The following is a 72,089-nucleotide window of genomic DNA, read 5'->3' as shown; positions in this document are numbered from 1 at the left end:
ATTTATGTCATAGAGTGACATAAATAGAGTGCTGTGATTTATGTCATAGAGTGTTCTGCCTATGTTTTCCTCTAAGAGTTTGATAGTTTCTGGCCTTACATTTAGGTCTTTAATCCATTTTGAGCTTATTTTTGTGTATGGTGTTAGGGAGTGATCTAATCTCATACTTTTACATGTAGCTGTCCAGTTTTCCCAGCACCACTTATTGAATAGGCTGTCCTTTCTCCACTGTACATTTCTGCCTCCTTTGTCAAAGATAAGGTGACCATATGTGCATGGGTTTATCTCTGGGCTTTCTATCCTGTTCCATTGATCTATCTTTCTGTTTTTGTGCCAGTACCATACCGTCTTGATAACTGTAGCTTTGTAGTATAGTCTGAAGTCAGGGAGCCTGATTCCTCCAGTTCCTTCTTTTGTTCTCAAGATTGCTTTGGCTATTCGGGGTCTTTTGTGTTTCCATACAAATTGCAAAATTTTTTGTTCTAGTTCTGTGAAAAATGCCAGTGGTAGTTTGATAGGGATTGCATTGAATCTATAGATTGCTTTGGGTAGTAGAGTCATTTTCACAATGTTGATTCTTCCAATCCAAGAACATGGTATATCTCTCCATCTATTTGTATCATCTTTAATTTCTTTCATCAGTGTCTTATAATTTTCTGCATACAGATCTTTTGTCTCCTTAGGTAGGTTTATTCCTAGATATTTTATTCTTTTTGTTGCAATGGTAAATGGGAGTGTTTTCTTGATTTCACTTTCAGATTTTTCATCATTAGTATATAGGAATGCCAGAGATTTCTGTGCATTAATTTTGTATCCTGCCACTTTACCAAATTCATTGATTAGCTCTAGTAGTTTTCTGGTAGCATCTTTAGGGTTCTCTATGTATAGGATCATGTCATCTGCAAACAGTGACAGCTTTACTTCTTCTTTTCTGATTTGGATTCCTTTTATTTCCTTTTCTTCTCTGATTGCTGTGGCTAAAACTTCCAAAACTATGTTGAATAAGAGTGGTGAGAGTGGGCAACCTTGTCTTGTTCCTGATCTTAGTGGAAATGCTTTCAGTTTTTCACCATTGAGGATGATGTTTGCTGTGGGCTTGTCATATATGGCCTTTATTATGTTGAGGAAAGTTCCCTCTATGCCTACTTTCTGCAGGGTTTTTATCATAAATGGGTGTTGAATTTTGTCAAAAGCTTTCTCTGCATCTATTGAGATGATCATATGGTTTTTCTCCTTCAGTTTGTTAATATGGTTTATCACATTGATAGATTTGCGTATATTGAAGAATCCTTGCATTCCTGGAATAAACCCCACTTGATCATGGTGTATGATCCTTTTAATGTGCTGCTGGATTCTGTTTGCTAGTATTTTGTTGAGGATTTTTGCATCTATGTTCATCAGTGATATTGGTCTGTAGTTTTCTTTCTTTGTGACATCCTTGTCTGGTTTTGGTATCAAGGTGATGGTGGCCTCGTAGAAGGAGTTTGGGAGTGTTCCTCCCTCTGCTATATTTTGGAAGAGTTTGAGAAGGATAGGTGTTAGCTCTTCTCTAAATGTTTGATAGAATTCGCCTGTGAAGCCATCTGGTCCTGGGCTTTTGTTTGTTGGAAGATTTTTAATCACAGTTTCAATTTCAGTGCTTGTGATTGGTCTGTTCATATTTTCTATTTCTTCCTGATTCAGTCTTGGCAGGTTGTGCATTTCTAAGAATTTGTCCATTTCTTCCAGATTGTCCATTTTATTGGCATAGAGTTGCTTGTAGTAATCTCTCATGATCTCTTTTATTTCTGCAGTGTCAGTTGTTACCTCTCCTTTTTCATTTCTAATTCTATTGATTTGAGTCTTCTCCCTTTTTTTCTTGATGAGTCTGGCTAGTGGTTTATCTATTTTGTTTATCTTCTCAAAGAACCAGCTTTTAGTTTTATTGATCTTTGCTATTGTTTCCTTCATTTCTTTTTCATTTATTTCTGATCTGATTTTTATGATTTCTTTCTTTCTGCTAGCTTTGGGGTTTTTTTGTTCTTCTTTCTCTAATTGCTTGAGGTGCAAGGTTAGGTTGTTTATTCGAGATGTTTCCTGCTTCTTAAGGTGGGCTTGTATTGTTATAAACTTCCCCCTTAGAACTGCTTTTGCTGCATCCCACAGGTTTTGGGTCGTTGTGTCTCCATTGTCATTTGTTTCTAGGTATTTTTTGATTTCCTCTTTGATTTCTTCAGTGATCACTTCATTATTAAGTAGTGTATTGTTTAGCCTCCATGTGTTTGTATTTTTTACAGATCTTTTCCTGTAATTGATATCTAGTCTCATGGCGTTGTGGTCAGAAAAGATACTTGATACAATTTCAATTTTCTTAAATTTACCAAGGCTTGATTTGTGACCCAAGATATGATCTATCCTGGAGAATGTTCCATGAGCACTTGAGAAAAATGTGTATTCTGTTGTTTTTGGATGGAATGTCCTATAAATATCAATTAAGTCCATCTTGTTTAATGTATCATTTAAAGCTTGTGTTTCCTTATTTATTTTCATTTTGGATGATCTGTCCATTGGTGAAAGTGGGGTGTTAAAGTCCCCTACTATGAATGTGTTACTGTCGATTTCCCCTTTTATGGTTGTCAGTATTTGCCTTATGTATTCCCAAAGGGCATTTTAAATAATTCACTTTAGACACATGGAAAGTAATTCCAAACAGAAGTTCTGAGATACAGGAAAGAAGCAAGAACAAAGAAAATATTGTGTAAGTATAAAGCTGATAATCATGTTAGAAAATAATAATTGTATAAACATTTATTATTTATAAATAATAATGTATATAAAATAACAATGTAAGACAATAGATTTATACCTGATAATATTTAGATAGAAAACAGGAAGGGGTAAATTGAGTTAAACTGTTCTGAAGATTTTCTATTGTGCAGGGGTGAGATAAAGGTAAAGTTTGGTATTCAAACTTATTGTTAAGGATGAATGATGTGATATAGAGTAACCATTGAAATAATTTTTAAAAGGTGTAATCTCTAAACTAGTATAGCAGAAAAAAAGAATGATAAAAATAATGTTTCTGAAAGAAAATAAGGAAAAAATGTAGAAAATGTGGAACAAATATAGGATGCAAAATAACATGGTAGATGTAAAACAAAATGTGTAATTATAATAAGTAAAAGTGAATACATACTTCTGTTAGAAAGATGGAGCTTTTTATACTATTTTAAAAACCCAGTGTTACAGAAATATATCTTGAAAGTAAGTATGAAGATATTAAAAACAAAAGAAAGGAAAAATATGCATCAGGAAAAGTCACCAAGTTAAAACTGGCATAACTCTGTTAAAACAAACTAACACTTAAGCTGAAAAGCACTATGTAGATAAAGAAGGTCACTTCATGATGATAAATGTTTTTAATTCACCAGGAATATACAACAGTCTTTTAAAAAGATTTCATAAACCTAGCCATGAAATTTAAAGGTACAGAGCCCCAAAACATACAAAGCCAAAAGCAAAAACGCATGTCGACAAGGGGAATGGGCATATCTCCTGTCATAGTGGGATTTCGTTTTAACACATCTATCTCAGTAATTGATTGACAAAGCCGGCCAGATGTCAGTGAGCCTGTCGAAGATTTGAACAGCAATTTGGTTAAGTGAGTTGATTTAATGGACAAATATGCAGCACTGTGCCCAACAAGAGAAGAATATATCAACTCTCAAGGACAGGCAGAAGAATGTCAAAAACTGATTTTATAGTGGGGTATGAAGCAAGTTTCAGCATATCTCATGAATTTGAGAGTACATAGTGTTCCCTAATCACAACGGAGTTAAGATAAACGTCAGTAACTAAACATAGTTGGGAAACTCTCATATGTTTGAGAATCAAGAAATACACTTCTAGATTAGGGATGGATCAGATAAGAAATCAAAATAGGAATTTTAGAATATTTTTAGAAAATGATAGTGAAATAACAGCCTTGAATGAACATATTAGAAATAGAGAATAATTGGAAATCAATCAGCTATGCATTCATTTTCAGAAGTTAAAAAAAGTACAGAAAAAATTAACTCGAGTAAATAAAAAAATAAACAAATAAGGAATATAAGAGCAGATGCTAATGAAATAGAAAGCAAACGTATAATAGGGTCAGCAATATTAATTCTTTGAAAAGATTTATAAAACTGGCCTGTGCTTGTAAAGAAGGCACAAATAAACAAACAATGTCATTCACTTGGCTTCAGCTCGCTATCTCTGTGTTCAGTTGTAAAGTAAAAAAAATAAAATAAGAAGAAAAAGAAAGAAATTAGTAAAACAACAAAAAAAAAGACATACTAAAAATATTATTTCTGAGATTGCACCAGACCAATAATGTCCAGTTAGGGATTATGTAGTTTATAATTAGCTGGGACCAATCTTTTCTTATAATACATCTATAAATTTATAATGTTTGTTCAAGTTAAATATATCTGACTTTCACACACATCTAAGAAGCATATCATGTATGAACACATGTGTCTAACTTTGCATTTTGATCTTCTCCACAATTTGTGAGGTGGCTATTCTTAGTCTCCTTCTAGAGATGAGGAAGTTGAGGCTCAGAGACATGAGGCAGCAGGTGATTAACAGAACGGCAGGTGGGCAGGCAGGTAGGCAGGCAGGTGGGCAGGCAGGTAGGCAGGCAGGTGGGCAGGCAGGTAGGCAGGCAGGTGGGCAGGCAGGTAGGCAGGCAGGTGGGCAGTCTCGGGCGTATGTGACTTGTCATCCTTCAACACCCCACAAACATTTAGGCCCTTCTCTCAGCAGATTGCCACAAATCTCTGTGAACACGATCCACTAAACCCTGAAATGAGCTCCACCTCCTTCCTAGTTATTTTTATTTTTTTAAAGGCTCTCAAAGATCCAGTTGAATGATTATCTACTGGTAGAACTTCAAAAACTATAAATTAAACTAGAAAGGTGGGTGGCTTCTCCTCAATCCCACCTTTCTATCCATGAACCCCAGTTACCAGGGGAAAAAAAATCTTCTCTGAAAGCACAAATTTCCAGCCTCTTCTGAATAGTGGGAAACCGTTTTCAACTGATCATCTTAAAGGGCTCCCGGAACCGCATGATAGCCCGGAATTAAATAAATTACACATGCGGTTATGAGAAAGTTAAGTACTTCTGTATCCACATCATTAGTCATCGAAATTCTTGTCGGGAGTAAGAGCCCAGCCCAACAGGTCAGCCACTTCATGTTTCCTTAGCATTTCCACTGTTTCTTAAACCCCAGCTTCTTGATTTATGACTGTACCGTGGCCCCAGCCTGGGCCTAATAATGCAGCATGTACCACCCCCGATCAGAGTGACATACATATTACCTTGCACCAATTTAAGTCATCCCACATGTGGGCTCTTGCCCTTTCTTTTGCTATCTGGAAGTTCATGGAAGCAGGAGGTGATCAGTGCTGCAAGCCAAGGACCATCACTTCAACGTGAAGACTTTCAGCAAATGATTCTTACTTCTCCACTAATTTCAGCCACTCGATATTCTTGAAGTTTTTTTTGGCTGCTTCTAGTTTTCCTTGAATTGGTCAACTTACTTCTACTGGGAATGCTTCCCCTTGTTCTTACCCTGCACGGGCAAGGGATTGTTTTTCACTTTCTTCATAAGGTCACTACCCATGTGACCAGCCCAGGATCAAGTGCTGCTTCTACAGGAAACCTTTCCCACCCTCACCTCCATTCAAGCCTTTAACATAGTACTGCATATTACTATAAGTAGTGTCTGTGTCTACGTCAGATCCACGCATGTCTCTATGCCTGGGACATATTAGGCATCCAGAGAAATTCTGCTAACTGTTTTTGAGTGTCTGTTATATTCCAGTTACTGTGCTGGGAGCTCAGGATACACTGATTAATAAGACCGTCAGGCTACTCCCAGTCTAGCAGGTGTAGTGAAATATATGCATACAAATGGCTATAATATAAAAGGGTTGAGTCTATGATGAAGTCTATGAGCTCAAAGGACAACTAATGGTGGAGGGTGGGAAGGCTGTGGCAGAGCATGTGGTTTGGGAAGCGTGGCCTGGGAAGGGTGGGTTCCCTAGGAAGGAAGAGAGAGAAGAGTGCTATAGGCACTGCAGTGGGAGAGGCACAGGCTGAGGCTTGGGGACGTGGTCCTGGTGGGGCAGGAGAGTGGCGAATAAAGAATACCCTGGATGGATGGATGAGACAACACCAGGAAAGGTATGAAGGGCAAGTTAATGTGACTCTTTTAGACAGTGGGATGTCCTTGGAGTTTTTTTAACAGATGAATGGCAAGATTAACCTGTATTCCAGATAGATTGCAATCACAAGGACGAGGGTAATGTTAAAGTGGGGACAGTGGTGGGAAACAAACCAGGTGGGAAGCTGGTTTTCTAGTCCAACCAAGAGCTCATCAAGTGATAGCTACTTTGGAAAAATTGACAGCTCTGGGAGAGTTATTGGATGTGGGAAGAGAGCAAGAGAGTAGAGGAAAGGAAGACCTTAAGTAGGATTAAAATAATTAATCTGATTCTTTGTCATTTGAATGTAGGCATCCCCTTGGCACACTCTCTCACCCAAAACAGGGACAAAGGAACCCCAATAACCCCTGGTAGACTTAAGCCAGGTCACGAGGGTCTTCTATACCCATCAGAGCAGGCCAAATAGGGACGTGGCCATTGTGGACAAATGAAAGCTCTGTCTTGCCCTGGTGCAGGACAATGTTTTCCTTTCACTTACTCATTCTTTCTTTCTTTCATTCATCAAACTTTTTCAAAGCAGCTTCATGTGACCTCAAGAAATTTGGTGGAGGAAATAGGCAGGTAGACAGGTGTTTGTGCTGAATTTTGCCCCCCTAAATTCATATATTGAAGCCCTAGCCCCATGCAATACTGTGGAATGTAACTGTATTTGGAGATAGGGCCTTTAAAGAGGTGATTAAAGTGAGATAAGGCTATATGGGTGTTCCCTAATCCAATATGATTGGAGTCCTTATAAGAAGAGGAGGTCAGAACACAGACGACATCCACAGAGGAAAGACCTCGTGAACACAAAGTAAGAAGGCGGCTGTCTACAAGCCAAGGAGAGAGGCCTCAGCAGAAACCAAGCCTGCTGACACCTTGATCTTGGACTTCTAGCCTGCAGAACCATGAGAAGGTAAATTCCTATTGTGTGAGCCACACCATCTGTGATATTTTCTGATGGCAGCCCTGGATGACTAACACAGCAGGTAACTGCAATTTGTAGTGTTAAGAGTGTGATCAAGTCTAAACCTGGTACCATGGGGCACGAGGTGATCATGATCAACTCAGCCTGGGAGAATTAGAAGAGGAAAAACCTCCTCAAATGAGGTTTTGAAGGATGAGCAGAAGTTTTACAAACAAACATGGAAGGATGGCATTTCAGACAGAGAACTCCCTCTTTCTGTCACCTCAGTCCTTCTCTCCATATTAGTCCTCTGATCCATTCCTGAAATCTTGTTTGCCTCAGCTGACTCTCAGCCAGTCCTTGTGAACAGAAAGAGCACAAGGCCCACTCTTTCTTGAGGCTGCTGGCTCTGCTCTGCCTACCCCTGCCCGGCTTCCTCCTCAACAAACTGCCTTCGCATTTTGCAGGATGGCTGCTGGCAACCTCCAGCACACACGGCCCAGCCAACCTGGGCCCCCCCAAGCCACCCCTCACTCACAGCACACTGATTGAATCTTATGGATTGGGCCTACTTGGAGCATATACCCATCTGGGCACCCCCATAGTCAGAGAAGTGGTACTTCTCAACTGGCCAGGCCAGCTTCGGTAACAGTACCACCCCTCCTGTCAGTGCCACCTGAATCTCATGGAATGTCTTTCACACAGGAAGGAGGAGCTGTGTTGTTAGATGTAGAAGAAACACCAGGGAGGCAAAAGCAGCAGCTGCTCCTTGCAGTCGTGGTGTTATTCCTCTTTAGAGAAGGCAGACTCAGAGAGGTTAAGTGGCTTTTGGGCATCATTATCATTCATTCAGTCAGTCATAATATCCTGAACCCTTACTGTATGTTAAGCACTGTGCTAGGTCCTTGGAATCAATTCATGAACAATACAAGCAAAGACCCCCCCACTAATGAAGCTTGAATTCCACTGAGAGAGGACATGAATAAAGAGTAACATTAAGAAATCAATTATATACTAAGAAGGTGATAAGGAAAAAAAAAACTGTAGCATATGTAGAATCCCTTTCAGGTACCTAGTGTTGCACAGGGGTGGAGGGAAATACAGAGTCATGATAATCATGGAAATAGCTAAGACTTGTTCAGTGAATATTAGGTCAGGCATTCTGCTAAAGGTGTGAAGGTATTAATCTCTGAGGTTGGTATTGCTGTCTTCACTTTAAAAATGAGGAAGTGGGCACAGAGAGGTTGTGTGGCTTGTCCAAGGTCACACACACCTGATCGGTCTACTTCGAGCTCTGTGACATTCCACTGCTGGGCTTCAGTGGGCTTCAAGTTGATCTGGGGGTGGGGAAGGGGACATGAGAAGACAGAATACAGTTCTAGACAATACAATATGCATCAGACACTGAAAATAGTGGAGGAAGTTTTCCAGAGTAAAGGAGAGTGCTTTGTGGGGTTTCCAGAGTAAAGGAGAGTGCTTTGTGGATGGGGTCGGTGTGTAAAGCCTTCCTGGAGAAAGTCAGAAGTGAGCTTGGCTGGAGTGTTCACCTGTTTGAAGAAGTCACCCTTGAGATTTGTAACTGCAAGACTGCTCCCTGGGTCGGATCTGTGGTGCAAAGGGCTTGAGGGAGATTTGTGGGAGACAAGACTCGTTGTCAGCCTCAATATTGGATAATGCACAAGTTGCCTAACCTTGGCAATAAGTGGGATAGCACCTGCAACATTTAAGGAGTCCTTATCAAGTGTTGCACAGTGTTCACAGCACTTTACTTGTATTGTATAATGTCATCCTCACAGGCACCACCTGATAAGGTCATTTATTATATTTGTTATCTGTCGCTGTATAACAAATTACCCCAGATCTCCATGTCTTAAAATAACATGCGTTTATTTATTCTGTGGATTAAGAATCAAGGCCCAGCTTAGCTGGGTCCTCCAGCTCAGGGTCTCTCACAAGGCTGCCATCCATTCTCAGCCAGGGTCACATTATCTCATTCAGTTGAGCAGGGTCCACTTCAGGCTCGCTCAGTGGGTGTTAGTAGGAGTCAGTTCCTCGGTGGACATTGGCCGGAAGGCATCCTTAGTTCCTCGTCCTTTAGGTCCCTTGATATGTATCTGGCTCCTAAAGAGAGCGAGCAAGAAAGAGTGAGAGAGAGTCAGCAAGATGGAAGTCACAGACCTTTAAAACCTAATCTCACATGCAGAAGGCCAACAGTCACATGAAAAAATGTTCAACATCGCTAGTTAGTATAGAAACACAAGTCAAAACTACAATGAGGGGGCTTCCCTGGTGGCACAGTGGTTGAGAGTCCGCCAGCCGATGCAGGGGACCCCAGTCTGGGAAGATCCCACATGCCGCGGAGCGACTGGGCCCGTGAGCCATGGCCGCTGAGTCTGCACGTCCGGAGCCTGTGCTCCGCAACGGGAGAGGCCACAACAGTGAGAGGCCCGCGTACCGCAAAAAAAAAAAACAAAAAAAAAACCCACAATGAGGTATCACCTCATACTGGTCAGAAAGGCCATCATCAAAAAGTCTATAAATAATAAATGCTGGAGAGGGTGTGGAGAAAAGGGAACCCTCCTACACTTTTGGCGGGAATGTAAATTGGTGCAGCCGCCATGGAGAACAGTATGATGTTTCCTTAAAAAACTAAAAATAGAGCCACCATATGATCCCAGCAATCCCACTCCTGGTCATATGTCTGGAGAGAACCATAATTCAAAAAGATACATGCACCCCAATGTTCACTGCAGCGCTATTTACAATAGCCAAGACATGGAAGCAACCTAAATGTCCATCGACAGATGAATGGATAAAGAAGACGTGGTACATATATATAGTGGAATATTACTCAGCCATAAGAAAGAATGAAATAATGCCATTTGCAGCAAAATTGATGGACCTATAGATTATCATACTAAGTGAAGTAAACCAGAGGAATACAAATATCACATAATATAGCTTATATGTGGAATCGACAAAAAAAAAGATTATATAAGCTGTTTGTTTCTGCAGTGATGGCTTAATTTCTATTGGATATTGGGAACAATAGTTATACTATGCTATTTATTTCTCAGCTCTGGATAATGCAAATTATTTGATTTATGTTACATTTCAGTGTTTCCTTTGTTATCAATCCTCCTAATGCAACCTAGCCTTCCTTATTTTTCAAGATATGAATCAGTCATGAATTTACAGCTCAGTTTAATTCAGTGAAAGTCTAATCTTTAAAACAAAACAAAATAAAACCCTAATCTCAGAAGTGGCATCCTATCAGTTTTATCGTATTCTAGTTATTAGAAGTGAGTCACTTGGTCCAGCCTACATTATTCAGAGAGAATTACACAAGGACGTGGAACCCAAGAGACAAAGATCACCGGGGGACATCTGAGAGGCCTGCCTACGACAAATATAACCCTCATTCCACACAAGGCGAAACTGAAACACAGAGTGTTTAGAGAACTCCCTCTAGGGTCTCAGCTAAGATGACGGAAGGAGGATGTGAACCTGGGTTATCTGAATCCAGGATGCTCGTTGTGTTAGTCAGGATGCTGTCCAGATGGCATGAGCTGTGCTCTGTGAAAGACAGACTTCCCTCGTCTTGCAGTTATTATTATTGGCAGGGGAGGGGGGTGAGCTAAACACATCTTATTGTAACAGAGAATAATCTGTACATCTTGCCTGCTGCAACCTAGACTTGGATCAGCAATACTCGTGGCCCTGCTGGAGCAGAGGATGGTGGCCTTTGGAGGATGGGTGCGTAGAAAGAAAACACTAAATGCCCAGTTGATGCTGTCTCAGGACCTGGGACTACTTCTTGCCGCTATGGGAGAACACTCTCCCTTTAGCTTCATAGAGCTCTTTTGTCTCATCCAGCCTTAGCTTGAGGCTTTCTGTGACCTCTCCACCCTGCAGTAGCACTTTCCACACCCATCACTCTTCATCTCATTTTCCTGTTTTATTTTTATAGTATTTCTTCTGACCTAAAATTATTTTATTATTTTAATAAATAAATAAATATTGATTAATTTTGTTGATAATCTGTTCCCCCTTCCAGAACATATGATCCATGAAAATGGAGGCCCAGTCTGTCTTATTCACCCTCATGTCCCTAGCACTACATGTAGAAGGCACTCAATAAATACTTTCAGATAGATTTGCCACATATATAACAAACCAAGGATTAATCGGTATCCAGGTTGTATAAATAGATTCATGCTACACAACATAGTGATTTGATATTTCTATACATTTCAAAATGATCACCATAATAGGTCCAGTTATGATCTGTCGCCATACAAAGATATTACATAATTATTGGCAATATTCCCACACTGTACATTTCATACCCATGACTCATTTATTTTGCAACTGTAAGTTTATACCTCTTTCTCTCTCACATATTTCTCTTCTCCACCCACACCCCTCCCCTCTGGCAACACCTATTTGTTCTTTGTATCTATGATTCTGCTTCTGTTTCGTTATATTTGTTCACTTGTTTTGTTTTTTAGATTCCACATAGTAAAATCATACAGTGTTTGTCTTTCTCTGTCTGACTTATTTCCTTTAGCGTAATACCCTCTAGGTCCTTTCATGATGTTGCAAATGATGAGATTTCATTATTTTTATGGCTAAGCAATATTCCATTGTGTGTGTACTTCTTCTTTATCCATTCATCATTTGATGGACACTTAGGTTATTTCCATATCTTGGCTATTGTAAATAATGCTGCAATGAACATAAGAGTGTCCATCTTTTCTAATTAGTGTTTTAATTTTCTTTAGATAAATACCCAGGAGTGGGACTGTTAGATTGCACGGTAGTTCTGTTTTTGATTTTTTGAGGAACTCCCATACTGCTTTACATAGAGGCTGCACCAATTTACGTTCGCACCAACAGTGCATGACGGTTGTCTTTTCTCCATGTCCTTGTCAACTTTTGTTTTTTGTTGTCCCTTTGAAAACAGCCATTATGACAGGTGTGAGTTGATATCTCTAACATAGTGTTGTAGGTCAATTGTACTTCAAAAACAAATGAGCAGACAAAAAAACTCAAAGAAAAAGAGATCAGATTTGCGGTTACCAGAGGCAGAGGGTGGGGGGAAGGGCAATTGGATGAAAGCAGTCAAAAGGTACAAAGTTCCAGTTAAAAGATAAATAAGTACTAGGGGTGTCATGTACAGCATGACAAATATAATGAACACTGCTGGATGTTATATATGAAAGTTGATAAGAGAGTAAATAAAAGTTGTCATCACAAGGAAAAAAACATTTTTATATTTCTTTAATTGAATATCTATGTGAGTTGATGGACATTTACTATAGTTATCATGGCAATCCTTTCATGATGTATGTAAGTCAAATCATTATGCTGTACACCTTAAACGTTACAGTGCTATATGTCAATTATATGTCAGTAAAACCAGAAGAAAAAAGTAGATTCATAAGGAAGAGCCAAAAACTCATTCAAAAAATTGACCAGGGATGTGAACAGGCGTTTCCAGAAGTAGAACCCTGAAGTGAAATGAACTTGAGAACCCCACTAATAAGAAGATATAAACCCATTTCCATGTGATGAGCAGAAATTAAATGGCTTCACAATTATCAAAGATAGTGGTAAACAGAAACACTCATACACTGCTGGGGGAAACGTAAAGGTGGATCAACTACTGTGGAAAGAAGATTGGCAATAAGTAATGAAATTACAAATGAGCATCCTCTCTGGCTCTGCAATTCCACTTCCAGATGTATATTCTAGAGGAATTCTGAAAGATGTGCACAAGAAAACACATCCAAGAATATTCATTGCAGCATTATTTTGAACAGTGAAAATTGGAAAACACCCAAATATCCAACTATAAATAAATACAATGTACTGTGTATGTAAATTCTATTCATCTGCTAAAAGGCAGGGCCCAGATCTATATATACAAATCTCAAAAACATATGTTATCTTCCACTTTTGGTTATGCACAGTAGCTCTAGCAAACCATTGTTCTAGCCGAGAACAATAAGACAAGTAGATAAAATAAAAGTCAGTAGAAAGCTACTGTAACAGCCAAGATTTATGGGGCTAGGTTGTGTGCACAGTTTTCGACACTGCTTTGATCTGGTGCATTTGCCAATTGAGGGAGTCTGCAAAGCCTGGCAAAGAATAGTTGCTAAGAGGCTGGGGAGATAAACACTGGAGTTCAGAACTGCCAAAGCAGCCAGGACTCAAGGGCCCACAGTTGTAGAGAAACTAGAGACACAGGGAAATGACACAATATTCAATAGGAGCTTGACCATAAAGAAACTGACATTATAGTATTGTCATGGGAACAGAATAAAATAAATGTGCCTAACATGATGACTTCTTGGCAATGATCTCCCCTGAAAGAAGCAATGGGGTGTGTCAAATGTGCTAAGAATATAAGCCTGGTAGATCTTTAGATGATATGTTGCTGAGTAAATCATATATAAAATTGTCCAGAAGTGAGAGTGGTGAGTTTTAATCCTGCTTCTAGTATTTTTCCTCCACTCCCTTCTCTGAACTTCCACAGTATTTTGTATATTTTATAGTACAGTAGAAAGGTAGATGAATTCAAGCATAGTACACAAAATGACAAAAATTCAAAATTACTCAAATCTCCAAAATTTATAAAAATTGAGAATTGCCTAACGATCAATAATGCTAAATTTTCACTATTGTTCCATGGCAATGCTCTATTCCTCAGCACACAAAAATCCTTAAACTGTCCATTCTGTTGTTCACCGAAGCAAGCAGCGTGGAACACTCTTTCTGCTATTTCTTTAATTACTCAGTGCTCTTATAATATAAGCATTTTTTCTATATCTTATGTCAATGCTATCCAGGGGTACAGTAAGTGGCAAGGATAGTGCTTTTGCTGAGAAACATTCCTGAGAATAAAAACATAACAAAATAGATTTAGATGTGATAAAATACTATGAAACTTGTCAAATATCTGCCAGGATAACTCAAGCAGTTGATTTAGAGTTGATTTAGGAAAACTTTAGAGATAATCTCAAGGAAAAAACAATTAACAAACTGCTCTTAGTTTCCTGAAAATCTTTATTTATATATTATGCGTTTATTGTTTTAAAAGTAAATTTAAAAGCAAAAACAAATTAGTTATTTTATGGTATGGATAAACTTGTAAGTCTCAAAAACGTATCCTTTCTTCTTTTTGCCTATAAGAAAATTAGTTTGGACTACTCACATCTGTAATTGTGGGAAGTCTCCAGTAACAGATCACTTGTATAGAAAGGGGTCACCCTGTACTGACCACCATGTTGGTTCTTGTATCTCAGACCCACGGCTCTATGTTGATGGCCTATCTTCCACCTGGGAAGACACCCAGACAGCAGCCAACTAGGCTGCCCCATCTGTGCCCCTCCTTGTACCAGGCCCAGGACCCAAGCTGCTCTCAGGCTGGGGAGGTTTCCCAGAACTCCTATCCCTGGTCAGTCGCTGGAGGACTGTGGAGCCAGCATGTCTCCCATACCTCCCCGATTCCTCAACCCAGGCCTGGGGGACCAGCCTAAGATTGCAGGGCTCCTGATGAGGTAAATAAAACTGACTGGCTAAACCTTGAGAAGTTCAAGCCTAGGATCTCCTCGATAAGGCAGTGAAACCTCAGTGCAAACGACGGCCGTGTTCCAAGTCTTGATAATTTCAGTATGTTTCTCAAACTTTGCAGGTAAGTCCAGCCTCTAGCCAGGCTCTCACGATGACCTTGAGGAAAGTCAGAATTACCCTTGGATGTGCCTTTACTTGGAGAGTCAGCCCACAGCACATGTGAAACGGTTTAGGCCGGGGCGGGCAGCAGGACGTAAATGCAACTAGGAGTTGGGAGCTGTTTTTCCCTTCAGAGCCTGTTTAACGGTTCCCCTCTTTTGGCCTTGATTTCCTCATATGCAAAATACAGGATCCACAAGATTATTTCAGAAACCCCATCTTTCTTTATGGGCATATGAAAATAAAAAGGAGCTATCCACCGTCCCCCAAAAATTGAACATAAATTTTGCAGCACACAAAACCCACAATAAACATTCCTTCTCCTAACGCTGAGCCCTGCTACCTCGGGCTTGGAAATACGCAGAGATCTTCCCTGTACTTTCCTTTTTATGATTTGAACTTGACGGAGTCCAGAGAAAAGGAAGAAAATGTCCCCCTCTTTTGAGGACCATCTCTCTGTCTCCATGTGCTCAGCTGTAAAATGAGAATAACAATCATTACCATAAGGAAATACTTATTTCCAAGGGATATGGGGAAAGTTCATGAGATAATGGGTCCTGCAGCTTCCAGGAGGGGAGGAAGGGGGGCAGGCAGCCCCACCCCACCTTGAGGTGTAGTAACTCTTTCAGGATCAGAGGGAATTGCTCCAGGGATCAAGTTGGGAGCATTGGAGGTATGGAATGGCAGCTCAGCTTTTGTTAAACCTCCAGGGTTTTGGTCCCCTGTCCTTCCCCCCCATCTGATGGAAGATGCCAGAATCAGAGCTCCCAGGGCCTCCTGCCTGGACAGTCCTCTCATTAGCAATATTCTGGAAGACATGCTACGTGGGCATTTTCCCCCAGTAAAACTGCTTGTGAATTTGTATTAAAAGAGCCAAATTTCTTAAACTAGAATTGCATCTCATTGCCCTCCAGTCATTTCAGGGCACCCAGGCCAGTGTTGGGAGAAGCTTGTTTTATTTTTAGACGTGGATACTGCCTTCCTTTTCACCACGGAGAACTGGAATCCTTTTGGCCTGTGGCCACACAGATGTCCTCAGGGCCTCACCATCTCTGTACTTTATCAGCTCACACCTGAATCATTGCATTAGCCCTTCTCCAGGACTCTCTGATCCTCAATGCTCATTCCTCCCTGTGTGCCCTACCAGCCCCAAACACCAGCACCCTGCAGCACCTCCCAATGCAGAGAATCAGCTCACCTTTACTTCTGTTTGCCTCGGGGCGTGTACTGCGCTAGGGCTTTCAAATACAACATTTTGCTTTCTCACCGTAATGAACTTTTGAGGGAGGCAGATACTCCTATGATTGCTCCTATCTTAAAAATTAGAAAACGGAGGTGGTTTGCCCCAACTCAGAGCACTATAGATGCCAAGACAAGAACTGAAATGAATCTAAACCCAGTGCTCTGTGTCTGCTTTATGGCTTTCCTTCTCAGTGTTTTTCAGCCTCTACTCAGCATCAGAATTACCTGTGGAAGATTAAAAAGATGATAATAATTGCCCCAACCCATTCCTTGAGATTCTGATTCACTAGGTCTAGGGACTGGGGATATGTATTTTCAAAACGGTGATACCATGGTTCATCCCAAGTTGAAAAACCAATCAGGTAAAAAGACCTAACTGTCCTTTCTAGCTCCACCTCCCATCTCGTCCCAACATCAACCTTGGGTCAGGCTAGGCTGGTCAGTTCACTGTGTTCTGGATTTCCCTCAATCTATCTGGCCTCTGCTCCTTGGTTACTGTGGGACCCTCTGCCTAGAATGCCCCTCCAGGTCCTCTCTGCCAACTTAAGAATTCTCCTTCCAGGGCTCCAATCAATCCTGCTCCTTCCGTTAAACCTACCGTGAATATACCAGGTCACGGGGATCAGCCCTGCGTGGAGTCTTTAGTGCACTTGCACCCTGAATGGCCTTGTGTTGCTACAGATCTGTTTTATAGGTTACTCTGTGGCTGCAGAGGGACTGCAAGAGGCACAGAGAGAATGTGTGTGATGAGACACAAGATCAGAGCATTCAAGGTCAAGGGTTTGGGGTCTCAGCTCTGGGTCTACCAACCGTAGGCTACGTGAGCAGAGCACAGTTTCCTTATTGTTTGTTCTGTCTTTGAGCTTCAGCTACCGTCGTCATAAAAAGGAGATCCGTTACTCAACTCTCAAGATTATGCCTCAAAAAGCACCTGGCACCATCGCTGGCTCCTAAAAGGCTCTCAGTATTTGATAGGCCTCAATCTGAGAAGGCCAATGAAATTGGCCTCCTGTCCAATTTCATTCTCATTATACCACACGAATGCCAAGAACTGAATTTTCAGAGGAAATAGCAACTTGAAATGTGACTTCTCACATCAAAAGTCAGGAGAATCCCAGCTCTCCAAACACCTGTAAATTTCTGTTGAACAGGATGAACAAATGAAATACAATCCTGAAATTCTGTGGGAGTTACCCGGAGAGGAAGAAGAGAGGCTGAGGGCATCAGGTGAGGGGAGACAGAGGAGACTTCTGTGATTTGGAGATTGGAGGATATACCTAATAACTTGTTCCCCACCCACTGCACCCCACCCCCACCAGTATTCAGAGACAATTAAAGCAAGAGAGGTAGAACCAGAATGAAGGAGAGTAGACTTTTCGGCCTAAAGCTTAGGAGAGCCTGGGGAAGGCAGGCCTGGGTCTGCAGAGCGATGTGCTCACCCTCCTACTGCAGGGGGCATTGCTGCTTCGGGCCAGTCCTGCCTCCATGGAGGAACACACACTGACAGCAGGGCCTCCTGATGGCCTCTAAGCCCCGGCCCAAGGGAGTAAGTAGAATCCTACAAAGTGGGGAGGGGTGGGACGGAGCCCAGTGCGCTGAGGTCCTGGTCCCCCACCCCTCTGCTCTAAGAAGAATGGGTGAAAGTTGGAGAGAAGAGCTGGAAGTGTTCTCTATCCTTTCTTTTCCCAGAGAGGATGGTGAAACCCTCCACCTCGCCTCTCCCTCTTTATGGAAATACAGGGGTGTATAAACATTTCTCTCTGAAAATGCTCATGATCATGGCAGGCAGACATGGCAGAAAAAAAATTTCAGGCAGAAGAAATTGTATGGATCAAGGCTTGACATGTGAAAATGTGGGATGTGTATGTGGAAGGGGGGTGCTCCGAGGTGCCTGAAGCTGGGGGTGCTTATAAGGAAGTGGGGGAGGATAAGAAAGATATTGCCAGCTTTGGAGAGCCTCAAATTCCAGGCTTAGGAGGTTGACTTTGATCATTAGGCAGTGCAAATCCACGCATCTTATTAGAAACATAAGTCCAAGCATCTGCCTTCACCAGACTAGGAAGCAGGGCTGGGTTCTGGCAGTGAGAACTGGCCTTGGTCACCCTGTCCACTTCACCTGCTTATGAGCAATGCGAGGTGCACCCCCCTCAGGCCCAGGATGAAATAATATCGCACATTTACCTAAAATATAATGTAGGAAATAGGCAACTAAGTATTGTTGAGATAGATGTAGAAAGTAAAGAAGTGCAAACGATGAATGACTGAAAGTGGGGCCCACTGCTGGGGTTTGGAGGAGGCAGAGCACAGAGAGCAGCTGTGGAGTGTCCGGCCCCAAGGCTCATCCCCTCACACCCACTCTAAGGATGGGGCAGGGCTGCAGGTGAGCACTGACTGAGGGTCAGAGGTAACAGGCAAACGTGAGCTATGGGCTCCTTAACTCAAGTCAGAGATAGCTTCAGGGGAAAAGCAAAGGTTGACCCCATAAATAGAGGCATGTTACTCAGGCACAGAGAACCATGCCAATAATCTATCGTAACAAACCCGTATGAGAACTGTTCCTCCAGTTTCTCCCCCAGATTCATAGTGTGAATCCTTTATACTCACCAGCACATTGCAATTTATAAAGGCCTTTCTCTAAAGGGCTTTATAAAGCCCATGATACTAACTCATGGGTCCTCACAAAGAGCCCTGTGAGTTCAGGAGTGCCCAGTTCCATGACCGGGTCTAAAATCAGGCCAGGTTTCCCTCTGGCTCCGGCACAACCTTGTGGTTTTGTTGATGGGGACTTTTCTTGAGGGATTCATCATTAGCTCATCGGCCTGCCCTCCATATAGAGATCTGCAGTAGAGAGTGTTGCTATGATCCTTCATTCGGTATAGTACCATCTGTACATAATATTTCCAAAGTGACTGAGTTTACCTAATCCAAAGTGGGTAAGTAGAAGGGAAAATAGGACTGTATTTATGAACAAAGGTAATATATTAAAGTCAAGCTCAACGGGGCAGATTTGGGACTTCCCATATTACCAAATTTATTTTCCTCCTTTCTTAGTCTTTTAAGTAGGCCTAAATATAAATAAAAGTGAATGTAGAGTTACAAATCAGTAGCCCTTGGGTCAGAAGATATTTAAAGTCATGTTTTAAAAACACTATAATTTTTAAACACCAAAAACAGGGCATGTGCTTTCCAGTTTAACATGGAAGACACATGCCCTTCCATGTGCCCACCATTCATTCCGTAATGCCTCCTACCATACCCACTTTTATTCACTCATTTGGTCAGCAAATATTTATCATGCACTTGCTCTGTGGCAGGAATGCTTTCATAATTACATTTGCATTACCTGCCTGGACCCTGCAGACATTTGAACAAGTGACCACCACCCTACAGCAAGGCCAAGGGGGACTAATGTTTAACTAATGTTCCTTTGTTCATCTCAGTGTAACCATTGTAACCTGAAGGTTGAGTCATTTTGAGGTTAGGACATTATAACTAATGTCCACCACAGCCTCCAGAGAGTGGCTTTTCTGAAGCCTTGTTAATTTTCTCTCCATATCCCCACAGACAGTGGCAAATGGTAGGCGTTCCTCTCCCCAGAGTCCAACCAGGTGACTGAAGCCAGGAAACTTTCAAGGACTTGCCCCAGCAGGGAGGCCAGCCTGGACAACTGGTCATCTTGATCCCAAGCTCAGAGCTAGATCTCCTGTCCTTGAGGGACTTTGGTTTCAGAGCCTGCCTGGGAGAACAAAAGAGATTTCAGTTGTCACATCTACACAGCCCTGAGCCGCTCTCTTTTCTTACTTGGCTGGCTTTCCCTGTGTGCTGTTTCACATCAAGTTCCTCCTCCCCCCTCCCCTCAGATGATTGGTTGAAATTAAATATCCTGGAATTACATTGAAAGGGGGGGGCAGAAGTTAATACAAAATTTTAATGAAAATATGAGCCTCACAGTCCCCAGCCTTTGAAATGCAAAGCAGACACCGGGTCCGTAGGGACGTCGCAACCTGTTCTCAGGTGTGAATTTCACCAAGGAAGGAGCCGTCTGCCCCCTAAGAGAATTCCAAGTAAACTAGTACTAGTACGGTGCAAACTGGAGATTTCCAAAGGCAGCTAGACCTACTCTCCCTTTCTACCCCAGAACAAAACTCTCACTGTGGACACTGGAGGAGGAGACTCTTCAGTGAAGCCTGCGTTTTCTTCAGCATCCCCACCCTGCGTGCATCTAGGGCCTAAAGGTCACATGAGAGAAAGGACTGGACAAAGGGCTTCCAGGGCGAGCTGATATTCCTGGTAAAACAAGAGCCGCTTAGAATGAATGAGGTGGGCATTGGCGCCCTCTAGTGGAAGAGGTCCCACCAGACAGCCTGAAGAATTTCTCCGTGGAATTAACTCTATAAATAGACAGATGATTTATTAAACAGATTTGAGGCTCATTTGAGGCGCTGGGCCATGATTGCTTCAGGGCTCAAAGAAGGGAGTGCTTAGGATTCTGCCTCTTATGCAAGCACCTGGACTTACTTAGCGAGTCACTAGCATGATCTACATTACAAGTGCATCGGACTGTTGGCTCAGCCGCTCCCAGCCAGGAGATGCCAAATTCCTCATATATAAAAGGAGCTTTAGTAACTCAAGCAAAATAAGCACACTTTTCCCCCCACCGTCTTCCCAGAGACTGAGGCGGCAGGGTTTCTGAGAGGATACACAATACCTTGTTACAAACCATGTAATGTTTTAAAAAGTATCTATCTGACAGCCTTGGCTAAAGCCAGATCTTCTATCTCGATTACTTCAATATGTCACATCCCTATCGCACCACGGCGTCCAGGCTTTCAGAGCCAAGGCCTCTCTGTCTTGTCCAACCTTCCCATCTGGAAGCAATGAGCTTAATATTCTGGCTCTCCCCCCGTAAAAGCTATGTCACAAAAAAGTAGCAGCCTGTGAACTGCCTTATCCCCACAAGACACGGTGGAGCTCACTCTACTCGGTTACATTTAAAGACCGTCCTCAACTCTTCCCCTCCCCTGCTGCCCTACATCCCCAAAAGGCCTATATTGCTCAGCACAGGACCAGGAGGACAGGAGTGAATTGACAATCATTTATACTTTAATCCCACTTTTGACATTTTGAAGGATGCAGCTTAAAATATAGTGGGGGCTCAGGGACTCCCCCTGGACCAACATGTTTGCTTGTTAGAAGAAGCATCCCTTTGCCAGCAGCCTACTGTTTCTGGTGGCCCGACGGGGACCCACCTTGGGAGTCTGCCTTGTACCCCTTCTCCCACTCACCCTAGCTTCTCAAGCATTGCCTGAAGAGCTCTGCATGGCTTTGTTTGGTAGTTCATGGAGATAATGACTTTCCCTATTATGTGAACTTGACTCATTCATTGATTCACTTCATCCTTGAATTTTGATTGAATACCTGGCATGTCCCGTTCACTTTGCTCTCTGTTATGTTGCAGTGTCAGATGGGGCCCTGGCCCCTGGAGGCTAAGGATTTGGAGGAGATGAACCCCAAATTCAGAACAGTTAGAACAGTGTTCCTCAAATCCTCGTCCATGGGAATACTTGGGGTGCTAGTTAAGCATGCCGTTTCCTAGTCCCAGCCCAGACCCGCCGAATGAGAATTGTTGGAAGCAAGGAAGGCTCAGGAACCTGCATGTTTTACAACATCCCCAGGTAACTTCTACACACGTGAAAATCAGGAGACTCACTGAGTTAGGTCAGATGGGGCAGCCAATGATGAAGTGTAAAATTTGAGGAGAAATCATGTGACCTGAAAAGAGAACTTAGGTCTCTGCCTGAAAATGATATCATGCTTTGCTCATCCTCCCGTCCCAGGGCTCTGAAAGATGAGCATGAATGGAAATCACCCTGCAGCTGAACTCCCAGCACTTTGGCAACTTGACTGTTCTCCTTCAGTTGGAAGCTTCTGGGGGCAGAGGCCAGCCTTCCTGTGTTGAGTCCTTGGGGCAGGGAGGGATTTGAAAGGGAAACTCATCCAAGCTCCTTGTTTCACAAGGAGGACACCTAGCCTAGGAATGGAAGTAGGCTGCCCAAGGTCACACAGTCTCTCAAAACAAATGTATTTAGGTGAAGGAGACATCAACATTTGGGTATAAGCCAAGGCTGTGTTTGCAAATGCCCGTATTTTTCAACGTCTGAATGTATTGCCCATTCACTAACCTACACTACAGGGTTTTTCGAAGTGCCCTTCCGAGAGCCATTCTACCAGTGGGGCCTCGAGTGACCCAGCCTCCACAGACCACATGCACAAATCCTGTTTCCTGAAATGCTGCCTTGCTACACTGGGATTAACCTCTCTTTTGGCAAATTAGTTCATGACCTGGGAACCGTTAGACAAAACTGTAGGCACAACAAGAGGAGGTTATTTGTGTTCTGCCTTTTTTTAGACTGAGCCTCTGATGTGTTTATTTGCAAGCTTGGCTTTCACTCACTAACCCACTACTTACCGTTAATCCTATGTTTTCTTTGAGCTACCTTTAAATCCGTGTCGAATGAAAAATACTGCCTGATTTTGAAGTACGTGGTATTACAAAAAGAATCCCAAGGTTTATGATCTCAAATTTATTGTCAAATGTATTTACTTCTCATTTTTCTGTCTTTTTTTTTTCCTCAAGCTCACTCCAGCCTAGACGTTTTTAGTATGAGTCACGAATGAGTAGGGATGGAAGATGCTGGATAGCGTTTCTTGGGGGACACTTCATCCTACAAAAGAGATTCCCATAGCGAATGCTCCTCAGCTACAGCCTCTTGGAAAGCAAGGTGGTTTCAAAGGGCAGCAGCCATGTCTGAGTCACCTCTCTGTCCTTTGTACTTGACACATAGGGCCACTGGATTAACGGCCACAGAAAAGGGTGTGAAACAAGTGTCCCCGTTCTTACTGGCATGGCTTTTACTGGAATGGGTTTTTAAAGGGCTAAAATATGTTTGTCTTTTTCTTTTATGTCCATGAGACAAAGAAACTTACAGGAAAAAAAAAAGTGTTCATCTTTTTTAGATCAGTTCTATAGTTAGTTAAATATTCTGGAAATAACTAAAATTGTGTAAAAATCCATCTGCCTCTGATGATAGTTTTCAACTAATTATTACAAAGCAAGATCCAGGAAAAAATTAAAGTTACTTTTTTATAACAATCGTTTTGACTTAAAATGAAGCTTTTTATAAGAATTGCTCTTTACTACCGGCTTTAGGGCTCTGGATTGGTTGCCTTTTGGACCTGGAGTGTCCTCAGTGAGACAGAGAGAGTTTCCCATGTCCTTACGAAGGCACTAGAAAATGAGGTTTCTCAATGTGCAAGCGTCACTCAGGTAGCAAAAGATATGGGGGAATCCCAGGGCTATTCTTCTTTTCTTAGCTTGTGGCTTCCGTCGTCTCTAAAGGGCTGTGGGTCGGATGCGTGACAAGGATGGAAGGGCAAAGAGGAGACACTTCCTGGAAGGTACAGGGTGGAGAGGGAAAAGGGAATCCACTGCCCCTCACCCTCTCTTTTTCCCAAGACTCCTGTCACCGCACACACTAACTCAGGATACCGTGAAGAGACACCAAATGCTTTCACATGCTGTAATATGGCTCTTGCTATGTTCTCGATTTGGGTCGCCTCTACCGCATATCTTGAAGCTGCCAACACACCCTGTGTTGGAAGAGAAAGTTGGCACATCTTAGTGGGTGCCTCAGTGTCTGGCTAGATCTTCTCCCATATACCCCTGGACATTAGGTCTAACTCTTCCATTTGCCTCTGCATTTGTTTCCTGTTGGATTGGATTCGCCTCCCAATCAGACTGTGCACAACCCCCAGAACCCAAACCCATGTTCACTAAGTGTTCAGTAAACCCAAGCGAGCACCCCTTAGCCTAGCATGCCCCTCACCTTCTGTGAGAGTTCTCTCCAGATTTCTCCAGGCAGGAGATGACCCAGGTACCTCTGGAAGATTTAAACAGGCTTTAGGAACCCACAGAGCCCCATCGCTAGTTGAACTCTGAACTGGCTATAAATTTTGAATTAATGGTTAAAACCCACAAAGCTTCCTAAAAATGCTGCCAGACTGCATTAGGCAGATTGCTGATCACAAGGTAAATATTTTGCACATTTTATTCTATTTACCAAGACCCTGCCTTCTGGGGCTGTGGTATTTCAGATGACTCCACTCCTGCAGGGTTAAATCGACTCCATTTGGGTTCACTCTAAACAAAATCACATTCCAGCCTTGCAGCCTCCGACCAGCACACGCAGAGCCCTCAGCACGTCCCGTGCACCTTTCACATCTGAACCGTCCATCAGACATTAATGTGATGGAGCCATCGCCAGACAAGTTCATTTTGCCATTAATATACTGGAATAAGAACGTCAAATATATACATCCTGAGATTTAATCTGTAAACAGAGCTCCGAGCATCTGGTAGAAGGAGGTGTGTTTATGCTTCACTAGTGCTACTTCCACAAAGCTAGATGGGTCTGTCTTTGGCACTAACCAGAGACGTTTTTTCCGTGGCCGGAGGGTGAAGTCTCAGATGATGTTTTGACCTTTGACCTACGCCCTTGCATGCAGTTGCGTTGGGCTAGTGTTTATCTCTGGCCACTTCTGTAGGGGAGTCATGGGAATGATTCTCTCCCCTTCTTCCAGGAAATGACAAAAGTCCAGTGGCCGAGGCATCCTCTGTGGTCCCAGGGTTCCAAATACTGCTGTCAGCAACTATCTCTTCAAACTGGAAGGTCCAAACGCAAATCTGAGAAGCGTTTGGTTATCGTTTCCGAAGTATGTGAGAGACATTGACACTTAGCGCTGCCCGGAGCAAATCATTTCCAGCTTCAAGTTTCCTTCCTATCCCACCCTCTCCAAGAGTGGCAGCTTCTATGTCCTCCTTCTACCCAGTTCCACTCAGGCTCTCTGGGTCTGTGGCTATGAATTCAGGATTAGGAGAGACATGAGAAAGAAAATAAAACTCTTGTTTTCTAAAAAAAGAAAAAAAAAAAAGAAGACAGAGAAGGAGAAGAGGAGGACAACAAAAAGAGAGAGAGAGGAAGGAAGCAAAACGACTGTTTGAAATAAGGGTGCAGTATTGTCCCAGAAGCTGATTTTGAACAGATTTCCTTTCCTTAAGAAGAGGAGATTCAAACTGGCAGCCACAGATCACACCCCGCTCTCAGGAGTGTTTTGTTTGGCCCCATCACGGTTGGCCTGGGGAGTCCCTTTGAAGCGGAGGCATATATTTGGCTCTGAGAAGCGTATTATTTCTACAAATTTGCCCTCTAACACCCAGAGGGAGACACATTTAGGCCTGGGGAGGATATTAACTCTTGGTGGCGCTGTAGTGGCCCTGCTTAGACTGAGGCAGCTCCTGGAGGGATCCAGGGCAGAGTCACGTGGGTGCGAGATTATTCGCCACTGGTGCTTCTGCTTCTGCTTACCCATTGCCATAGTTACACTGATTGTCCAAGCCCTTCCCCACTGCCCAGCTCCCACTGCACGCGCGCGCACACACGCACACACGCACTTTCTCACCATCCACTATGGCGACAAGAGGCCGCAGCTGAACAGCGGCTAGTCTCCATTGAACAATTTGTGCTCTCCTGTTTGCCAGGCTCACACACAGATACCTGCCTGGTCCTGTAGGCACTGGACTTTGTCAGTGGCCCTGATTATTTACTTTGTTTTATAGCTTCCAGACTTGTCTGTTCTCCCTTTACCTCTGGGAAGAAATTGGGAGGCATGGTGCAGCCCACTAGAGACAGGAGATCTGGTGCTGGACCCCAAATCCGTGCAGCCAGTAACCGGCACACAAGCACAGCAAATTACGTTCAGCCTGTTCTCCCTGATCAAGGCTCCTTGTCCCCGCGAGGGCAAATACACGGAAACCCTCTTACTGGTGGACACTCCACAGTTAATATCCTTTTCTGCTCTTCTGTGATCAAAAGAAATTCTGTTTCCTCAGAGATGCTGGAAGTTCCCTATGGAGAAAGAAATATTATCATTTCTCTCTCATCTTCTTGCACTCATGTGCTAACAGAGCTTCTCAAACCTCAAGGGCTCTGCTCGCAATCACCAAACCAAGGGAAACGCAGCTGGGAATACAGCCAAGAAACGTATTCCCAGAAGTTCAGAGTCTGGCTCCCATGGAGGGCGCCTTCATGTGCACACCCTGTCTGTGGACACTTAGAGCACGTTCTCAACCAGATAGAGTCTGATTCTCATAACAGCCCCAAGGCACCACCAGGACAGGTGTTATAATCCTCCCGCAATACAGATGATACAATGGAATGATTTGTCCAGAGTCATCAAGCAGGTTATGATGCCTCTGTGTCTAAGAGCTTTGAAGCGGAGGCATATATTTGGCTCTGAGAAGCGTATTATTTCTACTTCATCATTCTTTGCAATCTGCAATGCAGTTTTTCACTTATGAAGATCCTAAACAAAACAAAGAATACTATTTGATCCTAAACAAAACAAAGAATACTATTTGATTTCAAGCTGAAGATAGGGCTCTGAGCTCCAGGAAGGAAGAAGAATTTGCAAAATCACAATTAAAAAAAAAATTGTACTAGTCATGTAAAACATTAGTGAGGATGAGGAATGAATGACTGGTGGGGAGGCGGTGGGAGGCAAAGGGTGAGGCAGGAAAAGGGGCCATTTAGACTTTTGGAAATCTCATCATTTTGGACTTAACTTGATTACAATTGCACAATTATGTTATCAGGAATTGGAGCAATAGCAATACTATAGGGACAGTTTTTGGTATCTAGGAAGTGCCCAGTTTTTACAAGATTGTCACATTAAATTCTTACAGCCTCACATCAGTGGGATGGAGGTATTCTTATTCCCATGTTAAAAAAAGATTACCATTTCACTTTGGAATAAATATTAGTATGCGAGAATATATTGAGAACCTCCAAGATAGGTAAAAGCAATTTATCGACATTCCCGCTTCTAAAAAACTTTCTGGAGAAAATCATAATAAGTGGGAGCAAAGATTCATATACCAAATATTGATTTATTATAGTAAGAAATTTAAGCAAAACAGAAATAGGGGAAAGGTTAGATAAGTCATGGTAGATTGATGGCACATAATATGCCTATCTAAATCAGGAAGAAACAGATGTGAAGGCATGGTTAATGTTGTCTAATACTATAAATACGAGCACACACACACATATATATGCACATTCACAGTTATGTGTGTATATGTAATTCCAGAATAGTAAGAGTGAATTAGTGAGCCCCCCTCTGGATGATTAACAATTTTCTCATTTATTTTGTTTTGTTTTCTATATTTTTATCAGAAATAAATTCATACTGTTTTCATTATCAGAAGAAAAAGAAAACTATAAAACATCTTGCAAATCAAGGGAATGAACCACTTTCTGGTCGCAATTTTTAGAAACTATGGAATTCAGGTGAAACAGCCATCCTTTCCTCCCAGGCCCTCCTATATCACTAGAGCCCAACACTGAGGTTACGCCAGCACATGTAAGATGTCAAGAAATAAAATTTCTGATGAAGAAGTAGGTTATTGTAATATATTCTTGTTCTGCCAATACCTAAAATGGTATAGAAAATACACTTTTGTATTATAAACGCTAAAGAACTGAAAATATGTGATACATTATCTGGCCAAAATCTAAATGCAGGAACCCAGAGAGGTAAGGACAAATCTGCCCATAATAATTAGGACAGAACAAATAAAAAAGTCAAAAGTAGATAAAATATATAAATCCAAATATGTAATATGATATATAAGTGAAATAAATGTTGTAATTTTACAAATAAAGATTATTGGACAGTATGGAAGTCTCAAAGTGCAAGCTATTTACAAGAGACATATCTAAACCATAATGATACAAATGACTTAAAGAAAAAAGATAGAAAAGAAATACTGACCAAAGAAGCTGGTGTAGCTCTAATATCTGACAAAGTAAACTGTAAGACAATATATATAAAATATAAATAGGGTCACTTCATAATGAGAAATTTTTCATTTACTGAAAAAATATAACAATTCTAAATTTGTAAGTTTTCAATAATATGACTTCAAAATATATTTTGCTAAAATTGACAAAGTTACTAGAATAAATGAATTCATAATCCTAAAGGTATATTTGAACATACCTTTTTCAGTAATTGATAAACCCATTGCCAACCTCAAACACACACACACACACACACACACACACACACACAAACAAGCACACAAGCACACAGCAAACAAACATTGGATACAATTTAATGAGAACAATTTATTATTAAAAAAATCTTATCAGTAGAAATCGAAGAAGATATCATTAAAGAGGGTTTATATTAATAAGAACCCTGCTAGAAATATAATTAATGGTTGATTTTCTTACCATTAATTATCTTCTCTGAGTTTCTCACCAAGGCAAGGTTGGCTGCTGTTACCACTATTTTTCAACGTTGTACTGAATATCATAAACAGTATGATAAAGCAATAGAAAGACATGAGTGTTAAACATTAGATAAGAAACAAAATTCTCATTATTTTCTGATGAAATAATTACATATGTGAAAATTGAAATGAATCATCAGATAAATTATAATACATAAAAGTTGCTGGAATCAAATATAAATGTTTACTTGTAAACCATTGTATGGTCTTTATCATATATATACTATATATAAGTATATATATATTTACCCACAATAAACCATTAGAAAATGAAAGTTTTACATCATATAATTTATAATAACATAAGAAAATATGAATTATCTGGAAATGAATCTTGCAAAAGTTGTGCAAGATTTTATAGAAAAAATTATTAAAGTTAGGGAAGAATTGTTGCAGAAAACCTAAGAAATTGGAAGGTTAGGCTTTGTTTATGATATTTGGAAGACTTAATCTTTTAAAGACGTCGATTTTTCCCAAATTGGTGTATAGATTTAATGCAACGTCAAACAAAATTCTAAAAGAAGGATGTGTGAGTGTTGGCTACTGTGTGTAAACTGGCAAACTGTTTCAAGAGTGTATGTGGTAAAGCAAAGGAATAAGAATAACACAGACATTCTAGATTGAGAGTATTTGCTTTAAAGGAAATCAGTATTTTTTGTGAAGCCACAGTAATAAAGACGATTGGATATTGATGCAGGGTGAACAAATAAGCCAATAGCAAAAAAAAGAGCTCAGAAACAGAATCATGTACACATAAACTCTTGAACTACTATAGAGGTATCATTTTATCTCATTTAGGTAAATATGGTCTTTTCAAAAAATTGTGCTGAAATAATTGACTAACCATATGAAAAAATGAAATCATATCTCCACCTCACTTTATATACAAAAAAGACTGCATGTTGTTTAAGGACCTACATGAGAGAGACAAAACTATATGAATTTTTTAGGTCATAATATAAGAGAATATCTTCAGGGTCTTAGAATAAAGAAAACATTTATTTAATAATGAAAGAAAAGACCAGTAATTGAACTATATTAAAAATAAGAACTTCTATGTGTCAAAGATATAATATTTAAAAAGACAACATAAAAAGAATGAAAATTCGAGCTATAGAATAGAAAAAGCACATGTAACTGTCAAATAAAATATGTAAAGAATTACATAAATCCTCAAGAAGATGACAGACAACCTAACACAAAAAATGATCAAAAGATATGAACAGGTCCTTCCAAACTAGCATTAAGCTTATGAAAACATGCTCCATCTTGATGGTAATCAGAAAAATGAATATTGAAACAATGATATGAATCAGACTGCCAAAAATTTTTAAAGTCGAACAATATCAACTTTGGTAAGATGTGAAACAGTGGGAACTCTCATTCACTGTTGGTTGGAGTATAAACTGGTACAATCACTTGGGAAAAAATGTTTGGTATTATCTCCTAAAGTTGAAGATTCATGTACCCTATGATCCAATCTTTCTACTCCTAGCTATATATGTTAGAGAAACTCATGTGCACATACACCATGGGGCATGTGTAAGTATATCCACAATAATGCAAACTGAAAACACCCACTGTCCACCAGCAGTAGAATGGTTAATTGTGGTATATTCATACCAGGGGATGCTATACAGAAAGTAAAATAAATGAGCATCAGCTACATGCAATAACATAGATAAATCTCCAAATATAATGAAAAATGAAGAAGTCATTAAAGCTTCTTGGGAAAGCAAAGAAATAATTATGACTATAGTTAATATACTGGTTACCCCCAGTCAATGAGAAGAAGGTAGTGATTGGGGAGAGGCAGACGCAGGCTTCTGAGGTTCTATAAATGTTCTATTTCTTGACCTGGGGGCTGCTTTCACAAGATTTTACCTTTGTTCATTAAACTTTGCATATATATTGGAGTGGCCAAAAAGTGAGTTCGCGTTTTTTTGCGGGAGGTTATGGAGAATCCCGAGTGAAAATTTTGGCCAACCCAATATCTTACGCACATTTACATGTATATCTTACAGCATGAAAATGTATGAACAAGGAGGGAAGGAAGGGAGAGAAGGAAGGAGAGAGGGAGGGAGGAAGAAAGAGAGGAGGGGAGCCAGACAGACTGAACAGATGCACATGCCCAAACATCCCTAGAGCTGTTAACCAAGCGGTTAGAGCTTGCTTATTGTTTAGATGATTGGATATGTCATAATTATTCTGAATACCTTTCTCTGGAACTTTGGAGGAACCATCACTCCAAATTGCCAATGCAAGGAAAATTTCCAATGCCAGACTCCACACTGACTTCAACCTTTCACCTCTGATCTAGATAAACTCCAAGCCAACATTGCCTTGGATTTTAAGACCCTGAGTCTGCACTCTGCTTCTGTGAGGAACTGCCAAAGTTTTGTCCTCAGGCAAAGAGGAACCCGGATCTCTTTCCCCTGACCAAATCTCAGAATGCCCAGTTCCAGAAGTTATGATCTTTTTTCCCCTGCTGCCTTTGCTAATTAAGAACCTATTCAGTCACATCTCATCTCTCTCTCGCTCTCTGCCTCTCTCTCCTCTCCTTTCCTCTCTCCCTCTCTCCCTTCTTTTTACAACATTGAATCATTTTTTTTTTAGTCCAGGTGAGTATTGTTTCAGTGAAAAATTTTTTTATCGAAATATAGTTGATTTACAACGTTGGGTTCATTGCAGGTGTACAGCAAAGTGATTCAGTTATACATATATACATATATCTTCTTTTCCGTATTCTTTCCTATGATGGTGTATTACAGGATATTGAATGTAGTTCCCTGTGCTATACAGTAGGACCTTGTTGTTCATCTAAACATTGAATCATTTTGACTGTCCTACTTTGTGATACTGTTCAGTGAGGCGACACTTAATTCGGATATGAAGTGTCACAGCCATTCTATTGCTTCAATCCCTTCTTTACTGTCAGGGGAGAAATACCATTATCTTCCAGGATTTCAAGTCATGTGGGGATTTATTTTCTAGTGGCCCCCCCTCCAGAGAATTGAAATAATTTTATACACACTTTAACCTAACTTTAATAGCACCCACTTTCTCACAAACATAATTTGGAAATGAACTGATATTACACAAACGTGAGGAATGTGAGTTCTTTGTCTTTTCTGGAGCTTCCAGCATTGGGGGATGAAAATTAGTGGGCCAAACGCTCATAGCCAGTTCTCTACTGACTGCATTAGTGGATTGAGTGGATAAGTGTCCATGTTCCTAACACACAGATAGTATAAAAGTAATTTAAGAACATTCTGATTTATACATAGATGCATTTGATTCTTAGGATTTACTCCAGCTAAAGTGAAAATAATAATAATAATCCCACTAATTATTAAGCCCATAGTATATATCAGGTACTGCACTCGTTGCTTGATATGCACTATTCAACTTAATCTTCAGTAGTTCTACATGGATTTATTGTCTCTTTGCAGATGAGGAAACTGAGGCTCAAAGAACTGAAGTGAACTGTGACTGTGCTACAAAGACTGCTGCTCCTTCAAGAACTAGCTCAGGTTTCTCCCATGTCTCAGCTCCAGGAGACTTCTCTGGCCATGCTGGCCCATAGGTTCTCCGACCTCTGAAAAGAAAGCTCACATTGTCCACACCAAGAGTTCCTCTGACTCTTCATCAACCTGGTCTTACAATACCTCCTACTGCTTTATCATCAGTCATGTTTTCATGGATATTTACATGGATTCCCCAACCTGGTTGAATAAGAGACCGTATAGTCACATTTCCAGCCTTTGTTTCTTCTCATCATTTAACTCAAAATGGCCACAAAACAGAGAAGCAGCAGACATTTGTTGAGAAATAGGATGGGTATGTGAATGAACAAAAGCAAGTATGAAAGGGTCATGACTGAAAGCACGAGGTAATTTCCTAAGCATCTATCAGCAGATGTGAAGGAAGATGGGTGGGATGAGGAAAATTCCCCTAGAGCTCAAGCTGTGTCTAATTTATTCATGGACACTTAGCAGTGCTCACAAGGCCACATCCTTGTGAGCACTTGTCTCTATGTGGTGAACATTCAGGATTCTTTTCCCTCAAATAGGAACTTTCGTAATTGTGTCTTAGAGGTTTAACCAAGTCTGAAATATTATTTTGAACATTGACATGTACACACAACTATATTTAAGATAGATAACCAGCAAGGACCTACTGTATAGAACAGGGACCTCTGCTTAATATTCTCAATAACCTAAATGGGAAAAGAATTTGAAAAAGAATAGATACATGTATATGTATAACTGAATCACTTAGCTGTACACCTGAAACTAACACAACATTGTTAATCAACTATGCTCCAATATAAAATAAAAAGTTAAAGAAAAGAAAACCACCTAAAAAATCAAAATGTGAAATATAGAGTTGCATAAGTTACAGGGGATTGAAGAGGATGGGTGCTGGGAGTGGAAAACTTGGAGATAAAATTCCTAAAACAACTACATATTAGCCTAGGAAACCACCACCTGTAACTTCCAGTCCCAGTAACTTCCTTCACTTGTCAACTTAAACATGGAGATGGGTATATCATTTAAAACCATGCCAGCAGAGATGCGTGCCAGTGGTGTTTCTTGTTTGCTTACAATTCCATCATTTTTTCCAAAATCCCTCCAGAGAATCTCCCACACCAAAAATTAAACTCAAGGAAAGTTTCACTTTTTGCAATTTAGCAGTTTGGAGTTTTTTTCGTGCATGGGCAACACTCCACCCCATCCCACTTCACTCTAAATTGAGTTTGAGGCTTTTTTTTTCTCACTCTTGCATAACATGAAAGCAAGTGGATACATTTTACTCAAAGTTTCCATCTCCAAGTCTCCTAAGTGGTGTGAAAAATCCAGGAAAATCTCAGAGCAAAAGAGGACGTTAGGAAAAATCAGGACAAGTGGAAACAGCAGTGAGGAATGTAACCTAATGTCTGTGTCAACACAACCAACATTTCCCAAAGCTGTCCTCTCTCCAGTGGAGCTGGTCTACCGGGGCAAAAGAGGAACTCACCTCCATCAACAGTGATTGTCATGAATCAGCCCTCCAGCCATCATCACCTGACATACGTCTACTCTGTCCCCTAGGCATGCTCCGCCCAGGGCCTACAGTCTATAATATGCATAATCTGCTCAGGATCCCATGAGAATAGTGGCCAAAAGAAGTATTTTCCAGATAACTGGAAAACTGAAATCAATATGCTCAATTAAACATCTACAAAATGGAACATTATGTTACCTAGTGATGTAGAACCCAATTCATATGTATATAAGTGAATACAAATCCATGTACATATATATGCATATGTAGAGCCATCCATGCATTAATATGCATATGTAAACAATATTTAATGTGGGTACATTTTAATATATTTGTTATAACATGGCTTTGACCTCTTAGAGTAAAATCTTAGAACAGCCCTGTCCAGCATGCAAACATTGCACTTCATTTTTCTTTTATTCAGATGAATAAAGTAAGTACGGATCACTTGAAGAAAGGCAAATAGACTTCCCTTTACGAACAGTTCTTGAAAATACGTCGCTTGCCTTCAAAGAACTCAAGAATATGGTTGAGGTAGCCAGTCGCTTCAGAACAAGATAAATTCTGATATACTTTTTAAAAGATAATTGGCAATTGAGTGATATAAGCAGGAGAGAAACAGAGAGAGAAGGGGGTGATTCTGGGACCACCGTAGGAAAGGCCTCAGAGAAAGCTGGGACTTCGGTTAGGTCTCACAGTGGGGCTGAAGAGGTGGGTAAAGGAGGCGGGGGTATATGAGAGAATTGAGAGAAGAATATGAGAGCAGGGGCCACAGCCTAGATCTCTTTAGTGAACTTGAGTGTGTGGATTCACAGACAGTGCTGAGTTTATGCTGGTAAGATGTGCAATAGTCAATTATGTGAATATTTGTCACTTAATATTTTCTCTCTCCACCTATATACTCAAGAGAACCAGTGGATTCCAGAAAGAGCTACCAGTAATGGGTCTCCAACGAAGAAGCTGCTGAGATCTGGGACTTTTTTTTTTCCTTTCCACAACTAAAATGATAATATATCCAGGGTCCAAACAAACTACTTCTTGTTCTTTCTGGCCGGTCCTCAGAAATCCTTTCTGAAGAGATTTCCAATGGATGGTGTCATTTCAGGCATCATGCTGTCAGGACAGGAATAGATATTTGAGTGACTTCTGTTGCTAAGACTTCCCCTTTTGTTATCCTTTTTCGATCAGTGTTTTTCTTATCTCCAAAAGGAAGAGTAAAGGGATCAATTCCTCTTCAAAGTTCCCACTACATTTTGCCTATATTATTATGTAATGATACTTCATTCCCTGTGTTAATTATTTCAATACACATTTGAATCCCCCACTGGACTGTGAGTTCTGAGCCAGGAGGAGGTGTTGGAGTGGCTTTATCTATGTTGGTACCCCCAGCACCTAACACAGTGTCTAGCCGTTAGCAGATGCTCTGTGAGAGGAGTAATCACACAAAAAAATTGCATGAACAAATGAAGTAAATAAAAATATACACTTCTCCAAATTCTTTCCTATGTACCTACATAAATATGTTGAGAGAGACAGAACTTCAGGCTGATATGACTTTTTCAGGAAGTCAGGGATACAATTTCCTTTATTTTTATGAATAGTAATAATGCCTGCACCTTTACATTGCAGAACTTGTTATTGTGAACCACGGTTCACAAACACCCACCCCGAGTATAATAATGAAACTCTGGTTTAAATAGCAGGAGTTAAGTTTTCATTTCTTGATCTCCGATTACAGAAATGGAGGTTAATGCTGTGGGGAAAGAGACCTGGATCAACGAACATGACGAGGTCTAAATCCAGCACCTCTAGTATCTGGTTCTGTAATTCTGAAAAGTCAGGCACTCCCTCGGAGGACTAAGCTCTCCTCTGTAGAGTTAGAATACTGATGCTATCACTATAGTCGTTGTAGTGAGGAAAATGTACATGCTGGCACCCGGCTAATTGTTAAGTGTTATAAATATATAAGAGGGAATATTATTTTTGTCTCAGATTCAGAATTCTTTACTCCTGTAGCATTCTCCAGAGCATTAGCTGGAAAGGAAAGGACCACTTCCAACAGATTAAAAACCATGCAAAGGACTCCACACCCAGAGGTTGCCTCTCCTCTGCAGATGGCTTCATCTCGAACTTCCCCTCATGTCTTGAGTGTGAACTCAACAGATTTTAGCAATAGAAGAGATCACCTCGACCAACCTGGTTCCTGAGGAAAAAACAAAGGCTTGGTAAAAAAAAGTGGCTCGTCCAAGTTCACAGTGAGATCCCACGTCCTGGGATCTGAACATGCCCTGATCCCTAACACAACTCTTTCTCCTGGGTCGCGCTGTCCTCGTGAAAAAACGACGTCATGTTCCTGCATCTGAAGCCATTTATTCATGGGTTCCTTTTTTTTTTTTTAATAGATCTTTACTGGAGTATAATTGCTTCACAATACCGTGTTAGTTTCTGTTGCACAATAAAGCGAATCCGCCATATGCATACACATGTCCCCACATCTCCTCCCTCTTGAGCCTCCCTCCCGTCGTCCCTATCCCACCCCTCTAGGTTATCGCAAAGCACCGAGCCGATCTCCCTGTGCTATGTGGCTGTTTCCCACCAGCCAACTATTTGACATTTGGTTGTGTATACATGTCGATGCTACTCTCACTTCGTCCCAGCTTCGCCCTCCCACTCATGTCTTCAAGTCCACTCTCTGCGTCTACCTCTTTATTCCTGCCTTGCCACTAGGTTCATCAGCACCATTATTTGTTTGTTTTTTAGATTCCTTATATGTGCATCAGCCTACGGTCTTTGTTTTTCTCTTTCTGACTTACTTCACATGGGTTCCTTTAAGCACCTTCCTACGAACAAGAAGTGTGACTAGGGTTTTGTGGGGAGGAAGCTGAGCCCAGCTTTCTGCTTTCTGACTCTAACCCTTGTTCCTGAGCACGTACAACTTCCTTGCTTTGTAACTATGGGAAAGCTATTCAAATCGTTAAGTTTTAGTTTCTTTTGTAAAATGAAGGGAATTTATACTAATTGATAGAGTTGTGCTGAGGGCCCTTAATTGAGCTTCCATTTGCAAAGCACTTAGCACAGTGCCTGGTCTGTAGTTAGAGAATCAATGAACATTGCCGTTGTATTGTAATAGTATGGTTAAGGGTTTCATGCCATAGTTATTTCATGGTTCTCTGCTTTGTCTAATGATGAGATAGTTATATAAACTCCTGAAATAGGTAGAAAAACCAAACCAAACCAAGACAGATTTCTTGTAAGTAATTTAGTCTAGTTTTGGCAGGTTCCTAAAATTGTTTTAATTGTTTAAGGCCGACCACTAAGTGCTATTGTGATTACACAAAAGCATGGTAAGCACATTTTGGATCAATAAGTGCTTGATAATAAGCCAGAAGTAGGAAGCAAGATATATTACGACAACAAATCAACTATAGAAACATTTTCTACAAAACTGCGAGAAAAGTTCAAAATCTGAATATACAAAATAATATTCTACCCACATAAAATACAAGAAATTTAGTGGACAAAAATTCATGATGATCAACTTTGGATAAACCACGCAGAGCTGAAGAAGGATTCTTTAAGCGTCTACACAGGTGTTCCCAGAAAGCAGAGGGAACCACAATCTACCAGGGAGTCCCCAGTATCATTAGAAAGTATTGCCACACACCCCGAATTATGTATTCCAAGTGGCATGTCACTCGTGGCCCGGGAAGGAGAACTTTCATCTGCCCCTTGCATAAGTCAGAATACAAGCAACAGATTCAGTTATGTATGTGACACTCACATGTAGTAGAACTGCTGTTGCTCAGAGTTGAGAAACAAATATGAAAGAAGAGATGGAAAATAGCTGTCATAGGACCCATGAGGATTCAGGTATATGCTTTGGTTTATAGCATCCACATTGAAGAAGGAGATATTTCTTTCTAGGGTCTTTGCTTTAAATATGTTTAAATTAAGATTTATTTTTTAATAGCAGTTTTAGGTTCACAGCAAAATTGAGGGGAAGGTAGAGATTTCTCATATCTCCCCTACTACCACACATATATAGCCTTCCCCATTATCAACATCCCTCACCTCAGAGGGTACGTTTGTTACAACTGATGAACATTCATTGACACATTATGATCACATGAAGTCCAAAGTTTACGATAGTGGTCACTCTTTGTATTGTTTGTCACTCTTTGTACTGTTCATTCTGTGGGTTTGGACCTATGTATAATGACATGTACCCATTATTATAGTATTATACAGAGTAACCTCATTACCCTAAAAACCCTCTGTGCTCTGCATATTCATCCCTCCCTCACCCCAACCCCTGGCAACCACTGATCTTTTTGCTTTTTTGCTGTCTCCATAGTTTTGTCTTTTCCAGAATGTCATATCGTTGGACCCATACTGTATGTAGCCTTTTCAGATTGGCTTCTTTCACCTAGCAAAATGCACTTAAGATCCCTCCAGGTCTTTTCATGTCTTGATAGTGAACTGAATAATAATCCCATGGTCTGGATGTACCACTGTCTATTCATTCACCTACTAGAGGATATCTTGCTTGCTTCCAGGTTTAGGTGATTATGAATAACACTGCTATAAACATCCATGTGCAGGTTTTTTGGGGGCATAAGTTTTCAACTCCTTTGGGTAAACTGCTTGAAGTTAAGGGAATGCATATAACAGCACTTTACATGTCTTAGTGCGCTGTCTAAGAAACAGTTTGCCTGCGTATAATAACAACAACAAATTCTGAAAGCTTTAGCAAGGTGTAAATGTTGTTTGTCTGTTTATCTATTACATAGAAAAAGTAGTTTGGGGTCGGTATGATAGCTCTGAGGTCATCAGAAACTTAATCTAATTCTTTTTATTTTCCACTTTCTTTAGCACATAGCTTTTATCCTCAAGCTTACCTCATGGTCATAAGATACCAGCTGCAGTTCTAACCATCCCATCCACATTCCAGGCAGGAAGAAAAAGAAACTCAGATTCTTACATCCCTCAGCTGAGTCAGCCCCAGAGCCTTCATGGAAGGTTGCCCCCCACCCCACTACCAATGCCTTTACTTGCCTTGGTTTATATCTCATTGGCCACTTACAGCTGCAGAGGAGGCTGGGAAACCTAAGCCTCTTGCTGTGTGTGTTTCTGCACTGAATAGAGTCAGGTGTTTGCTAGTAAAACAGAGAGGGAGAATGACTATCACACAGCAACTAAGTCTCTGAACAGTTTTGCTTCATAATTCACGATCAACTGAACTGGTTGATGTGATCAATGCCCTGAAGTCAGAGAGGCAATTGCTTTTATTTTTACAAAATGCAGCATTTCTGGCCAACATCTGTATACTGATTTATGGCTTACAAAAAATCATCATGTATATCATCTATTTGCTTCTCAGAGCAATGAACAGGAGTAAATATTTTGTGGTCATTATCAGAGAATGAAATGAACTCAGAAAAGCTTAGTACCTTTGCCCAAGGCTAACCAGTTAGTAAGATGATGCAACAAGATTTAAACCAGATCTCAGTGACTCCAAAGCCCATGTCCTTTTATCTGAAAATTGATTAACAAGTTGTCAGTTCTAATTATTTTTTAACTAGTGAGTTATGATTTTCCATTTATTCCATTCTTCAGTTGTAGTCAACAATTTCTTTTCAGAGGAGTTTAAAAATCAAAATTATTTAATCTAGGATTGAGAGAGGAAGGAACGGAAAGCAAAGAAGGAAGGGAAACTAACTCTTGCGAGTATTATTTACAAAGATCTTTTCAAATGCATGCTCTCCTTTTACCCTCACATCAGCTCTGTGGAGTAGGTAATACTATTCTGCAGATGAGGAAACTGAGATCAGAGAGGTTATGAAATTCCAGTAAGCTCACCCTGTTGGTAGGTGACAGATGGGGATTTCAATGTAGCCCTTTCTGATTTCTGACCTGAACTTTGGTTTTATTCATATCCGCAAATATTTGGAAGGTTGTTTCGTGATTTTTTTTTAATCCATATATCCTTACAGCTATGAGCAACAACATAGGAACAAAATAAAGTTGTAACTATATCACTTGACTTGTAGAATTTCTGAATAAAGAGGAAGAAATCGAACAAAGGATAAGAAGCTGTGAAAGTTTTGAGGTGTTCGTAAATGACTCTTTAGGAAGATTCCAGATGTCTCTTCGTGTTGGTTGGTTTAAATATCTATTTGCTTTAAAGACAGGAGATGCTCATGATTTTCTCAACTGATTCTCTCTAGTTCTAAGTCCACAGTAATAATAGCTACGATTGAACACAGGCTATAGAACTGAGGTCACTAAGGATTGCATGGGACACATTTGTACTAAAAAAGGTTGTTTACCTTAAATTATAATTGAACTGAATGTCCCGTACCTTCGTTTGCTAAATCTGGCAAACCTATATGTGACAGATACACGTACTGCTTCATTTAATTCTTATAACAGCTCTTCAAATGATTAGATAAGGTAATGCACGTCCATAGAGATTAACTTCAGGACCACATGATTAAAAAACGGTGACCTCAGGACTCACTCTCACATATGTCTGCTCCATAGTCTACGGCCTTGGTGTATTTTCTCAAGATCTGCAAATAAAAACAACCTTGACATCCTCTAACAATGAAAGAATTTGACTTGATTGATCATCCTAACCAAGGGGCGGGATCGCACAAAGGCTACAAACAATCCAAAATCTGTTTCTTGAACGATGAGTAAAGCATGTGATATTTTTAATGTCTTCCAGACCATTAAAAGAAACAAAAAAGCAAAGAAGTGTCCTCTCATGAGAACCATCAAAGCAGTGGTTCTCCACAAGGGGTGATTTTCTACCCAGGGGGACACTTGGTAATGTCTGGAGACACTCTTGGTTGTCACAACTGGGGGTGCTACTGGAATCTAGTGCGTAGAAGCCAAGGATGCTAACTCAGCATCCTACGTGGCACAGGGCAGCCTCCACAGCAAAGAACGACCCACTCCCCCAATGCCAAGAGTGCTGAGGCTGAGAAACCCCACATTAAAATAATCTGTTGGGGGTTTACTGCTTTTTCTCTTAACTTTAAGTTGTTATACTGCACAGAGAGCTGAAACATGGAGGTTTGGGGGGCTTCCCCGAGCAATGAGTTCTATATTCTTAGTAGTAGTCACAAAACCAAAATTCCTTTATAGGGTTTGCTAGAGCATGTAGGAGGGGTGAACTGGAGTCTTTGGGAAACTGGCCCCTCCTAAGGGTTCCACCCCACCTTTAGAAATCGAGGCCTGTCTTTTCAGAGGTGTGTCCTTGCTGTGTTTCCTGATGGTTGCATTTCCGTCTTTGTGGTGACACTTGCATTGGTTTATATGTGGACTATTCTGTGCACTGCAATTCTAATCCAAGTGTGTCTTAATTTTGGACAAGTTAGTCCCAAAGGCCACACATGAAAAAACATGGAGTTAGGTTGAGATTCCAAGTCTCCCCCACTTGCATCCGTCCCTTATCCTGAGCCTCACAATGTCTCTCTAGACGGCCCTGGCTGTCTAAATCTGGGGGAAAGAGGAGTTGTAGCTACAGGACACCGGATCAGTAGAAAATTCATGGAGCTTGGAGTCGCGCTAACCCAAATTCAATCTTATCTCATCTATCTCTGGCTCTGTACCCTTGAACAGTTTTTAAACTCCTCTGAACCCAGTTATCATCCATAAAATGCAAATAATTTTACCCACCTCACCGAGTTGTGGTAAGAATGAAATATGATAAAATATCTTAAAAATTGTTTCACAGTTTAAAAGTACCCTTAAAATAGATTAAGGTCTTCACAGACTATTTGCAAAAAGGGTCTGAGAGAATATGTGTTCTGTCAAAGCAGCTATCTGTGTTTCTAGTTTATTCATTCTATTGACCAAGTCAAGTTTATGTACCATCGCTAGAGCGCCTGCCCTCCCTCAGCTGGAGGAGGACTGTTTCGCGAAATTTGTTTGAACACTTTCTCCTTTTTTGCATGGTGGGTGGTTACAGAGAGCAAAATAACTTCTTCCTCAAACAAACAAATGCAAGAAATACCCAATTCTGGTTGACAGAACTTGGTAAACAACGGCCACTTTTTAAAAGTTGATGGCCTTGGGGTACTTTTTTTTTAAGTTTTTTTATTTGTAACCTCTATCCTATATCAGCTGCCTACTTAATTTTACTCCTTTATTTTCGTTTGTTTGAATTCTTTTATACAATGTATTGTCTTTTTTTTTTTTTTTTTTTGCGGTACGCGGGCCTCTCACTGCTGCGGCCCCTCCCGCCGCGGATCACAGGCTCCGGACGCGCAGGCTCAGCGGCCATGGCTCACTGGCCCAGCCGCTCTGCGGCATGTGGGATCTTCCCGGACCGGGGCACGAACCCACGTCCCCTGCATCGGCAGGCGGACTCTCAACCACTGCGCCACCAGGGAAGCCCCTTGGGGTACTTTTGATTGCAAGTGTAGCCTTTAGCATCTCTTGACAGATGAGAATTTGTCAAGTGAGAAAACCAAGACTGTCCTTGGCGCTGTGCTACCAAACTCAAATAGTACACCACTCTGAGTGGGAAGGTGGTCCTCTTCCAGCGGGCTGAGGAGGCTTTCCAGGGCAAAGCACTTTAAGGCTGGATTCTTTAAAGTTTTCTTAGTGCTGAGGTTTTCATGAGGGTCTGATATATTTTAAGATTCTTCCGTTTCTGGTCCATGTCAGAGTTACAGAACACCCAGAGCAAGAGGGGGCTGATGTCTGAAGCGGAGAGACACGTGTCACGGATCTAGAAAGCGCAAACGAAAGGCAGATTTAGATGTCTTTCCTCTTTGCTTCCGTATCACTTTTTTTTTTTTTTTTTTGGTGCAACTTACCGTACTGAGTTATTGCCCATTTTCATGCCACTCTTCCCCATGAGATTGTGAAACTCTTGGGGACAGGGAATGAATCTTGTTTATTATTTTAATAACAGTGCTTTTTATGTAATGTCCAGTATGTCGATTGTGTCTAATTAATAAGAGAGGAAGAACGAAGGATGGGGGGAAAGAAGGAAGGTTGGAAGGAAAGAAGGAAGAAACCAAAGAAGGAGGGAAGGGAGGGAGACTCAGAGAGGTCCTTGCCAAGTTTGATCTTAGGCTAACAACAACAAAATAAGATTCTTCAGTCTAATGAAGTTCATTGGGGAAATGGTTATTGTTTCAATTAAGTGTCTCTTCATGACAAAGCATAAAACAGACTCTACTTCTGTAAGAATTGCCCAGGACCTGGCTCTGCATCATCAGAAGCCTCATCTTTCTTAGCTCACCTTCCCACCCCCCTAGCTCTCCAGGCATCCTCACCAGCCAGCTCCTCTCACTTCCTTACCCATTCACCCATTTACACATGCGTGTTGGTGTCCCATTTCGTTGTCCCCATTTGAATGTGATGATCCAGCCCTGGATGTTGTATATGTAATCTGAAGGGAAACCCCAAAAGACACTATGCCTGATAATAGCCCAGGTGCTGACTCCTCTCCCTGGGCATCAGGGGTGCACACTGGTGCCAAGCCCATATCCCCAGACACCTGCTCCTTGGAAAGGGAATCAGAAAGTAATGTTTCAAATCAGGCCCCTCACCAGGAGAGACCTATGAAATGCTGGCAGGTCATTCCTACATCAAGCCACACCTGAAGCCAGCACAGACAGAAAATTATCCAACTCCCCTAATTTTCAACTGATTCACCTATGAAAGGAAGCTAAAAGTTGCTGTGAACTGAATAATAGATGTGCTGTCTCCATACAACTGGCATTTTATTTGTGGTTGTTCATTGCCGAGCACAAGCCTTCAAGCCCAGAGCCTCCCTTTCACCAATCAACAGAGTCCCACCTTGGACAGCTAGTTTTATTGTATCTTGAAGGCTTTCAGATGGCCCCAAAATAAAATACAAGTTCATCTGAAGGGAGCACTAAAGCATAAATTTTTGTGTAGACTAGATTTATGTAACAAAGAAGCCCACCTATGAATCACTCAACATAATAGCAGCATATGCCTAAATTACTTAATGTTCCAGGATGGTTTCAGGTCTGTGAATAGTGAGGGAGGGGGCTGTGCTCCGTGAGGTCATTCAAGGATTCCAGGATGAGAGCAGATCTGCAACTGTAGACCTGGTACTTACAAAGTTACCCTGAGGGGATTCCCAACGTCAGTCAGCCTTGAAGGAGCAAAAAAGGAGAGAAGGTAGCTCTCATAATTTCATTGGTTAGCGCTCAATCACGTGGTCACAACGGATGCAAGGGAGTCTAGGAAATGCAGTTGAGTTCTGTGCTCAGGAAAAATGGGAGAAGAGATATGAGTGTACAGCTAGTGCATCCACCACAATAAGCAATTTCTTTTAAAGGTGAAAGACAATTGGTTGATTTCCAGACAAGCACTGGTTTCTCCAGGAAAATAGGGTGACTGAAAGAGAAAATGAGAGAGTGGGAAAGACCAGCTTTGCCACCTTTGGCCGTCAGCTGGGAGGCAAACACAGTCTCTGGAGGTCTCGTGATTGCCATGAAGCTGTGAAGGCAACTCTTTTCTTCCTCTAAGAGGACCATGTAATTTGGTATCTTACTTGCAATAAGATGAGAAACCAAAGTTGAAACGGACATTTAAGCAATCTCTGCCATGCTGGCATCCACGAGACAGGGCATTAGTTGCAGAGCCAGAGTGTTTCCAGGGGTGTCGGTAGTCTGCAATTTATCAGTGAGAGATTGGTACTCAACAAAGCGCTGTTTGAAAATATGACTTATGGCACTCTGAAAAATATGATTTCTACTTTGCAACTCATTTGTGAATTTCAAAGAGGTCAAATACAAGTTCAAAAGGAAAAGTTTGATTTAGTCATTGAAAAACAGTCAAGTGAATAGTGGTAATCACCATGATTACACAAATCCTGAACATGTCCAAAAGCAGTGAGCTTAAAAAAATCTGCATGCACTTGCATATTTTTTCCTTTCTCTACTATTTTCATTCTAAAATGAACATGTAGGGGGAAAATTACCTTAGCAGCTGGGTAAGGCCCCCTGCCGGTCAAGAAAACCTTCATTAATCACTGAGATGCTCACCCCCATTTTTAAAGAACAGTGACTCACCAGCAGTTACACAGCAATCAGGGCAGAGGTCACTGGATGTTGAATTTTCAAACTTTCCTAAGGATGTCTTCACTTCTGGAACATAAGGCTGATTTAAGTGAATATGCATGTGTTTATGAGAAAGAAGTAGGGAAAGAAAAATGAATTGTAACTGAGAAGTGATATTTATGTTAGGAGTTCCTTTTCTTTTCAGTTTCAAGTTTAGTCTTAAGCACCTTCGCCCTAAGGGAGGAAGACATTCCAGAGAGAGCTGCTGTAGGCCCATCTAATTGCTTGTACCTCAGCACTTAGTTGGCAGTCCACTGGATTGCATACTCTCCATACCTTCCACCCAGAATGTTCTGGAAAAAACACAGTGAGAAGAAGAGAGGCAGATGAAGTACTTGGGAACCAGGAAAAATATTTGGTTTTCATTCAGCTGGTACTAAGGTTACTGTTTGAAGGAAAGAAAAAACAACAAAATACCTGGAAAAAAAGAGATGTTGCAAAACTCTTCCATTTCTGCTTAAATAGAAGAAAAATATTGGCCATAAAATCAATAAAGAGCGTGTATTCTCTTTCTTTTAACTTTATTGTCTTTTAAACGAAAAGATATACTTTCTTCTGTATGTCATCAGCTCTTGCCCAGAACGTTTGGTCTATCACTAAAGGGGTTAACCTTTCCATATTTGTATCCAGACACAGAGAATTGTGCTGCATAATATCTGTACATGCGAGGAAACCCTGCTTTCATCAGATGGGCCTGCTTGGAAGAAGGCATCCCTGGCCTCTGTCTTCTTTTGCTCAGGTGATGGAAGGAGTTAATCCATTTAACCTCTGGGGCTCACGCTGCTTCCTCTCCTGCGAGGAGGTGCATCGTCTGGCTTGCTCTCTCGGGTCAGCAGCTGCAGGAAGAAGAAATGGAAACTCTTCATTGTCATCGCGTCTCCTTCTCTGCCAAAGAACAATTGATCCCTGAAACTGCTAGCAGAGGGAAGAGGCTTTCCAAGGACAGCAGAAGAAAGAGACAAACTAACTCAAATGATCAGCCTCCCTTGGGACAGGGAGTAGTCTCGAAGCAAAGCAATAACAGGAGAGAGTGAGGAGGGTGGTGGAGGCTGCCGGGGAAGCAGAATGTTCTGTTCCAGCCCTTTCGGGGCAGGGACGCAAGAGGGGTCTGGGAATCTTGCTGAGATACATCTCCACTTAGTAGGACTCTTTCTGTAATGTAACGTGACTTTGTTCCATTTTAAGCATGTTGCCTAAAATGTTATTGGAATCAAAGGAGGTCTAATTCCAACCAGGCCATAAATCCTTAAGATGATACAGAGGGAGAGAGGCACAGGGATAGTTAGTTATCACGGATCTGCAGAGAACACTCTTTTAACTTTGGGGCTCACAGAAAAATACTATGGAAAATGTGATCTTACCCACACGAAAGTGGGAAGGAATTAAATGGTTAAAAAGGAAACTATGAAATAAAGACCAAGTTTACTACTCAGAGATTTTCTCTGAAAGAAATACTAAATCATGTACTTAAAGCAAGAAGAAAAATAAACCCAGAAGGAAAGAATGGTCTGAAACAAGAAGTCATACCAGAAAAGATGAGGATAAAAATATGGCAATATGTCAAAATCTTATCAACCACAAATATCAGAAGTATTTGGGGACGTTAACAGCATAGTGTGATATATCGATAATTACAAGACAGTAAAAAACACAGAGGGCTAGAGAAGGATAGTGAGAGGGAAATTAAAGCTTCCTAAAGTTCTTGTCTTATTTTGGAGGAGAATAAGATATTAGTTTTAGGTTTTGTTAGAAAGATATAAATTTAAGTTTTAATGTTACTCAGTGATTTTTTTTTCTTATTAAAAAGAAGAGCAAACATGATATAAGGTTAACACTGATTGACTCCAAGTCCTGAGTTCATGGATGACTTTTATAAGTATCTTAAAATTGTTTACCAAATTAAAAAGAGACAGAAGAAAAGCGAGGAATGGAAGGAGAGAGAGAGAGAGAGAGAGAGAGAGAGAGAGAGAGAGAAAACCCAGTTGTAGAGCAAAGTAGTCAAATTTGCAAGTTGCAGAACTAGCAAATAAAAAGAGGCCATTCTGAGGCTAATCCAAAAAAGGTAACAGTGACCTCGTGTAGAATTGTTTGAAAGAAGCAAATTGCTATGGAGACCAATCAATAAAGACAGTTCTCAGGGAAAAAGAATGGGTTTAACTCCATGAGTAAAAACGAGATTTTTTGCAAACAGTAAAAAGGAAATAATAAAGTCACATAGAAGGCAGATGAGCAGAACCTAAGTTAAGTAAGGAGGAGCATCCAGAACAGACAAGTTCTAGCTCCTCTAACTCTCTGGCTAGGCGTTCCTAGAAGAACGACAACAAGCAGAGTCTCAAAGCTCATATTAGAATTCCTGGAGTTTTGGTCCGAATGTGACATGTGTGTTATTACCTAAGTTCAAGTTTGTGAGTTAACACCTAGTCTCACCTACTGGGAGGGCTCAATGCTTCCCAATGCTTTATTATCAACGAAGGCATCTAAAAATCCTCTCCAGGTGTTCCTTTAGAATCTGGACAGATACTAAGCCAAGTGGTCATGAACTCTAAAAGTGAATAACCTTTTGGACATTCTCATACAGGGAAGGCTTTGGCCTTAGTCTACTAAGCACCGTCACTCAACACAAAGCAGACCCAGGAAGGCTAAGTGCCTTGCTGGAGGATACACAACTTGTGAATGATGGAGGCATCATTAGAAATCAGGTCTGTCTAAATCTGAAACTCATATTCAGTCTACTCATAAGGAGCTGAGTGGGAAGCAATACAGAATTATGATTAGGGTTCTGTTGAGCAAAGACCTAGCATCTCTGTTGGGAGAATAGTTTTCATCTGAACATAACCTTTTAGGTTTAGTGAAGCCAGGGTGGAGCTGGAAGAGATGGAAAAGTTGAATATCATGGTGAGCATATCCAGGGAAAATGGCTAAAACAGTTAATTTATAGTTACATCAAAGGTAATTGTGACTGGTATCTATTGCTTCACAACACACTTTTAGGCAGATTTTTTAAACATTATCTTATTGAAGCTAAATAGTCACCCTGTAGGAATGAAACTTAGTACATTTTCTGGTTTGCATAAGTTACAAGAAATTTTAAAAATTGATCATTACTCATTGTAAATTGCAAAAAGGAAAGACATGCAGCAATATTTCATTTGGAAACTAGCTTGGAACTAAAATGAATAAACAATGAAATACATTTACTTTAGATTAACTTGGGGATGTTAGAGCTGGAACACAGGTGGGAGGTCATGAGGTCTATCTCCTGACCCCAGAAGGACCTTCAGTTAAACAGGTACGGCTCTCCCTTCCTGCAACAGTTCTCAACTAGGGACCATTTTTTCCTACCCACTAACCCTCAGGGAATATTTGGCCAGAAAGTTCTGAAGACATTTTTATTTGGCACAACTGAAGTGTGCTACTGTCATCTGGTGGATAAAGTCAGGGATGCTGCCACACATCTCACAATGGACAATCTCCACAACAAAGAATTATCTGGATCCAAATATCAACAGCACCAGGGATACATGCACCCAAATGTCCATAGCAGTGCTATTTACAATAGCCAAGACATGGAAGCAACCTAAGTGTCCATCAACAGGTGAATGGGTAAAGAAGATGTGGTACATATATACAATGGAATATTACTCAGCCATAAAAATGAATGAAATAAAGCCATTTGCAGCAACATGGATGGACATAGAGATGATCATACTAAGGGAAGTAAGTCAGACAGAGAAAAACAAATACCATATGATATCACTTATATGTGGAATTTTAAAAAAGGGTACAAATGAACTTATTTACAAAACAGAAATAGGCTCAGACATAGAAAACAAAGTTATGTTGTAGTGAGGTGGATGGACCTAGAGACTGCCATACAGAGTGAAGTAAGTCAGAAAGAGAAAGACAAATACTGTATGCTAACACATATATATGGAATCTAAAAAAAGAATGGTCAGAAAAACCTAGGGGCAAGAAAGGAATACAGATGTAGACCTACTAGAGAATGGACTTGAGGATATGGGGAGGGGGAAGGGTAAGCTGGGACAAAGTGAGAGAGTGGCATGGACATATATACACTACCAAACGTAAAATAGATAGCTAGTGGGAAGCAGCCGCATAGCACAGGGAGATCAGCTCGGTGCTTTGTGACCTCCTGGAGGGGTGGGATAGGGAGAGTGGGAGGGAGGCAGGGAGATGCAAGAGGGAAGAGATATGGGGACATATGTATATGTATAACTCACTTTGTTATAAAGCAGAAACTAACACACCATTGTAAAGCAATTATACTCTAATAAAGATGTTTAAAAAAAGAAAACAAATTTATGGTTACCAAAGGGCACAGCGGGGGCAGGCGGTTAAATTAGGAGTTTGGGATTAACAGATATACACCAATGTATACAAAACACATAAACAACAAGGACTTACTGTAATGTACAGGGAACTATATTCAATATCTTGTAATAACCTATAATAGAAAGAAGCTGAAAATGAATATATGTTTATGAATAACTGAATAACTTTGCTGTACACTTGAAACTAACACAACATTGTAAATCAGCTATACTTCAATAAGAAAGAGAGGTTTAAAAAAGAAATATATCAGGGCTTCCCTGGTGGCGCAGTGGTTGAGAGTTCGCCTGCCGATGCAGGGGACACGGGTTCGTGCCCTGGTCCGGGAAGATCCCACATGCCGCGGAGCAGCGGGGCCCGTGAGCCATGGCCGCTGAGCCTGTGCGTCCGGAGCCTGTGCTCCACAACGGGAAAGGCCACAACAGTGAGCGGCCTGCGTACCGCAAAAAAATAAATAAATAAAATAAAAAAGAAATATATTAAATAATTTTATATGTTTAAAATAAAGCTACCCACTTCATATTAGTTGTATTATATAATTCTAACAGAGTAATTTATGTCTTTTGATGTCTATCAAGGAGATGAGTTAAAACTTTGATTAATGAAAAAAAAAGGAGTGCCAAGGTTAAGATACTTTGCCTCGTGGAAAGAAAAACCAGGAAGCTTCTTCTCTTGATGTAATTAGTAGGCTGTAGACTCTCAAAGTGACCCTAATGCTCATATCTATTATTTTCCAGTTTTAATAGAGCGGAGTCAGCTGAGGAAGTGACCACACTAATACTTGACCTAAGATGCAATATGCATTTTACTATGTGTGTCTCAGACTCACCTCTGATCAATTTCCATGTGTTTCTGCAACACAATAAAATCTCACTTCACTAAATCACTCCTCTTCAACATGGTCCGTAGTTAAGCACTACCGCTTACAATGCACTTGAGTTTCTAGGCAATACCTCTATGCATAATGTATGTCTTAAAAAATAATGACATTCTGGCCAGTGAGTTCCTGATCACAGCCCACTGAAGGAAATTAATAACTTCTCTGTGCAGCTGTTCTAACCACTGGCTTCAAGAAATGATATTATAATATCAAATTGCAGATTAGTATCTTTAGGGGAAATAATCTCTTTAAAATTGTCCATTGTCTGGTTTTAATGAGAAAATTTGCCATTTGGAGGTTGATGCCAAAAGAACGAACTCATTTCTCAGAGTCTCCATTCTGGGTTAGAAGAATGTTGCAGGATTTACAATCTGTCTAACTCAATTCTGTAGCCCAGTTTGGAGATCAAGGGAAATTGAAGCCCACTTCCAAGCAGCAGAACAAAGGGTTAAAGTGTAGGATTGCTAGAGAGCCCAGAACCCTTCTCAGCTGTGCCCATTGAGAGCCTCCCTGCTGCCTGCTTGGCTGCTTCGAGACAGCCTCTGGAGAGAGCCGGGAGGCCCCGCTCCAGTTCTGGCTGTGCCCAGCATCACCTCTACCCTAGGACTTAAAGAGCATTTAAGGCATTCCACATGCTTTTAACAGCAATTCGAGTAAAACCTGGACAGAATGTTCTCCCAGTGCCAGTGAGCAAGATAGGTAATTAACAACAGAAACTGACTGAGTCCCCAGAATCTGCCCCAAGTAAGGATGCATGCTTCTGCCCTTTGTTTTCACTTCCTCTGTGTTGGTCAGAGGCTTCCAGGGAAGCGGACAGAGCCCTGCCCTGGGGGTCAGCACCCCAGCACCTCTTGGTTCCCTTCTTATCTCTGCCACGGATTTGGACACCTTTGCTGCGGCTCACGGTTCCCTTGTGGTTCAGTGAACTTCTGTCGGAGGCCCCTGAGCGGCCTCAGCCTGCACACCCAGTGTGTCCCCGAGACAGCACGGGGACAGGGGTCTGCAGCCCTGGGCTGTCCCTCCCTGTCATCTCAGGAGGGCCTGGGGAGGGAGGGCTGCTTGCTGAGGCTCTCTGCAGGGCTCTGACACCCTTTGTAATAGGAGTGCTTGAAGCTGGTCCTGGAGGCTGAGTAGTATTTGACAAGTTGGAGGTGGCAGAGAGTGGGGATGGAGCTGTGTTGGGCGAAGAGACTGGCAGGGCAAACGACGATTAGTCCAGGCAAGTGTAGCCCTCGTTATGAGGTGGAGAGGAACAGGTGAGGGGGTACACATGTGGGCTGTAGTCAGATTGTAGAAAGTGTGGACTGCACCTGGAAGGAAGTCCTGGGCAGTCTTGCTGAGCAGCAGGAGGTGAGCTGGGATGGACAAGAAAAGAGGACACGGAGGTACCAGACCTGTAGAAGTGAAGCCACTTGGAAACGTTTCTATCTCTTTGTAACCAAAAGTGGATTCTCTACATCTCTGAGCCGCCGATTCCCCAACTTTAAGTAGGGATTATAACCTACTTTGCAAGAACGTTGTAAGAATTAAATAAGATCATGTAGGCAAACTACTCAGCAGGGAGCCTGGTCTCATGGATACTACATGCCTTGATGATATTCCAAAGGCATCGGTGGGCCTTCATTCAACCCATGCAGTTCAACACTTAAGTACCCAATAGAATATCCAGCCAAATCTGACTCTGGGTCCACTAAGTTCTCACTGGTTTTGTCGTCAGTTGATGGCAAGGTTGTCTCTTCATTAGTGTGGAGACTCTTTAAAAGTTTATGTGTCTCTGAGTCCTTGACTTCTAGACAGTAGAAAATTACGAAATTACGATCCAAGTCAAGATTTCCTAAAAGCTAAACGCCTTCTACTTACAAGGCAGGCTGTTTCTCAGGATTTCCTATTGACCACCCCACCCTGATTTTAAAATCTAAGGAGGAAATCATCTGTGACTCTGTGATTACCCATCTCACTGGGTCCCTGGTAGGCTTCCAGAGTCAGTCGTCTGCCAGCTCCTCACATCTGGCACATAACCTCACCCTTCCAGGATGCAGTGTCCTCATCTGTGATGGTCCCTCTCTGGTCTTGCAAAATGTACTTCTGTACCTTTTACAAGAACATGTTGGACTAAAGTTCTTAGAGAGACAAACTGTCAGGCCCAGATAAAAATCTTCATTAGCGTTTGGCCCGGGTTTCTCGGCTTTCCTTTGGGGCTCAGATTTGTTTAAGAATCTGATGAAAACGATGAAGGCTCAACCCATAAAAATTCATGAACAGGCACAATTCCGCATACAACGCCAGGGACATCTGGGCTTTTCTGAAGCCCCTCTGAGGATCCCAGGCTAAGAACTTGGGTTCTAAGTCAGAAACTGAGGTGCAGAGGCAGAGTGACTTGTTCAAGGTCACCCAGGTAAGTCTGAATACACTTTCAGCTGTCAGTCAACATTTTGCAGTGATCATCTCTCACATATGCGCACATGATACATTAGCATCTCAAAACATTTTGTGCGTCCATTTTCTTGCAACGGCTTCATAAATTGGGTCAAATTGGTATCATTATCATTATTTGGAATTTGTGGAGTCTGTAGAGATTATACAGCTTCCCTAAAATCCCACTGTTAAGTGGAAGCACAGTTTTGACTTTCAATCTGGCTATCCTGATTCACACCGTTTTCTCCCAGCCATACCAGGGCTCTGAAAGCAACCTGTTAGGCAGAGTGAAATGTGGGCGGGAAGAAGCTTGACAAAGAGACCCAGAAACAGTGCAGGGGTTAACAGGGAGGATCTAGGAAGGCTTCATGGGCCTTGAATGGGATGGTAGAAAAAACAAGGAAGGAGTCTTCTGCCTGGGGGTATAGAGTGGACCATGGCATAATGTTATTGCTGACACAATAAAAGCGTAAGGAGACCTGACTGCATCCTGGGGCATGAAGGTGTGTACAGATGGGTAGGCTCCCCAGTCAGTGAGGTAGATAAAATAAACAAATAGAATCATTACATTTCTATCACCCTAGAGAGCTCTACCATCAACAATAATAAATTTGTAACATGTGTATAACATTATATGTATACATTTTATATGTAGATACCCTGATATATTTTATTGTTACATGCATATGGCATATTTATTAAGTATATGTATTTATTATTATTATTTAATATTACATTAACTATATTATATTCATAAAAACAAGATTCTGCTGTGTATACTATATATTCTGTTTTGGAAATGTTTTGTTTTGTTTTTCCTGGTAATTATTTCCCTTTTTTCATTTTGCTAAACTTTCAGTAAATCTGACATCCAGACACATTCAAACTTTCTAATTTCCCTAACTCACCAAAATATATATTATTTACAGATGGTTGGAGCAAATTAGTTTCTTATCCAGGATCTTAGTGCACTTTGAATAGTTATTCAAGGTGGCCAAAGTTTGCTTTAACTTTCCCAACAGGAGATTGCAGCTCACCTCATTTGGGGGAAATTCTTTCTTGCAGTAAATACTATGATATAACAAGACAGCAGTTTATCACAAGGAGAATGAGCTTTCTGTTTATTGGGTCATTCAAATTAAGCCACCTGCTGGCAAAGATAACATCACATTCAGTTGATCTTGGTGACATGTAAGAATGCTTCAAATATAAGCATCTGCAGCTGCATGCCTGTGATAATTCTCAAGTTCAGCTTACCACAAGATAGATTCACATGAGGTCTGTGTAGCTGAGAAAAGAAGTTGAAGAATTAAGCGTATTAAATTTTACATTGGTTGGTCTTTTAAATGTCCCAACGCAACTTATTCAATGCCTCTTCAGGGAAGTATGAATTTTACCACCCAGGAAAAAGCCAGTTCTCTGGACACAGGACTCTTTCTTACCTCAGACTCTGCCTTTTAGGTAGGTGGGAAGGACCACCTCATTCCATTCTCAGTGCTCGGGAATCCTATCGTTGGTTTCCAAAAGCACCAATACAAATTCAGGTATTCTGTTCATCAATTCATTCACTCATTTGCTTATTTAGCAAATATTTACCGACCATGGATTTCACGTCGCTTGCTGAGGGCTCATTGGTGATTAAGGCGGGCACATCCCCACCCCCAGGAGTTTATGGAACACCTCAAGGCAGCTGGAGTATGCTGTGGATCTGCGATAGTGGGGATCCTTTTGCATCCTGCCTCTGTTATTACAATCCCTGTCCACACTCTCGTCTCCAAACCGGAACTGCGCTCTAAATTGGGCAAAGAGGGTCTTCTGTGGATGAGGACAGAGGATTAGTGGCATGGCAGCTAATTCTCTTGCCTTGTCTTTTTTTTTTTTTCCCTGCTGCCATGACCCCTCTTCACAGGGAAAGCCGGATCTCACAGGTTCTAGGGAGTTCTACAGGGCCTCAGGGGACTCTTGGGATGAGAAAAACCTGTGTTCCCCAGAGTGCCAGATCCCCCCTCCTCCCTGACTCATCTGTAAGGCGTCTGGCTCCCTAAGGAGAAGCTCTGTCTTTTATTCTCCCCCATGGTGATCACCTAATGGTCAGCACCCAAAGAAAACCAATGCAATCATGCTAAAAGAGGAACCTCTTCTTTTAGGGCTGGAACTGGCAATATTATTAGCTGTGAGGCAAAGCAAATTCCTCCTACCATCGAGAATGTCAACTCCATCTTTCCGGTGATCTAACTTCTATCTGTTCCAAGACCCCATTTAGGCTCCTCCCTCCAACAGGAAGCTTTTCCTAACACCGAGCTCACTCCTAGCCTTTACCTGTGGTCCTTATTGAGATCTGCCACGTGCTGCTTCGGCAGGAAGACTGACAGATGCTTGTCTCAGGGGTCTTGTCCCTTATACATGCAGAGAACAAATGCACAGAAAATTCTCTGTGGCTTCAGTGGGAAGCCACTGGACTGTGCTTTCTTTGGGGGAGGCAGGTTAGTATAAAGCTTAAGACCTCTTGAATCAGACTGCCTGGCACAAATCCTGGCTCTGCCACCTACCAACCATATGCCTTTCAGCACATTGCTCAACCCTTCCATACCTTTACTTTCTCATCTGTACAGGGGAAAAAATAGTACCTACCTCTAGCATATTTGCAATAATTAAATTATTCAATGCATGAAAAGTATATAGAAGAACTCCTGACACTTCAGTAAGCATCAACAACGTTATTATTATTGTCTTACTTTTAAGGATGAGACCCTTAGCAATAGTGCCCCACAGAATTCTAGACGAATAGATGTGATGAAGAGCATGGAAGTAATTTGATCCCATCTTTTATATGATCTTTATGACTGACCAGTAAAAAGATAAGGAAGTAACCCTAAGCTTTTCAAAATCTTAAAAATCCTTCGTGCATCTTCAAATATCAGCTTACAAAAAGCACGATTGGACTCACTACTTACTCTTGAAGCCCTCGGTCACCATGTAAGCACTTTGACTTTACAGGAGCTGCTGTGCTCTAAGGAAGCCAAGATTAGCCCAGGTGGAGAGACCACATTGAAAGGTCCTGAGATTACATGGAGAAAGAGAGGGAGGGAAGAAAGGAGTAAGGAACAGAGAGAGAAAGGGAGAGGGAGACAGAGACAGAGACAGAGAGACAGAGGCAGAAACAGAGATGCTCCAACAAGCCCCCACTGGCTTTGGTTCATGCCCTGTTTCCCAGCTTCTGTCTGTAACTTTCCCCGCCAGAACTGTCTAGCCCATCTCTCCCCAGATTCCTGACCTTTGAAAACTGTGAGATATAATAAAATGAGTGTTGTTATTTTATGCTACTAGGTTTTGTGATGATTTCTTAAACACGAATAGATAACCAGAACAGATTTTTATTTCTCAGTCGGAATCTTTCCTTTCTCTCTCTCTCTCTCTCTTTTTTTTCTTCTGCATACAGGAATGAGTTCAGAAAGGAGAGGGTTTAGAGTAGCCCTAAACTCTCTTATAAATAGGGTAGCCTTATCTATAAGAATTCAAACAGTGGGCTTTTCCTCCAACAGAAAAAAAAAATACAGAAAATTCTGCTTGCTTTAATGCCATCGAATCACGGTTTATCATTGAGAGAAAAAAAAACAAAAAAACTGTGCTCTAGGACCCTGTGAAACCTAAGTCACGTGTGTGCCTGACCTGGCCTTGGCTGGGCAGATGGCGGGACCTGATCCTCATGTGCCCACGCATCCACGGGCTTTGTCCTAGTGTCCCAGTGAGGTTCCAATGGTGAATGTGCGCTGCATTCCTCCTCGGACCCTTTCCCAGTTTGACAAGCTCTGAGGAGGCAGTACATAAAGCAGTACAGGAAATGCAAGACATCTGTACTGGAGCCTGGGAACACACTTTCCCCGGTCCCCTTGCTGGTGTGGTCCTGGCATGGAACGGGGCCTCTGGAGAAATGAATTAAAGAAACAAGTCCAGAGGAGAACATGGGATTCCACTTCCATTCATCTTCCTTATTTTGCAAACACCACATTCTGCAAATCCCATGCCAGTAAAGCTCTTGGATCAGCCCTCAAATTCTTCTGGATCCTTCAGGGAGGAGATGTCAGGGCTGGCCAAGAATCTAAGTGGAAACTGATGACAGAAGCTGACATTAATCAGCTACACAGTATGTTCTTCCCAGCAGGTTTCTTCCAATAAATCAAAGACCAGCAAATCCAAGGGGTGTTTAGCCATGAGAGAGCAACTGTTTGCTGTTCTCCTTCCTTGCTAAAGATGATGAATTTAATGTTTAATTGAATCCAACACTGGTGGCCGTGGGAGTGTTTGCTGTAGGTGTTGGGTCCACATACCACATACAGTCCCATTTCCTCCCAGGCCAGGGGCTTCAGGCGAGCATCCCCTGCTACACATGGCTCATCGTTTATGTTGAAGTTTTCTGGCCAAACAGAGCCACCACCCTATCTGGTGATCTGAAACAGACTCACTCTTTCAAGTTGGAATCCTTGGGCTGTTTTGGTGACCAAATAATTCTTTTCCTTCCTGTAAGACCTAATTAAGATACTTAAAGATATTAATGTAATAATGCCTGTTTAAAATCCAGCGAGGGCCAAGCTCTTTCAACATTGGCGTGTGCAGGGGCAGGATGCAGGGCTCAGACAATAGGAGAGCCTTGGGTCTGAGGCCATGCGCCACTCATCTTGGCTGTGCTACCCTAACCACATCTTAACCTCTCTGAGCTGCTTTTCATTATCTTTAAAATGAGGATTAAATCCAACACCATCAATTTGTGGCAAAGATTAATGAAAAAGGTATGTGGGAAGGCAGTTCTTATGCTGCAAAAATATTATGAACATGGAAGAATAGGGTTGTTGTGATTTGTATCATTAATAATATTTACTAAGGAGCATGAAAAAGTGGAGTGGCTTTTACAGCAGGAAGTTCTGGGGGAGAAGCATATGAAAAGGAAGTACCAAGGTCTCAGCAATAGATCCAATACAAAACTCTCTTCTAGGGCAAATACCTTAATGGAGATAAGATACTTATCTCCAAGTCAAGACTCATAACAGATCTATACTAGGACAATAAATGGGAAATTTATGGAAGGAATTCAGCTGCTTACAACCAAATAACAACTTGGATAATTAAGGCAAGTGTTTCTTGGGCATGAATGATAATTAAATTGAAAAGTTACTTGGACAGCATAGTTTTGGAAAGTAGACCTAACTATGTTGATACGTTTCTGACATTTTTCAACTTCTACCCCATAAAATCTTGGCTTTGGTAAGAAAAAGAATATGAAGTCTGATATTTTATATTTCCTTAATGATTGCCAAAATAATACAGTCAAAATTACTTATATTTACATTTTTTCAAAACACTATCACATTTGTTATCACTTTAGAGTCTTGCAATTGTCCAGAAGTAAGCTGGGTAATTATCACATTTATCTTTAGATACAGAAACTGAAGTTCAAATAGAAAAGGTGATTTCACCCGAGGTCCTGTAGATTCCTGGTGGCAGAGTGCACTCTGGGACTGTGCATTATTCTTAAAATCGTCCCTTTATTTGGGCTTAATTGCCTAAGACAATTTGGGGACATGCATCAATATTGTTAAGAATTTCATCGTAGACATCTCACAAAACTGTATCCAAGTACCCAGTATGTAGCTGGTACCTGCATCTAGAAATATGTTTATGAAACTGACTATAGATGCATAAGATTCTTGTTTCATTCACTTTCTTCTCTACAGGAGACAGTGTCATATGTGTATACACAAAGATTTTGGACTTGAAACTATCTGGAACAAATACTTGTTGGGCCACTTACTAGCTGTGTGACCTTAGATAAATTTCTCTCTGGATTTTGATCTCTTCGCATATAAAACGGGACTAATTTCTACCTAACAGGGGTGATGTAAGAATGAAACTAGCTGATGTAGGCTTGCCTCTGTCGAATCATTTGGGTCTCAACTTTCAGTTTCCCTCCTCAAGAGAGACCTTTCCAGACTCTCGTAGCTAAATAGCCCCTCCCTCAGCATCCATTGCTGTTAATGCCACCATCCTATTTTCTTTTCTTTTTTTTTTGAAGAACTTTTCATTACATGAATTTATATAATTTATTTATTTGTTAATGAGTTTATTGTTTATCTTTCTTTTTAAAACTGCAGGTTGCAAGAGAGTAGAAACTTGACTCTTTACTGCTTCTCAAGGACACCAAGACACGGTTAAACACCCACTCAGCGGACACTGTTCACATTGTGTTAAATAATAGCATTCCCTTATCTTGTACATTGCAGTCTTTTTGGTCATACAAGTGGCAGCCCTGCTGATTTGCAATGAATGCTTAATAAATTTTTTGTGCACCAAGTAAGCGTACAACAATAAGATTAAGTTTATGTTTCTTGCCAGGGCCTGTGATAAGGCCTGGAAATGCAGAGGTGAGTAAACACAGTCTCCACTCTCCATAAGGCTCATACTCTGGCATTGAAACCTTTTATTCTCTGACATGGTTCTAAGGTTCAAATACAGCAAGATAGTTAGCGTCATATAACTTTCTATTAATAGAATCCATTTGAAAAACATCTTACTATTTTTTTTTGCGGTACGCGGGCCTCTCACTGCTGGGGCCTCTCGCGTTGTGGAGCACAGGCTCCGGACGCGCAGGCTCAGCGGACATGGCTCACGGGCCCAGCCGCTCCGCAGCACGTGGGATCTTCCCGGACCGGGGCACGAACCCGCATCCCCTGCATCGGCAGGCGGACTCTCAACCACTGCGCCACCAGGGAAGCCCCACCTTACTATTTTGTATCATTTAGCTTTACCATGATCATTATCATTGTCATCCTCATCATCAAAACTAACACATGATTTCCTGCAAAGTTCCTGCTTCCTGCAAAGTTCTGTGCTTCTCACCGTGGGGTACAGAGATGATTAAAATATGGTCCTATATTTGCCATAATCTAAATGTAAATATTTTCAATTTTCAGATTCATAGAAGATAGCAAATCTGTGACTCTATGCCACCCGAAAGCCATAGGATAGTGTGGAGATGTTGGCTTATGCCTAGGATACAAACGTGCCAAATAACACAGACTGCAGCCCCTACTCCATCCATAGCCACCTGTAGCTAGCGACCTAGCATAGGAAGGTCAATGTTTTCTTCTTTCGTCACGAGTCTACAGCAGATCCACCATGAACATGGGAGGATTCCAGACCAATGGGTAAGGCTGACGGCAGACTTAGGGTATCTAGAGACTTGCTTTGGAGTTCTTCAATCCAAACCTTGCTTGAATGAGGGCAGGATGTTATTAGCAGAGGGGAGTGTATTTTTTCCCTATATCCAGGTGGACATTTGCCCACATTGCAAAACTGGTACCGTGCCACTTACTGATTAATTCTTTATCCTCTTCAGAGAGGTCAGATCCTCAGAAGCCATGGATACCGAATTCCAATAGAATTGTCACATGACCATCAACAAGGGCTGCTGTCAAGATATGTGATGACTCCCAGTAGTGGTGCTATAGTCACTCACACCGTACAATTTACATCAGTGAACATAGGCCACACCACCCTAGATTCCAAGGACACAATCAAGAGCATTGAGAAATGGAGGGACAACGTCTTGAGAAGTAATTTTAATGCTTCGCTTAAAATTCTAACCCTCTTTCTCTGTCCTTTAATGTTTCTTCCCCCAAACCATCCATGACTCTAAAGCACAGGTCTGTTAGATCTTCATTTCTCCTTGGCACCCCCTGACATCAGCTCAGTCAATCTTTAACAATCTCAATTAATCTTTCACAAGTCTATACAGGGGACTTCAGAGACCATGATATACAACCCTTCAACTTACAGGTGAGGATCTGAGAGGAAAGTTGACTTCCAGAAGTGGCATAGAAGACAGAACTGCTCCTACCAGGAATGTAAGGAGCCTCTACTTTCTGAAAAGATAAATGGAGGAAGAGAAGCAGGATCTTGAGGAAAAATCTGGAGGCTGCGTAAATATCCAACGTATAGCAATTCATAGATTTACTTATGAGTCGTGTAAATTTATGTAGTAGTGAGTGAACCTGTCAGCTGAATGAGCAGGTTCACGGGCGCTCCTAAGATGAAGGCAGAATTTCAAGAGGACAAAATTCAAATTTTCTTCTCTGACACCCCCCTCTTCACCCCTATACCATCACCGTCATCATCCTCATCTTACCCGAACTATCGGGAAAAACTATCAGAAGAGGAGTTACAGTACTGGTAGAGACAAGTTGAAAATACAATTATGTAAACTGAGATGGCTATGAGGGAACATTTGGGGATGATGTCAGGTTAAGGAAATAGAAAGATAGCAGAGTAGTCAGAGGACATCAAAGATATTTCTAGAAACAAAGCCTGGTGAGCCAAAGGGAGATTGAATGAATGCGCTTACGTTTACCTTCCCAGCTTTTCATAGGAAATCAAAGATGCTTTTGTGAAAGGCAAGTGGGGAAAAGGTGAGTCTACAAACCATTATCTATTCAAAGCCTTGATTTAAAACATTTGTTTTCAAACACACTAAGGATTCAATATCTAGTTGTTAACATTAGCGAAGTGAATTTTTTTCATAATTTATTTGAAGGAAATACCTTGAGGAATTGGCAATGGGCCAAACAGGAAAAAAGATGTCCAGCATAAAGGCATACTGTTAGAATTTTAGGGACTACAAGCCAGGGACTTCCCTATCCAAGAGCTCTTCTTCCTCACCTGCACCCTCTTCAGTCTGACATGGCAGAGGACTTGGATTTCAGGAACCACAGAAAAGAGATGCCCTGGTACTTGGCTTCAGAAAACCCTGGATGTATTTTCAGTCAGAGGTTACCATTTTATTGGTGGAAAAGTGAGAACAGGGATGTTGTAGACGAAGCTTTGTCCTAATTTGAATGGCCTTGAAGAGCAACGCTGGATGACGTTCCCAAGCGTGTGGCCTATCTGGGTAACAGGGAGTACTCGGGTATTCTGGAAAGCTAGAGCCATGCTGGGAAAGAGAAATAGCATGACTGACAGCCAGCTTGGCTCCCAGTAGAGATTTGTCCCCTGCCCTCTTACCCCCAACTCTGTCATCTCTTGATATCACTTTACCCCGATGGCCCATGGGTCACAGAGTCTGCCATTCAGAAAAGTTTTCCAAGTCCACTCTGTGCTGGATCCCGGACTGGACAAAGCACAGGGCCCCAGGGGGCACCACTGGATGGAGCATCTGTGCATTTCCTCAATCCTGTTGGGTATACAGGTCAGGAGACTCCTCTGTGAACCACCCAAGGAAGGGGGAAAAAGAAGGATCGAAGAATTGTTGAGGAAAAAATATAGAGTGATCAAATCATTGCAGCTAGAAGAATTTTGAGGTCAGCAGTTCATTCTGCTGCCTCTGATTGGCTTCCACCCCAGAGGGACATTAGCCCTCAGGGTCACTGCGGTGCCTGTGGGAGTGGGAGTGGGTGTGTGGCTGCTCCTGGTGTCTGGATCTCACCTGTCACTGCAGGCAGCCTGGCTCGTGGAAGAGAGGAGGAGAGTGCAATGCACCCAATGCAGAGCATGCAGTGGCCAACCTCATAGAACACCTGTAAGATGGCTAGAAATGGAAAGGAATAGACAAACAGGAAAGGGAATGGAAGGAGGGAAGGGAGAAGGGATGGAAATAGCATCTATAGTGGTGAGTGGTAGAGAACAGGCTTCCGTGTACCTCAGTCTTCTCTGCCTCTTCTTTCCTGGAGCTGTAAATAGTGAAAATATCTTCACTACCTTCTTAGGATGACGTACAGTTACTAAGAACTTTCCATCTACTTTCTTTACACTACGTCACTCACAATCAGCCTGCTCTAATGGCAGCCTTTGCAATCCCATTTTATGAATTAGTACACTGAGGTTCAGAAATGTTTAGGAGTCTCTGGAGTCGCATAGCTCAGAAGGAGAAAGAAGGGTCCTGCCCCTCAGCTGTCATAACAAAAGGAAGGGATGAATGGTCATTCCACCAGAGACGTATTCACAGCTCAGAGCCCTCAGGGAGAGGCCAGGGAAAGAAAAACACATGATGAGAGGTCTATGGCAAGAAATTTGGAGGAAAACGCCAAAGAGACCAGAGGCTAAGGGGAAAGAGGTGTGAAGGAAAGAAAACACACTGTCTACAGCGGCAACCTCTACGCCATTGTGTTTCACTTAATAGACTGTGTCCTGAATTGGGAGATGGATGAGGGAATAAACAACACCCACGCAGGCTGACTAAGGCCTCGGGGACTTGGCCGCATGGAAAGGAGGCACAAACAGACTCTTACCCAGGACTTGCAGAGGTGAGAAGGAAGGAGGGTGCCTAGGAGACCATCGGTCTTGGCCAGAGATGGCAAGATGCAGGTTGGGATGGAGCAGCCCCAGGACAGGAGTGGTGGGAAGCAGAAGGAACATGCAACAGCTGGGGCAGATGTCTTCTCATCAACTGCTAGCCCTCAGCCCCTCACGGGCCTCCCCTACGCCTCACATTCCGAATGAGTCAGTGTCATCATCGATCCCTGCTGTGTATTCACAGGGCTGGAGGGGAGGGATCTGGCTGGAACATAGAAGGCCCCTTAACACATGAATTTGGCCCCAAATGCACCCAAACTGCTCTGTCCTTTGCAGCTGTTGGCACCCACAGGATTCTAATAGCTAGAATATCTCGCTAAGGATTCTAATAGCTAGAATATCTCTCATGTTATTGCCCCCTTACTTTTCTCATAACAAAACTTTCATTAACTCCACCAGTTATTCACTCACTGACTCACGTGTTCAGCAAACGTTATTAGGTAGACGGCATCTTGCTAGACCTGAGGAGTGTCTAGCCTTGAAGGTCCCAGTCTTCTGGGAGTGCACAGCTGGGTGGGCTAACAAGGCAAGTCAACAAATAATTTTGATTTAGTGTGATGGGTCAGATGGAAGGCAAGCACTGGATGGGCCTGCATTGAACCTAGTTGAAAGGTGGGTGGTGGGTGGGAGGAGAGTCTACAGCAGTCCAGGGCTGAACTTATAGTACCACGATCCTGTAGGAGCCAGACTTCATCCCAAAGATTTCTCAACAGTACCCAGGTGTGACCTTTATCCTCATGAGGCAAAATGGCTAATAGAGCTCCAGCCATCACCTCTTCATATTACAGTGTAAGCATGAGCAACAAACTCAGTGGGCCTCATGCTACTTGATAGTCCTAGGAATTCATAAGTGTCTTCTTTCATGCTTGTCTTTAACAGCATTTATTCATTCATTCTTCCAAATTCAGTGTTCTTTCAATGCCATATTCTGAATGTGGAGCTTTATATTGTACTAGAGAATGTAGTTGGACCCATCAGGTCTCATTGTCCATCATCACTGTATGGAAGAATTTTTGCTGTATTTGAACCCATTCCTCTCCCATCTCTCAACACACACAGATGCACACACACAGACACGTGTTGAATTATATGTAGGGGCCATGGAGATTTAGAGCACAAAGACATCATAAAGGAATTGGAGTCCAGCCATTCCTCAGAGCTTTTACTTTGTTGAAAATCAAGCTTGACCATGGATTTCGCTATTAGGACACGAAAGCTACTTCTGAGGAGGCTGAGTGACAGGGGAAGGATCTGAGGTCCCCTCCTGTGGGCCCTGGCACTCACCACATCTGCTGACTTTACACTAGACTTGATTATGGTCGTGGGCTTTGAAATGATCTGGTCCAACTTGAGGCTTTATCTACAGATTTATATCCTTTCTCCATTTCTTGCTACTGTGTTTTTCTACTTGGAGAGAGTGAGCCTCCAGCCTGAAAGGTTATATTGTACAAGTGCTAAACGTGAATCCAGGTGTTCGGCGACTCTAAGCCAGGCCCTTATAAAGTTGTGCGATATAAGCTGAGTCCCTTCAGTGTTGAGAGTGTTTCTTATAAAAACAGAGATGGTAATAATCTCTGGCTCAAGGTTTTTATGAACACTAAATGCAAATAAGTCTGGCAGAGCCATTCAATAAAATGATAGTTTCCTTTAAAGGGGTTTTCTCTTCCAAAATATTTGCATGCTAGGAAATGGAGGGTCTCTGATAAAAGGGGAAGTAACTCAACCACAAAATCTTGGTGCCAGCCTGGATTTGAGGAAGCCTCCGTAACTAACATCTCAAATTTCCTTCTCTCTTGGCTGACAGAGTTGGAGGCCAGAGCCTGATACTTATCTCCTTCCATCTGTTTCTCTGTGCAGACTTATTATAACGGGATGTGTCTATTCCAAAACAGTGGTGCCTTCTATACAAGTGTGCAGAACATTTCTCTTAATTTCCTAGTGCTTCGTTCTCAGGCTTCCCACTGTAAAATCAAGAAGTGCTAAAAAGACGGCTTCTCCCTGACTTCTCTGCTGCTCCTGGGGAGAGTGGGGCCTTGAGGCAAGCTCTGGGCTGGGGATGTTATCTCCAGAGACCTCCTGCATTCCCCGAGTCTCCCAGCGTCCCTCCAACCCTCCCTGAGCATGCTTGGTTTGAGCCAGATTAGCATCTTCCCTGTTCCCCAAACACAGTCTCTTTTCCCATCTTGATGGTTTTGGTCTGTGCCTTCTGCTCCTTCTCTGAACTTCAGCTCCCACCCAGGGTCCTGATTCCTATCTTTATTATCTGTAGTTCCCAGCCCTCAACCCCACCCCTCCTCAAGCTCAGTCTGTGCTGTGCTCCAAGAGCTGGGGATGGCAGCAGGTAAAGTGACGAGGCTAGTCCGGATGGACTGAGGCTTTGAACAGTCTACTCAGTGGGGAAGCAGAGCCTTCTCCACAAGCAGAGGCAGACACTGAGGAAGCTTTGCAGACATCTGAAAAAATCTAATGGGCCTAGCTTTCCTGCAACCTCATTGTTTCCCAAGGACCTTCATTCCTGTGGGTCTGAGTCTGCATTTAGAAACTGAATGCTATAGACTGAATGTTTCTCTCCTCCTCCCCCCATCCATATGTTGAAGCCCTAACCCCCAGTGTGATGGTGTTAGGAGGTGGGGCATTTGAGAAGTAACTGGGATTAGATGAGATTATGAGGTTTTAGTTCAGATTGCTATAACAAATTACAGAAGGCTGGGTGACTTAAACAACAAAAATTAATTTATCATATTTTTTGGATGCTGAAAAGTTTAAGGTCAAGGTGCCAGCAGATTCAGTGTCTAGTGAGAACTCACTTCCTGGTTTTAGATGGCCATCTTTTAGTTGTCTTCTCACATGGCAGAGAGCAAAGAGAAAGAGCAAGCTCTTGTGTCTCTTCTTATAAGGGCACTAATTTAGTCATGAGGGCTCCATCCTTATGACCTAATTATCTCCCAAAGCCCCAACTCCTAATACCATCACTTTGGGGGTTAGGATTTTAACATGTAAATTTTGGGAGTAGGACACAAATATTCAGTCTATAAGACAGCCTGAACTGACTAAGGCACTGAGGAAGTCTGGAGGCTCAGTTAGACATTTATATCCCAACATGTTTTTAGGGACTGTACATCTCAGCCTGGAAGCCCAGCCATCCTGGTTGGTATTGCCAGACTTTTAGTGCAGGGCCTAGAATCTAACATTTTTGGGTCTGTGCCTACAAGTAGTAAGCTCCTAGGAAATGCTCCTATCCTAGACTGAGATGATCATCTTTTTTTAAAAAGCATTTTCCTTTCCATATATTTTCCACAATTACTCTTGCTCCAAGAGAAAAATAAACTTGTATGCCATGAGCATGGTTTTACAGATAAATCTGTAATTTAAACCTCAAAGTAACCCAGTGAAATAAGTATTATGACTCCCATTTTACAGATGAATAAACTGTGGCTTAGAGGAATTACTTCCTCCAGAATCATACAGCTAATAAGTGGTGGACATACCTGGAATACAAATGCAACTTTTTCTACATCCAAATATCCTATTACCAGTGTGATCTGTTTCAGATTGTCAATTTAGAATGCTGAAGTTTCTATAGACATCTGAAAAGCATGACAAATCAAACAAAATAATTTTCCAAATCATCTTTCGGTGATATCCCAAGACTATAAATGCCCAACTCTACAATCACATAAATATATTCCTCTTTAGCTTGATCAAATTATAACCATTTATTCTTTTGACTTTCCACTACGCCATACATATGCCATTATTGTGGCATCTGTAACACTTGAATGCACTTCCTTTATTACATGACAGGCAGAGTCAGAAGAACATTCCACACAATAGGAGATCTCCTTAAGAGCAGGAATCACGACTTAGTCACCAATGTCAACACCATTCTCAGGTAAGCCAGGCAGGGGGTGCTGCCCCAGCTTTTTCATCAGGCAGCCTCGTACTTTGGAGTGACTTCCTGGAATTTTCTAAGTCCTCTTCCAGTGCTAAAGACAAGTTCAGTTCACGCCAACAGATCCACTGGGGCAGATGGAGATATTCTGGGGCTATGTGGTCAGGCCCTGGTTCTAGATTTCTGAGAGTCTAGGGAGGAATAGCTCCCATTGACCGGCATAACATTTCTTTCATGGAATGGCATGAGATTGTGTTGCCAGATGTTGCTGACATGCTGATATTGGTGACTTAAAATGTTTATTTAGAAAATTATTTGCCCAGAACCTTGCGTATTGAGAAGGCAGGCTTGACTGATGTATCTGTAGCTCCCAGGCACAATGTATCTGTTCAGTAAATACTTGTTAAAGCAAAGAATGAATGGATAAAAGGTCTGTGATATTTAAAAATAAATTAAATTAAGAACATTAAAATTTTTTCCTCATTATGGAGTTGGCATTAATTAGCAGTCATTCTCCATAGACAAACTGTATAAAACTCACTCCAGTGCCAGAGTCCAGTGAATTGCTCCCAGACTTAAGTGGACTATTGACAATGTTGGTACCAAATGGTCCATTCAGAAAGCCCATGCCCTCTCCTAGACTTAGCACAATTCTCTAGGTTTTGGACATCAATGTGCTTGTATCCTAGACACATTAAATGTACTAAGTTCCTCAGTCATGGGAAGCCCAGCATCTTTTAACAGCTGCCCTCCCCCCCCACACCCAACATTATAGGGTCACCAGGGCCAGGAAGTCCCAAAGAGGAAAAAACAGCCTGATTTATCTTAATCTTGTGCAGAGCTAAAATGACATTTTTTTAAATTCCTACACTGATGTTGAAAATGAAATCTTCAAGACAAATGGATTCTGGGCAGTGGAAATTCCAGCCCCAAGAGAGAGGCAGAAAATGAGCTTTCTGTTGTGAAGGCTGAAGCCACCGAGACTATGGTATCTGATTGGCTAATGCGTTATATTTTGAGTGAGGATTGACAAAAGCCCTATGTGAAATCATCATGTGATTCTGTGGAAGATACCTCCCTTATTACTTACTACGTGATTTCCAAAGAAATTGGGCCTGTTGTCAAAAATAACATGCTTCCTATGAAATACAGATTTACTGGGACTCAAGTAAGTAATTTATGATCTTGGGTTTGTGCCTTTAATAACCTATTATCCGGGAGGGTGTCTGAAGGAGGAAAGCCCTATGGCTAAGAGCCAGTAAATTACACACCATGGTAGAGGGGGAGCCACACATTCCTCTCCCATAGATGGCTCGTCCTTATAGATGTCCTGAGCAACTGTGTGCAGCACTGCATTAAGCACTGAGTGTATACATACAAGGCATGGTCCCAACCTCAAGGACATAATCAAATAGCTGTGACATGAAAGCATCATGAATCATTTAAATGGGTATTTAGTTTACACCATAAGAATTCAGTTCCTAGTAGACTGAGAGTCCCAGAAATTTCTGAATTTAGGGTATTTTGGACAGGCCCTGAATATTGGAAATGTTTATTAGGAGTTTAGAATTGAAGAAGGCATTTGAGTACAATGTGAATAAAATAAGAGGTGGAAGAATTCAAGCCACTTTCAAGCACAGAAAGGAGACAAAGTGGGCTGGAGGGTAAGAATTAAGAGTGGATTACAAGGAATTAAGGCTGTAAAAGCAGATTTGCTGATTTCATTCTACTTCAATATTTCCAATTAAATTAACTCATTGACTAGAGTAGTCCAACATCCTTCTTTATAATTATTGAAATGTGTTTTAAAAATATCACAATTTAGGGCTTCCCTGGTGGCGCAGTGGTTGAGAGTCCGCCTGCCGATGCAGGGGACACGGGTTCGTGTCCCGGTCCAGGAATCCCACATGCCGCAGAGCGGCTGGGCCTGTGAGCCATGGCCACTGAGCCTGCGCGTCCGGAGCCTGTGCTCCGCAACGGGAGAGGCCACAACAGTGAGAGGCCCACGTACCGCAAAAAAAAAAAAAAAAAAAAAAAAAAAAATCACAATTTAGTCCACCCCCACTGTTTATGTGTGTACAAAATACATTGTGTGTGAGTATCTGTGTGTGGATGGCAAGTGTTTGGTGTGTGATGTGTACATGAGGGGACATGGAGGGATGTGATGATGTAACATGTGGTATGTGTGTGTTGAGTTTGGAGATATATATATATATATATATGTTTTATGGGAGGGGCTTAGCTGAGCTAGGCAGAAAAGGGACAAAATTGTCCATGTCATTGAGCGCCACCCAGTGGGCCTTCTAGGGCAGCACAGCCTATGAGAGAGAGACCCCAGCTACCGCATATGCCTTCTCATACAGCCTTCCTTTACTGAAAGACCGTTGGTCCATCTGTGTTGTTACAAATGGCAAGATTTCATCTTCTTTCACGGCTGGAACTTGAGGGTATTATGTCAAGTGAAATAAGTCAGATGAAGGAAGACAAATGCCATATGATTTCACTCATATGTGGAATGTAGGAAACAAACAAAATAAATGAACAAACTAAACTAAACAAAAGCAAACATGTAGATACAGAGAACAGAGTAGTAGTGACCAGAGAAGAAGGGGCAGGTGGGAGGAGGGCAAAATCGGTGAAGGAGATCAACTGTGTGGTGATGGATGGAAATTAGATTTTTTGCGGTGAGCACCGTGTAGTGTATGTAGAAGTAGTAATATAATGTTATACACATGAAACTTACATAATGTTATAAACCAATGTTACCCCAACAAAAAATAAATTTAAAAAGAATATAAAGAATACATTCATATAGATTTATGAGTTACAGTGTTTTTCTATCAAAAAGTTCATAGAATAATAAAAATTTAAGGGAATGTAAGAAAAAAAGACAGGAAGACCATTGGGGAAACAATCAGCTTTGGAAAGGGAGGTATCATAACTTCTTGACACACTAAGGTATAAATTATTTTATATTTCTACTAAAGTCAGAGGCCCAGAGGCAGGGTCTAGTGATCTGGCCAAATTACTTAGTTTTAAATCTGTGGAAAACAGCTCTAAGGCAGCAATTCAAGCACTAACAACAAAAAGACATATTGAAGCTTTGCTTTTGGACCCAAAGATAATTACACATAGTTCCTGCTTCCGAAGAGCTTACTGACCAGTGAAGGAGACCAAAAACAAACACACAAACACAGAAGTGTAATTAAGGGCTGAGATGAGATACAAGCTCCATCCTGTAGGAATACAGAGAAAGACACAGGCTGGAGACTTAGGGGATGTGACATGAAATTTTTAAGCTGTGCCTGAATGTTGAGTAGGATTTTCAAGTTAGGAAAGGGGTGGGTGAAGGAAGAGATTCCCAGGATGAAGTTGTCAAAGGTAAACAAAGCCAGATTGACACTATTTAATGTGTTAAAGACAGATTTTAATCAGTGATATACTATTGAAATAGAGAAAAGAGTCCAGTGTGAACTGAACTCAATTCCCATTTGTACAGAGGAAACTGGGCATTTTAAAGGGAGAATAAGGGAATAGAGAAGGGGGTGAGCAGAGGCTCAGTAGTGTCAGGGAAGTGAGAATTACAAAACACTGGGAGGAGGGGCTGGTCTGTGGGAAACCCATCTGTGTTTGTCAACTGACTCCTATCAGCTTATCAGGGTGAGGCTCCTACCCTCCCACAGGGACTGGAAGACAAGGGCCCTGTCTTCAGGTGTTGGCTTGAACAAACTAAATTCTTTTGACAGTCTTGAGTTTTCTCAGGTAGATACCTTAATGGGGGCTAGGGTCATCCTAGATATGTGACCTTGGGCTGTAAGAAACTATGTTAGTGTTTTGTTCAAGTTTTTATAGGCCAAGGTTGAAGCCTACTCAAGAAAGGGCTCAGAGAAGCCTGGCTAGTGTTTGGTCAAGGAGAGAATCTTTGTCAAGGAGCAACATGAGCTGAGATGCAGGGTTTGGAAGTTCTCAGTGAGTGTGGAGGATTTGCAGGTGATCTAGGACAATTAGGTGCATGGAGTAGAGGTAGGTTGGGGCAGGATATGAGGCCACAGAGGTAGTTCAGGTTTAGTTTCTGGAAAGCTCTTTGGGGTTTTTGGATGGAGGGATGACTGCTCTCCTCTGATGTAGATCCTAGTCAAGGAGCTGCAGTTGATTGCAGGGTAAGTATGAGGAGCTTGTGAGATGTAAGCCAGACGGTCTAATTTGCTATTGCTCTTTGCTTATTTCCCTACTGTTATCCTTGAACTCTTAGCAAAACCTTGTTTAAATCTTCCAGTTGAATATCAGCTGTGTTATTGGGAAATAATGGAGGTTGTTAGTCATGACCCTTCTGGAAATGTGACAGAAATCCAACTCACCACAAAGGAAAATCCAGGGATTGGGCTGAAGGCAAGGCTGGATCCAGAATCTTTAATAAAGTCATTTCTACCCCCTTACCTCGGGTTTTGATTTCTTTTTTAGTTTTAATTTTATATGTATATATTTGTTTATTTAATTTACCTTTACTTTACCTAGCAATGTTTCTTCATATGGCTGAAGATGAGGGTTCTAGGGCTCCAGGCTTTCATAATTTTTATTGCTTGTAATTTCTGAATAAAAGAGTGAGTTTCTATCCCAGGGGAAATAAATCATCTCTCAGGGCTGACCTTGGTTTATTCTATTGGAGTGATGTGTTTATCCTTGAACAAATCACCATTGCCAAGGGACAGTATACTCTGATTGGCCACCCTGGGTCACTCACATAGGCGAGGGGTAAGATAGGGGACCACAAATGTCCCACCAGTCCACACAGACTGGGGCAGGGGTGGTTCCCAAGGGAAAAGCAGAGGGCTGATTCAGACTAAGAAGGAGCAAATTCTGGATCATAAAAATAAGACATGACTCTTCCAAAGTATCTTTTCTTGTTTCAGTATTTGGACCAGAGAATAAGGAGCAAGTACCTTACCACAGAGACAGCTTTGACCATGGCATCATGGCAGTGGAAATTAGCAGGGGGAAGTTAAATGATGGCAGGTGAGCCACAGGTTGTTATATTTTCTGGAGCTATCCAGACACTCTTCCCAATAACTTATCAATGTCCAAAGATAAATAATATTTATTTTATCAACTACTACACTAGAAAATATTGGTCAAATATTATGCAGAGTGCAACTTTAGTTTGCCCTTCCGGCAAAGAGGCCATGCAAATTTTACAATGGACAATTCCAGAGGTGTCATTCACACAGCTGAATCCCTGACAGGGAGGCCCAGAGAATAAGACGTTCATATTTTTAAAATATCACTTGTTTAATGTGTGACTTAAAACACTGCCTTTCCAGATGATCAGAAAAGACTGATCATTGTTTTGGGTAAGTGTTCATGTCTGCAAAGGTCTCCCACAAGATGTCCTTGATTATTACAAACATACTCTAGAACCTTGCTGCTCAAAGAGTGATCCATAGACTAGTAGCATCAGCATCATCTGAGATCTTAGACGTACAGAATCTCAGGCCTGTCCTCACTAGAACTTGTATT

This window comes from Leucopleurus acutus (assembly GCF_964270905.1).
Source record: "Leucopleurus acutus genome assembly, chromosome: 12".
In the NCBI taxonomy this organism is placed as follows: Eukaryota; Metazoa; Chordata; class Mammalia; order Artiodactyla; family Delphinidae; genus Leucopleurus; species Leucopleurus acutus.
This window is presented reverse-complemented; position numbering follows the sequence as displayed.